Source organism: Halictus rubicundus, unplaced genomic scaffold (genome assembly GCF_050948215.1).
Source record: "Halictus rubicundus isolate RS-2024b unplaced genomic scaffold, iyHalRubi1_principal scaffold0787, whole genome shotgun sequence".
NCBI classification, from domain to species: Eukaryota; Metazoa; Arthropoda; class Insecta; order Hymenoptera; family Halictidae; genus Halictus; species Halictus rubicundus.
In genome coordinates, this window is record NW_027489328.1 from 1 (window position 1) to 53,993 (window position 53,993).

The 53,993-nt window shown below is 37.8% G+C and overlaps 2 protein-coding genes across 2 annotated transcripts; one reads left to right on the top strand and one right to left on the bottom strand.

Annotated features, from left to right (window-relative positions):
- Positions 1-3,092: 3,092 nt before the first annotated feature.
- Positions 3,093-6,896, bottom strand: LOC143364633 (uncharacterized). Its single transcript, XM_076804877.1, has one exon. The coding sequence runs from the start codon at positions 6,894-6,896 to the stop codon at positions 3,093-3,095; it is 3,804 nt and encodes a 1,267-aa protein (XP_076660992.1).
- A 20,761-nt stretch (positions 6,897-27,657) lies between these two features.
- On the top strand, positions 27,658-32,697 carry LOC143364634 (uncharacterized). The gene has a single exon (XM_076804879.1). The coding sequence runs from the start codon at positions 27,658-27,660 to the stop codon at positions 32,695-32,697; it is 5,040 nt and encodes a 1,679-aa protein (XP_076660994.1).
- Positions 32,698-53,993: the final 21,296 nt, after the last annotated feature.

Consider the following 53,993-nt stretch of genomic DNA (forward strand, 5'->3'; position numbering starts at 1 on the left):
GTTCTAGTAATATTATGGTATATTCTCGTATATTCTTCCATATTCGAGTAATATTATGGTATATTCTGGTATATTCAAGTATATTCTGGTATATTCTGCTATATTCTAGTATATTCTCGAATATTCTTCTATATTCTAGTAATATTATGGTATATTCTCCTATATTCTAGTAATATTATCGTATATTCTCGTATATTCTTCTATATTCGAGTAATATTATGGTATATTCGAGTAATATTATGGTATATTCTGGTATATTCAAGTATATTCTGGTATATTCTGCTATATTCTTGTATATTCAGGTATATTCAGGTATATTCTGGTATATACTTCTATGTTCTAGTAATATTATGGTATATACTGGTATATTCTTCTATATTCTAGTAATATTTTGGTATATTCAGGTATATTCTTCTATATTCTAGTAATATTATGGTATATTCTGGCATATTCTGCTATATTCTCATATATTCTGGTATATTCTTCTATATTCTAGTAATATTATGGTATATTCTGGTATATTCTTCTATATTCTAGTAATATTATGGTATATTCCGGTATATTCTTCTATATTCTAGTAATATTATGGTATATTCTGGTATATTCTTCTATATTCTAGTAATATTACGGTATATTCTCGTATATTCTTCCATATTCAAGTAATATTATGGTATATTCTGGTATATTCAAGTATATTCTGGTATATTCTACTATATTCTAGTATATTCTCGAATATTCTTCTATATTCTAGTAATGTTATGGTATATTCTCCTATATTCTAGTAATATTATCGTATATTCTCATATATTCTTCTATATTCTAGTAATATTATGGTATATTCTGGTATATTCTGGTACATTCTGCTATATTCTAGTATATTCAGGTATATTCCCGTATATTCTTCTATATTCTAGTAATATTATGATATACTCTAGTATATTCAAGTATAATCTGGTATATTCTGCTTTATTCTAGTATATTCTCGAATGTTCTTCTATATTCTAGTAATATTATGGTATATTCTGGTATATTCTCCTATATTCTAGAAATATTATCGTATATTCTCGTATATTCTTCTATATTCGAGTAATATTATGGTATATTCGGGTATATTCTTCTATATTCTAGTAATATTATGGTATATTCTGGTATATTCTCCTATATTCTAGTAATATTATCGTATATTCTCGTATATTCTTCTATATTCGAGTAATATTATGGTATATTCGAGTAATATTATGGTATATTCTGGTATATTCAAGTATATTCTGGTATATTCTGCTATATTCTATTATATTCAGGTATATTCAGGTATATTCTGGTATATACTTCTATGTTCTAGTAATATTATGGTATATTCTGGTATATTCTTCTATATTCTAGTAATATTATGGTATATTCTGGTATATTCTTCTATATTCTAGTAATATTATGGTATATTCTCGTATATTCTTCCATATTCGAGTAATATTATGGTATATTCTGGTATATTCAAGTATATTCTGGTATATTCTGCTATATTCTAGTATATTCTCGAATATTCTTCTATATTCTAGTAATATTATGGTATATTCTGGTATATTCAAGTATATTCTGGTATATTCTGCTATATTCTAGTATATTCTCGAATATTCTTCTATATTCTAGTAATATTATGGTATGTTCTCCTATATTATAATAATATTATCGTATATTCTCGTATATTCTTCTATATTCGAGTAATATTATGGTATATTCGAGTAATATTATGGTATATTCTGGTATATTCAAGTATATTCTGGTATATTCTGCTATATTCTAGTATATTCAGGTATATTCAGGTATATTCTGGTATATACTTCTGTTTTTTTCGTGTATAAAAAATGTCTTTATTTTCAAAACTTAACACTTAACAATATGTTGCCTGCTGAATTAACGTTGGGCAACTATTTTACAGAGCCAGTGATCTGGAGCGGTACAATATTTGAGTATTTTTAAATGGGTTTCGAGACAATTCTCCGAATGATGAGATTGTTCTCTCCGAATGGTGAGATTGTTGTCTCCGAATGATGAGACAGTTCTGACTGTTCGCGAATTGAGACTGTTCTCAGAGTGTTTAGCAGTTCTCTCCGAGTAGTGAGATGGTTCTGATTTTCTGTCCCGGGGTCCGTTCGCTGGTCACCTCGGTGGTGTCAAGAAAAGTTCTTAATTTGGGGGTAAAGTCTTTCCTATTCGCTGGTTGACTTGAGGGAGAAGAATCTTCCGGGATAGCCCTCACCGGTGGAGGAGGAAGTCTCCACCCACAAGTCAAACCAGGAAAATTGCTGTAACGAATAACAGGACCCCGGAACAGCCCGAGTAAATAGCCTAAGTGGCTCGCGAACGAATTTATGACCCCTTAGCTTGGGTCCGGTGACGAAGGCTAAGGACACGCGTACATGTGGCTCAAGAGGGGTTGCGCTCTTAGCCTGGTCGACGCTCGTGCGGGCTATAAGGCCCGCTTTGTCCGAATCCGGGACCTCCGGTACATTGCGGGTGGTACGCGGAGCGAGGGTTTCCCGGATTGACTTTATGGCCACTTTCCAATGCCATCAGCTAAAAAACCCTCGAGTGGCGCATGGCCACTCGAGCATTAGCATTCTTCTACTTTTCGAAGGACGGCTTGAAATCGGAGAAGGGCTTTATTTATGGCTTTCAGCTTTCTTACTTGTAGCTGTTGCCTCGCGACGATTTACTATATGCTGAAAAACTCGGTGGGAACGAACATGCTCCCCCCGTTGAACTGTACGCATAGTTCAATGAAACGAATCGGATTATCTAATGCCCTATGATGGCAGCGCGAATGTGATAAGAATATAAATAATATATTAAATAAGACGAATAAAATATGAAAAAACGCAATCGAACGTAATTATAGGATTAAGCGCTAAACGAGTAAACGATTAATATAATACGAGTAAATGCAAAAGAAAAATAAATGATAAAACGCATAAAATCCTACCGCTAATATAACTACATAAAATGAAGATTTACGTAATTATATACGAACGAATGATAACGCAAAGAATAAAGGAAGAAACGAGTAAAATTAACGCAATTGTTCATGAAATTATTCAATTGGTATCGGAAGCAATCGGAAGGGGGGCAAGCTGCTTCACATTTCGTTTATATACACCATTACTGGTTTTAACTGTGACAGCACGTATGATGTTGTCGGCGCCGGGATGGATCTCCAAGATTCTTCCAAGATTCCACTGGAGTGGAGGCAGGTGATCGTCCTTCAGGATGACAACCGTGCCTTCCTGGATGTCGTGGGATCCCTTCATCCACTTGGTCCGGGTTTGTAGTTGGTGGATGTATTCCTTGGACCACCTGGCCCAGAAGTCCTGCTTAACCTTTTGTATGTGCTGCCAATTTGACAGCCGATTGCTCGGACTTGCGGTGAAGTCAGCTTCAGGCACACTCGTTATCGCAGTACCAATAAGGAAATGGGCAGGAGTCAATGCTGCGGGGTCGTTTGGATCGGAAGAAAGAGGAGTCAATGGTCGGGAATTTAGGATTCCCTCGATTTCGGTTACGAACGTGGCAAATTGCTCATACGTGAAAAGCTGATCACCGACAACACGCCTTAAATGATGTTTGAACGACTTTACAGCTGCTTCCCAGAGTCCACCGAAGTGAGGAGACAAGGCAGGCATAAAATGCCATGAAATCTTTTTGTCAGAGACAAATCGATTGACCCTCTCATCCTCTCGTAGAACTCTGTGAAGTTCGTTCAATTCGTTGTTGGCACCTACGAAATTAGTGCCATTGTCCGAATAAATGTTACTACAAATGCCCCTCCTCGCGATGAATCTTTTCAAGGCTGCTAAAAAGGCGTCCGTAGTTAGATCGCCCACCACTTCTAAATGGACTGCCTTGGTGGAAAAACAGATAAATACGGCAACGTAAACCTTAACGCGCGTCCGATTTCGATGACGACGTTCTTTGATATAAAACGGTCCGCAAAAGTCTGTTCCAACGTTTGAAAATGGTCTGGATTCGGTAATGCGCGTGGTGGGTAAATTACCCATTAGGTAATTTGTCGTTGGTGGGCTGAATCGAAAGCATTTGATACAATTCCGGATGATTTTTCGGGTAGTGTTCTTACCATCGATTGGCCAGTATTTTTGTCGAACGTTGTATAGGGTAGAAGTCAATCCAGAATGACAATTTCGAATGTGAATATCGCGGATTATCAAATCGGTTATGTGATGGCTCTTTGGCAAAAGTATTGGATGTTTTGTGTTGTATTCTAGATCAGAATATTGCAGTCGACCACCTACGCGAAGTATCCCTTGTTCATCGATGAACGGGTTTAGAGATAATAGTTTGCTCTTAGGATTCAAACCGGCCTTTGATTTAAGAGCTGCGATCTCCTCGGAAAACGCGTTTGTCTGAGTTGACTTAATTATGATTTCGTTGGCGCGTTCTAATTCTTGAATGGAAATGGATCCAGTTTTGCGATTTGTCGGACGAAATCGTAAACAATATGAAATAATTCGGCGTAGACGGTCTATGCATGAATACCGTAATAACAAATCGAATGGTTGCGCACTGGTGACTGTAAAGCATTGTATATTACGCATTTCAGGCGTTTCTGGAGGAGGCTCAAAGCAAGATGCTGGCCATAGCGATTCGTCAGTAGCGAGCCAATCTGGTCCGTTGCACCAGATTTTGCTATTTATCAAAATCCTGGGAGTTGTGCCGCGTGATAACAAATCCGCAGGATTGTCTGAAGACCGAATATGTCGCCATGCGAGTATGTTTGTTTTAGTCTGAATTTCCACAACCCGGTTGGCCACAAAGGTTTTTAATATGTTAGGCGGTTTATGCAACCAATGTAGAACTATGGTAGAGTCTGTCCACAAAATCGTCTCGTGAATTTTGTGGTTCAGACACCTCGTGATTGAATCGTATAGTGACGAAAGGAGGACAGCCCCGCAAAGCTCCAGACGAGCTAAACTGATGGTTTTTAAGGGTGCAACGCGTGATTTTGCACAAAGAAGTCGTACCCTTATATTCCCCGATACGTCAAGGGACCGAATATATATGCAAGCCCCGTACGCCCGCTCGCTTGCATCGCAGAAGCCATGCAGCTCTAATCGTTTGACTGAGGGTTGAGAGACATGTCGCTCAAACTTTAAACCTTCCAAGAGGCTGAGCTCTTCTTGATAATTTGACCATTCAGTCTGGAGGCTTATGGGCAACGATTCGTCCCAATCGACCTTCAATTGCCATAACCGTTGCATTAATATCTTTGCAACGACTGTGACTGGACCGAGTAAACCTAACGGGTCAAAAATCTTCGCGATCGTTGAAAGAATCGTCCGTTTCGTATATGTGTGTCGTGGCGTAACGTGAACTTGATAATTTATTGAATCGTCCTTCGGATCCCATGCAATACCTAACGTTTTTACTGTGGTGTCGCCGAAGAATTTTGGATGAATGTCTTCTTCGGAAAGTCCGGATAAGAGGTTTGGGTCGTTTGATACCCACTGCCGAATGTTTAAACCTCCTCGTTTTAATACTAGAATAATGTCGTTACGTAGTCGTAGCGTCTCGTCATAGTTATCTGTGCCGGTTAAAAGATCGTCTACGTATATGTCCTTGGAAATAACCTCGCAAGCCCTTGGGAAATGTATGAATTCCTCAGATGCCAATTGTTGTAAACATCTGATGGCTAAATATGGTGCAGAGGTTAAGCCGAATGTTATTGTGTTGAGTTCGAATGTAGTAATTTCGTTTTTGTTATTTCTCCAGATAATCCTTTGAAATTGACGATCTTCAGGACGTACGAGAAATTGGCGATACATTTTTTCTATGTCACCTGATATAACATAGGTGTGCATCCGAAAGCGATTCAATAAAGTAAAAATGTCGTCCTGTATGGTCGGTCCTGTATGTAGCGAGTCATTTAATGAAATCCCGGTTGTGGATTTAGCCGAACCATCGAATACAACTCGACATTTTGTGGTCGAGCTGGTGGGTTTGATGACGGCGTGATGAGGCAAATAATACCCGTGTGTGTCTTGGTCATTTTTTACCTGTGTCATGTGACCTAAATCAATATATTCGTCCATGATTCGATTATACTCGGTCCTGAGTTGCGAGTCGCGAGTAAGTTTACGTTCCAAAGACAAAAAGCGATTTAGAGCGTGCGTACGGGATTCGCCGATTAGCTGCTTCTTCTCATTGAACGGAAGCGCTACTATATATCGTCCAGATTTCAATCGTCTGACTGTCCGTTTGAAATGGGACTCGCATTCATTTTCTGAAGGTGAAAAATACGAGTTGTGCGGTCCCTCTTCAACCTCCCAAAATTTTTTCATATCAAATTCCACATTTGTTAATAAGGTTTTGTGTGTTTCGCGAATTGATGAAACCGGTGCACTCCCCCCGATGATCCATCCGAATTGTGTCTTTTGCAGTATCAGATCGGACTGTTGTTTAGAACCAATCTCGATCTGACCTATGCTAAGACACGCCAAAGTTGTTCCGGTACCGATTAACATGTCTACATGTGACGGCCGATGAAAATGAGGATCAGCAAGTTGTATATTTGATGGGATGTGCAATTGCGATTTGTTAATTTGACGATCGGGTAACTGACTGGAAATATGTGGAATAATGAAAAAATTGAGAGTGCGATTGAATCCGTTAATGCGCGATTTGACCTTTATTCGTAGCGTTTTGTTCGTTACCGTTTTTAGCTCATTCAACACCTCGATGTTCACACTTCGTTCCTGACTGATTATATTTAATTTTTTGGCAAAAGCCTCTGTAATGAAATTCGCATTTGAACATGTGTCGAGTAACGTACGACACTCGAGAGGCCGATTGTTACAGTCGAAAGCGTGTACAATTGCGGTGGTCATGAGATCATGCGTAGAACCGTCTGTCAATAAGGAAGTGTATGGGAGCTTGTGCGAAACATCGAGATGCTGAGAAAGTCAAGAACTGCACCCGGGTTTCGGGCTGTCGGCACGTTCTTCTCTTTTTTGAAACTGTGGTCTCGAATCTTTGTGCAATCTGGTGTTGTGTGGTAAATTGCAAACTCTACATTTACTAGCATTGCACTGTTCAGCCGTGTGTCCTGGAGCTAAACAATTGAGGCAATGCTTCGCGTTTTTTACTGCTTCTATCCGTTTGTCGACATTCACTTTATCGAAGTGTTTACACTGAAATGTCTTATGATTTCCCTTTTCACAGATTGCACAAGTCGATAGCCGTGTTGTGATTGTCGCGAAGGTCTGTCGTCGATTAAATTTAGGGGACGATGGCGGAGAATATCGGGTTCGAGTTCCCTGATTTTGATGTACCCGATTAGCTGTCTGAAGCCTTGTTACGGGTCTGCTGGGAACATTTCCTTTCGGAGACTGAGGCACCGGTTCGTCCTCTCTCGATTGATGCGATGCGATATGTAGATATTTAAAAACGTCTAGTAATTTTGGCATTTCTGTGTCTGAAAGAGTATGTTCCCAGTTTTTGCGCGTGTCCCTTCCCATACGGGTTACTAAAATACTGATGAGGAGGTCATTCGCGATATCCTCCCAAGTCCGTCCTAACGCTTGAAGGGATCTGATGTGCAGTTGCATATAGTTTACCAAATCTCGGATTGCTTCCGACGAATCGTTTGACATGCTTGGGGTATCCCTCAATAAAGCCGCGTGTCGCAAAACTAATGCGCGTTTGTTATCATAAATCTCCACTAAATGATTCCACGCGATTTCGTAATTCTCGTCGCAAATAGTGAAAGCGCTGATCGCGGTTTCAGCCTTGTCTGTTAATGAGAGTTTTAAGTAATTTAATTTTTGAATGTTACTCAGTCCGGACTGAGAATGGATCATCGTCAAGAAAGCATCCTTGAAGGTGATCCATTTCTCCATTCGGCCATTGAATTTTGGTAAATCTATTTTTGGTAATTTTACATTCATCTGTGCGGCCTTCGGATATGTTTGACTGTCGTTTGTATTTTCATTATTCGATTGTTTGTCCGGAATGACTTTGAATAAAGCTTGAACTTCTAACGCGGCCGAAAGAACGTCGTCATATTGGTCGATTATTTCCTCGCGCTGTGTTTCTATTTTATCGTAGTCACTTGTCAGGAGAGCTAATTCATCCTGGTTCTGGTTAAATTTATCAAATAATGTACGTAGGCGAATGATTTTTTCATTGAGCTTTAGTTGCTCTCGTGTGGTATTTTGAAATTTCTTTACATAGTTGCTCAGTGATGTCATCTGAGCCTTGAAGTAACAACTTTTTTGGGAAATCGTGCGTATTAATTGCCTTTCGGTCTGCTCCTTTTCCGAATTTGCAGATGCCATTGTTCAAAACCGAATTCGGGATCAGGAAAATCGAGTAAATAGAAGGAAGGAAATTGGTAATTCAACAAACGAGTCTACCTTTGGCTGAATTAGTCTTCGTAGTCGTCAACGGCCGAATAGGTGCAGGAGACGTCTGGATCCGCAGTATACTGGAGGTTCCGCTTCCTGGTTGTTTTTCCTGGATGTGGTTTTCGGGTGTAGTAGCCAACGCCAAACCTTTGGTTGATGTATTCGTCTCTGGTCCGTATGCTGCCAAAGACGTCTGGTCCCAAGGTGTGTTTGCAGCTTCCCGTAGAACCGATTTTTTTTGCACTTGTCACAGTATGAAGCACGTGACTTAATGTCTTTTAAGTTCTTCACTAGTACCGCACTCCGAAATAGTCACTGGATCCGGCTCGAAGGACCAAAATGTTTTTTCGTGTATAAAAGATGTCTTTATTTTCAAAACTTAACACTTAACAATATGTTGCCTGCTGAATTAACGTTGGGCAACTAATTTACAGAGCCAGTGATCTGGAGCGGTACAATATTTGAGTATTTTTAAATGGGTTTCGAGACAATTCTCCGAATGATGAGATTGTTCTCTCCGAATGGTGAGATTGTTGTCTCCGAATGATGAGACAGTTCTGACTGTTCGCGAATTGAGACTGTTCTCAGAGTGTTTAGCAGTTCTCTCCGAGTAGTGAGATGGTTCTGCTTTTCTGTCCCGGGGTCCGTTCGCTGGTCACCTCGGTGGTGTCAAGAAAAGTTCCTAATTTGGGGGTAAAGTCTTTCCTATTCGCTGGTTGACTTGAGGGAGAAGAATCTTCCGGGACAGCCCTCACCGGTGGAGGAGGAAGTCTCCACCCACAAGTCAAACCAGGAAAATTGCTGTAACGAATAACAGGACCCCGGAACAGCCCGAGTAAATAGCCTAAGTGGCTCGCGAACGAATTTATGACCCCTAAGCTTGGGTCCGGTGACGAAGGCTAAGGACACGCGTACATGTGGCTCAAGAGGGGTTGCGCTCTTAGCCTGGTCGACGCTCGTGCGGGCTATAAGGCCCGCTTTGTCCGAATCCGGGACCTCCGGTGCATTGCGGGTGGTACGCGGAGCGAGGGTTTCCCGGATTGACTTTATGGCCACTTTCCAATGCCATCAGCTAAAAAACCCTCGAGTGGCGCATGGCCACTCGAGCATTAGCATTCTTCTAATTTTCGAAGGACGGCTTGAAATCGGAGAAGGGCTTCTTTTATGGCTTTCAGCTTTCTTACTTGTAGCTGTTGCCTCGCGACGATTTACTATATGCTGAAAAACTCGGTGGGAACGAACACTATCCTACCCTCAATCCTATCCTATCCTCTATCCTATACTATCATCTATCCTATCCTATCCTACCCTCTATCCTATACTATCATCTATCCTATCCTATCCTCTATCCTATCCAATCCCCTATCCTATCATCTATCCGATCCTATCCTCCATCCTATCCTCTACCCTATCCTATCCTCTACCTTATCCTATCCTCGATCCTATCCTATCCTCTATCCTATCCTATCCACCATCCTATACTATAATCTATATTATCATATTCTCTATCCTATACTCTATGGTCTGCTCTATCCTATTCTATCCACTATCCTATCCTACCCTCAATCCTATCCTATCCTCTATCCTATACTATCATCTATCCTATCCTATCCTACCCTCTATCCTATACTATCATCTATCCTATCCTATCCTCTATCCTATCCAATCCTGTACCCTATCCTCTATCCTATCCTATCCTCAATCCTATCCTATCTTCTACCCTATCCTATGCTCTATCCTATCCTATCCTATCCTCTACCCTATCCTATCCTCTATCCTATCCTATTCTCTATCCTATCCTCTACCCTATCCTATCCTCTATCCTATCCTATACTCTATCCTATCCTATCCTTTATAATATCGTTTCCTCTATCCGATAATATTCTCTATCCGATCCTATCCTCTATCCTATCCTATCCTCTATCCTATCCTCTATTCTATCCAATCCCCTATCCTATCATCTATCCGATCCTACCCTCTATCCTATCCTATCCTCTATCCTATTATATCATCTATCCTATACTATTCTCTATCCTATCCTATCCTCTATCCTATCATATTATCTATCCTATCCTATTCTCTATCCTATCGTCTACCCTATCCTATTCTCTATCCTATCCTCTACCCTATCCTATCCTCTATCGTATCCTATCCCCTATCCTATCCAATCCTCTATCCTATCCTATCCGCTATCCTATCCAATCCTATATCCTATTCTCTATCTTATCCTATCCTCTATCCTATCCTATCCTTTATCGTATCCTATCCTCTATCCTATTAAATCCTATATCGGATCCTCTATCCTATCCTATCCTCTACGTATCCTATCCTTTATCCTATCCTATCCTCTATCCTATTCTATCCTCTATCGTATCCTATCCTCTATCGTATCCTACCATCTATCGTATCCTATCCTCTATCTTATCGTATCCTCGATACCATCCTATCCTCCATCCTATCCTATCCTATCCTCTATCCTATCCTATCCTCTATCCTATAGTATCCTCTATCCTATCCTATCCTCTACCGTATCCTACCATCTATCCTATCCTATCCCCTATCCTATCCTATCCTCTATAATATCCCGTCCTCTGTCCTATCCTATCCTCTATCTTATCCTATACTCTATCCCATCCTATCCTCCATCCTATCCTATCATCTATCGTATCCAATAATCTATCCTATTCTATCCTCTATCCTATCCTATCCTCTACCCTATCCTATCCTCTATCCTATCCAATCCCCTATCCTATGCTTTATACTATCCTATCCTCTATCCTACGATATCCTCTATCCTATCCTATCCTCTATCCTATCCAATCCTCTATCCTATCCTATATCCGATTCTCTATCCAATCCCCTCCTCTATCCTACCCTATCCCCTGTCCTATCCTACCCTCTGTCCTATCCTATCCTCAATCCTATCCCATACTGTATCCTATCCTATCCTCAATCCTATCCCATACTCTATCCTATCCTACCCTCTGCCCTATCCTATCCTCTATCCTATCCTATCCTCTATCCTATCCCATTCCTCTATCTAATCCTATCCTCTACCCTATCCTATCCTCTGTCCTATCGTATCCTATATCCAATCCTATCCTCTATCCTATCCTGACCTCTATCCTATCCTATACTATATCCTATACTATCCTCTATCCTATCCTCTATCCTATCCAATCCCCTATCCTATCCTCTATCCTATCCTATCCTGTATCCTACCCAAGCCGCTATCCTATCCTCTATCCTATCCTATCCTGTATCCTATCGTATCCTCTATCCTATCCTATCCTCTATCCTATCCTGTCCTTTACCCTATCCTATACACTATCCTATACTATCCGGTATCCTATCCAATCCTCTATCCTATCCTCTATCCTATCCTATCCTCAATCCTATCCTATTCCCTATCCTATCCATTCCTCTATCCTATCCTATCCTCTATCCTATCCAATACTCTATCCTATCCTATCCTCCATCCTATCCTATCCTCTATCCTATCCTATCCTCTATCCTATTAAATCCTATATCGTATCCCCTATCCTATCCTATCCTCTATCGTATCCTATCCTCCATCCTATCCTATCCTCTATCCTATATTGTCCTCTATCCTATCCCATCCTCTATCCTATCCTATCCTCTATCCTATCCTATCCTCTATCCTATCCTATCCTCTATCGTATCCTATTCTCTATCCTATCCTATCCTCTATCCTATCCTATCCTCTATCGTATCCTCTATCATATCCTATCCTCTATCCTATCCTATCCTCTATCCTATCCTTATCCTCTATCGTATCCTATCCTCTATCCTATCCTATCCTCTATCCTATCCTATCCTCTATCCTATCCTATCCTCTATCCTATCCTGTCCTCTATCCTATCCTATCCTCTATCCTATCCTATCCTCTATCCTATCCTATCCTCTATCCTATCCTATCCTCTATCCTATCCTATCCTCTATCCTATCCTATCCTCTATCCTATCCTATCCTCTATCCTATCCTATCCTTTATCGTATCCTATCCTCTATCCTATTAAATCCTATATCGTATCCTCTATCCTATCCTATCCTCTATCGTATCCTATCCTCTATCCTATCCTATCCTCTATCCTATCCTATCCTCTATCCTATCCTATCCTCTATCCTATATTATCCTCTATCCTATCCTATCCTCTATCCTATCCTATCCTCTATCCTATCCTATCCTCTATCCTATCCTATCCTCTATCCTATCCTATCCTCTATCCTATCCTATCCTCTATCCTATATTATCCTCTATCCTATCCTATCCCCTATCCTATCCTATCCTCTATCCTATCCTATCCTCTATCCTATCCTATCCTCTATCCTATCCTATCCTCTATCCTATCCTATCCTCTATCCTATCCTATCCTCTATCCTATATTATCCTCTATCCTATCCTATCCCCTATCCTATCCTATCCTCTATCCTATCCTATCCTGTATCCTATCGTATCCTCTATCCTATCCTATCCTCTATCCTATCCTGTCCTTTACCCTATCCTATACACTATCCTATACTATCCGGTATCCTATCCAATCCTCTATCCTATCCTCTATCCTATCCTATCCTCAATCCTATCCTATTCCCTATCCTATCCATTCCTCTATCCTATCCTATCCTCTATCCTATCCAATACTCTATCCTATCCTATCCTCTACCCTATCGTTTCCTCTATCCAATCCTATCCTCTATCGTATCCTATCCTTTATCTTATCCTATCCTCTATCCCATTCTATCCTCTATCGTATCCTATCCCCTATCGTATCCTACCATCTATCCTATCCTATCGTCTATCCCATCATATCCTCTATCCTATCCTACCGTCCACCCTATCCTATCCTCTATCCTATCCTATCCTGTATCCTATCCTATCCTCTATCATATCCTATCCTCTATCCTATCCTATCCTATCCTCTGTCTCATCCTATCCATTATTCCATCCTATCCTCCATCCTATCCTATCCTCTATCCTATCCTATCCTGTATCCTATCCTATCCTCTATAATATCCTATCCCGTATCCTATCCTATCCTGTATCCTATCCTCTATCCTATCCTCTATCCTATCTTATCCTCTATCCTATCCTATCCTCTATCCTATCCTATCCTCTGTCCTGTCGTATCCACTAGCCCCTATCCTATCCTCTATCCTATAGTATCGTCTATCCTATCCAATCCTCTATCGTATCCTCTATCCTATCCTATCCCCTATCCTATCCTATCCTCTATCCTATCCTATCCTATCCTCTATCCTATCATATCCTCTATCCTATCCTATCCTCTATCCTATCCTATTCTCTATCCTAACCTATCCCCTATCCTATCCTATCCTCTATCCTATCCTCTACCCTATTCTCTATCCTATCCTATCCTGTATCCTATCCTATCCTCTATCCTATCCTATCCTTTATCCTATTCTATACTCTATCCTATACTATCCGCTATCCTATCCTCTATCCTATCCTATCCTCTATCCTATCCTATCCTCTGTCCTGTCGTATCCACTAGCCCCTATCCTATCCTCTATCCTATAGTATCGTCTATCCTATCCAATCCTCTATCGTATCCTCTGTCCTATCCTATCCCCTATCCTATCCTATCCTCTATCCTATCCTATCCTATCCTCTATCCTATCATATCCACTATCCTATCCTATCCTCTATCCTATCGTATCCTCTATAGTATCCTATCCTCTATCCTATTAAATCCTATATCGTATCCCCTATCCTATCCTATCCTCTATCGTATCCTATCCTCCATCCTATCCTATCCTCTATCCTATATTGTCCTCTATCCTATCCCATCCTCTATCCTATCCTATCCTCTATCCTATCCTATCCTCTATCCTATCCTATCCTCTATCGTATCCTATTCTCTATCCTATCCTATCCTCTATCCTATCCTATCCTCTATCGTATCCTCTATCATATCCTATCCTCTATCCTATCCTATCCTCTATCCTATCCTTATCCTCTATCGTATCCTATCCTCTATCCTATCCTATCCTCTATCCTATCCTATCCTCTATCCTATCCTATCCTCTATCCTATCCTGTCCTCTATCCTATCCTATCCTCTATCCTATCCTATCCTCTATCCTATCCTATCCTCTATCCTATCCTATCCTCTATCCTATCCTATCCTCTATCCTATCCTATCCTTTATCGTATCCTATCCTCTATCCTATTAAATCCTATATCGTATCCTCTATCCTATCCTATCCTCTATCGTATCCTATCCTCTATCCTATCCTATCCTCTATCCTATCCTATCCTCTATCCTATCCTATCCTCTATCCTATATTATCCTCTATCCTATCCTATCCTCTATCCTATCCTATCCTCTATCCTATCCTATCCTCTATCCTATCCTATCCTCTATCCTATCCTATCCTCTATCCTATCCTATCCTCTATCCTATATTATCCTCTATCCTATCCTATCCCCTATCCTATCCTATCCTCTATCCTATCCTATCCTCTATCCTATCCTATCCTCTATCCTATCCTATCCTCTATCCTATCCTATCCTCTATCCTATCCTATCCTCTATCCTATCCTATCCTCTATCCTATATTATCCTCTATCCTATCCTATCCCCTATCCTATCCTATCCTCTATCCTATCCTATCCTGTATCCTATCGTATCCTCTATCCTATCCTATCCTCTATCCTATCCTGTCCTTTACCCTATCCTATACACTATCCTATACTATCCGGTATCCTATCCAATCCTCTATCCTATCCTCTATCCTATCCTATCCTCAATCCTATCCTATTCCCTATCCTATCCATTCCTCTATCCTATCCTATCCTCTATCCTATCCAATACTCTATCCTATCCTATCCTCTACCCTATCGTTTCCTCTATCCAATCCTATCCTCTATCGTATCCTATCCTTTATCTTATCCTATCCGCTATCCCATTCTATCCTCTATCGTATCCTATCCCCTATCGTATCCTACCATCTATCCTATCCTATCGTCTATCCCATCATATCCTCTATCCTATCCTACCGTCCACCCTATCCTATCCTCTATCCTATCCTATCCTGTATCCTATCCTATCCTCTATCATATCCTATCCTCTATCCTATCCTATCCTATCCTCTGTCTCATCCTATCCATTATTCCATCCTATCCTCCATCCTATCCTATCCTCTATCCTATCCTATCCTGTATCCTATCCTATCCTCTATAATATCCTATCCCGTATCCTATCCTATCCTGTATCCTATCCTCTATCCTATCCTCTATCCTATCCTATCCTCTATCCTATCCTATCCTCTGTCCTGTCGTATCCACTAGCCCCTATCCTATCCTCTATCCTATAGTATCGTCTATCCTATCCTATCCTCTATCCTATAGTATCGTCTATCCTATCCAATCCTCTATCGTATCCTCTATCCTATCCTATCCCCTATCCTATCCTATCCTCTATTCTATCCTATACTCTATCCTATCCTATCCTCTATCCTATCCTATGCTCTATCCTATCCTATCCTCCATCCTATCCTATCCTCTATCCTATCCTATCCTCTATAATAACCTATCCCGTATCCTATCCTATCCTGTACGCTATCCTCTATCCTATCCTCTATCCTATCCTCTATCCTATCCTATCCTCTATCCTATCCTATCCTCTGTTCTGTTGTATCCACTAGCCCCTATCCTATCCTCTATCCTATCCTCTATCCTATCCTCTATCCTATCCTCTATCCTATCCTCTATCCTATCCTCTATCCTATCCTATCCTCTATAATAACCTATCCCGTATCCTATCCTATCCTGTATCCTATCCTCTATCCTATCCTCTATCCTATCCTCTATCCTATCCTCTATCCTATCCTCTATCCTATTATATCCTCTATCCTATCCTATCCTCTGTCCTGTCGTATCCACTAGCCCCTATCCTATCCTCTATCCTATAGTATCGTCTATCCTATCCAATCCTCTATCGTATCCTCTATCCTATCCTATCCCCTATCCTATCCTATCCTCTATCCTATCCTATCCTATCCTCTATCCTATCCTATCCTCTATCCTATCCTATTCTCTATCCTAACCTATCCCCTATCCTATCCTATCCTCTATCCTATCCTCTACCCTATTCTCTATCCTATCCTATCCTGTATCCTATCCTATCCTCTATAATATCCTATCCCGTATCCTATCCTATCCTGTATCCTATCCTCTATCCTATCCTCTATCCTATCCTATCCTCTATCCTATCCTATCCTCTGTCCTGTCGTATCCACTAGCCCCTATCCTATCCTCTATCCTATAGTATCGTCTATCCTATCCAATCCTCTATCGTATCCTCTATCCTATCCTATCCCCTATCCTATCCTATCCTCTATCCTATCCTATCCTATCCTCTATCCTATCATATCCTCTATCCTATCCTATCCTCTATCCTATCCTATTCTCTATCCTAACCTATCCCCTATCCTATCCTATCCTCTATCCTATCCTCTACCCTATTCTCTATCCTATCCTATCCTGTATCCTATCCTATCCTCTATCCTATCCTATCCTTTATCCTATTCTATACTCTATCCTATACTATCCGCTATCCTATCCTCTATCCTATCCTATCCTCTATCCTATCCTATCCTCTGTCCTGTCGTATCCACTAGCCCCTATCCTATCCTCTATCCTATAGTATCGTCTATCCTATCCAATCCTCTATCGTATCCTCTATCCTATCCTATAACCTATCCTATCCTATCCTCTATCCTATCCTATCCTATCCTCTATCCTATCATATCCACTATCCTATCCTATCCTCTATCCTATCGTATCCTCTATAGTATCCTATCCTCTATCCTATTAAATCCTATATCGTATCCCCTATCCTATCCTATCCTCTATCGTATCCTATCCTCCATCCTATCCTATCCTCTATCCTATATTGTCCTCTATCCTATCCCATCCTCTATCCTATCCTATCCTCTATCCTATCCTATCCTCTATCCTATTAAATCCTATATCGTATCCCCTATCCTATCCTATCCTCTATCGTATCCTATCCTCCATCCTATCCTATCCTCTATCCTATATTGTCCTCTATCCTATCCCATCCTCTATCCTATCCTATCCTCTATCCTATCCTATCCTCTATCCTATTAAATCCTATATCGTATCCTCTATCCTATCCTATCCTCTATCCTATCCTATCCTCTATCCTATCCTATCCTCTATCCTATCCTATCCTCTATCCTATCCTATCCTCTATCGTATCCTATCCTTTATCTTATCCTATCCTCTATCCCATTCTATCCTCTATCGTATCCTATCCCCTATCGTATCCTACCATCTATCCTATCCTATCGTCTATCCCATCATATCCTCTATCCTATCCTACCGTCCACCCTATCCTATCCTCTATCCTATCCTATCCTGTATCCTATCCTATCCTCTATCATATCCTATCCTCTATCCTATCCTATCCTATCCTCTGTCTCATCCTATCCATTATTCCATCCTATCCTCCATCCTATCCTATCCTCTATCCTATCCTATCCTGTATCCTATCCTATCCTCTATAATATCCTATCCCGTATCCTATCCTATCCTGTATCCTATCCTCTATCCTATCCTCTATCCTATCTTATCCTCTATCCTATCCTATCCTCTATCCTATCCTATCCTCTGTCCTGTCGTATCCACTAGCCCCTATCCTATCCTCTATCCTATAGTATCGTCTATCCTATCCAATCCTCTATCGTATCCTCTATCCTATCCTATCCCCTATCCTATCCTATCCTCTATCCTATCCTATCCTATCCTCTATCCTATCATATCCTCTATCCTATCCTATCCTCTATCCTATCCTATTCTCTATCCTAACCTATCCCCTATCCTATCCTATCCTCTATCCTATCCTCTACCCTATTCTCTATCCTATCCTATCCTGTATCCTATCCTATCCTCTATCCTATCCTATCCTTTATCCTATTCTATACTCTATCCTATACTATCCGCTATCCTATCCTCTATCCTATCCTATCCTCTATCCTATCCTATCCTCTGTCCTGTCGTATCCACTAGCCCCTATCCTATCCTCTATCCTATAGTATCGTCTATCCTATCCAATCCTCTATCGTATCCTCTGTCCTATCCTATCCCCTATCCTATCCTATCCTCTATCCTATCCTATCCTATCCTCTATCCTATCATATCCACTATCCTATCCTATCCTCTATCCTATCGTATCCTCTATAGTATCCTATCCTCTATCCTATTAAATCCTATATCGTATCCCCTATCCTATCCTATCCTCTATCGTATCCTATCCTCCATCCTATCCTATCCTCTATCCTATATTGTCCTCTATCCTATCCCATCCTCTATCCTATCCTATCCTCTATCCTATCCTATCCTCTATCCTATCCTATCCTCTATCGTATCCTATTCTCTATCCTATCCTATCCTCTATCCTATCCTATCCTCTATCGTATCCTCTATCATATCCTATCCTCTATCCTATCCTATCCTCTATCCTATCCTTATCCTCTATCGTATCCTATCCTCTATCCTATCCTATCCTCTATCCTATCCTATCCTCTATCCTATCCTATCCTCTATCCTATCCTGTCCTCTATCCTATCCTATCCTCTATCCTATCCTATCCTCTATCCTATCCTATCCTCTATCCTATCCTATCCTCTATCCTATCCTATCCTCTATCCTATCCTATCCTTTATCGTATCCTATCCTCTATCCTATTAAATCCTATATCGTATCCTCTATCCTATCCTATCCTCTATCGTATCCTATCCTCTATCCTATCCTATCCTCTATCCTATCCTATCCTCTATCCTATCCTATCCTCTATCCTATATTATCCTCTATCCTATCCTATCCTCTATCCTATCCTATCCTCTATCCTATCCTATCCTCTATCCTATCCTATCCTCTATCCTATCCTATCCTCTATCCTATCCTATCCTCTATCCTATATTATCCTCTATCCTATCCTATCCCCTATCCTATCCTATCCTCTATCCTATCCTATCCTCTATCCTATCCTATCCTCTATCCTATCCTATCCTCTATCCTATCCTATCCTCTATCCTATCCTATCCTCTATCCTATCCTATCCTCTATCCTATATTATCCTCTATCCTATCCTATCCCCTATCCTATCCTATCCTCTATCCTATCCTATCCTGTATCCTATCGTATCCTCTATCCTATCCTATCCTCTATCCTATCCTGTCCTTTACCCTATCCTATACACTATCCTATACTATCCGGTATCCTATCCAATCCTCTATCCTATCCTCTATCCTATCCTATCCTCAATCCTATCCTATTCCCTATCCTATCCATTCCTCTATCCTATCCTATCCTCTATCCTATCCAATACTCTATCCTATCCTATCCTCTACCCTATCGTTTCCTCTATCCAATCCTATCCTCTATCGTATCCTATCCTTTATCTTATCCTATCCGCTATCCCATTCTATCCTCTATCGTATCCTATCCCCTATCGTATCCTACCATCTATCCTATCCTATCGTCTATCCCATCATATCCTCTATCCTATCCTACCGTCCACCCTATCCTATCCTCTATCCTATCCTATCCTGTATCCTATCCTATCCTCTATCATATCCTATCCTCTATCCTATCCTATCCTATCCTCTGTCTCATCCTATCCATTATTCCATCCTATCCTCCATCCTATCCTATCCTCTATCCTATCCTATCCTGTATCCTATCCTATCCTCTATAATATCCTATCCCGTATCCTATCCTATCCTGTATCCTATCCTCTATCCTATCCTCTATCCTATCCTATCCTCTATCCTATCCTATCCTCTGTCCTGTCGTATCCACTAGCCCCTATCCTATCCTCTATCCTATAGTATCGTCTATCCTATCCTATCCTCTATCCTATAGTATCGTCTATCCTATCCAATCCTCTATCGTATCCTCTATCCTATCCTATCCCCTATCCTATCCTATCCTCTATTCTATCCTATACTCTATCCTATCCTATCCTCTATCCTATCCTATGCTCTATCCTATCCTATCCTCCATCCTATCCTATCCTCTATCCTATCCTATCCTCTATAATAACCTATCCCGTATCCTATCCTATCCTGTACGCTATCCTCTATCCTATCCTCTATCCTATCCTCTATCCTATCCTATCCTCTATCCTATCCTATCCTCTGTTCTGTTGTATCCACTAGCCCCTATCCTATCCTCTATCCTATCCTCTATCCTATCCTCTATCCTATCCTCTATCCTATCCTCTATCCTATCCTCTATCCTATCCTATCCTCTATAATAACCTATCCCGTATCCTATCCTATCCTGTATCCTATCCTCTATCCTATCCTCTATCCTATCCTCTATCCTATCCTCTATCCTATCCTCTATCCTATTATATCCTCTATCCTATCCTATCCTCTGTCCTGTCGTATCCACTAGCCCCTATCCTATCCTCTATCCTATAGTATCGTCTATCCTATCCAATCCTCTATCGTATCCTCTATCCTATCCTATCCCCTATCCTATCCTATCCTCTATCCTATCCTATCCTATCCTCTATCCTATCCTATCCTCTATCCTATCCTATTCTCTATCCTAACCTATCCCCTATCCTATCCTATCCTCTATCCTATCCTCTACCCTATTCTCTATCCTATCCTATCCTGTATCCTATCCTATCCTCTATAATATCCTATCCCGTATCCTATCCTATCCTGTATCCTATCCTCTATCCTATCCTCTATCCTATCCTATCCTCTATCCTATCCTATCCTCTGTCCTGTCGTATCCACTAGCCCCTATCCTATCCTCTATCCTATAGTATCGTCTATCCTATCCAATCCTCTATCGTATCCTCTATCCTATCCTATCCCCTATCCTATCCTATCCTCTATCCTATCCTATCCTATCCTCTATCCTATCATATCCTCTATCCTATCCTATCCTCTATCCTATCCTATTCTCTATCCTAACCTATCCCCTATCCTATCCTATCCTCTATCCTATCCTCTACCCTATTCTCTATCCTATCCTATCCTGTATCCTATCCTATCCTCTATCCTATCCTATCCTTTATCCTATTCTATACTCTATCCTATACTATCCGCTATCCTATCCTCTATCCTATCCTATCCTCTATCCTATCCTATCCTCTGTCCTGTCGTATCCACTAGCCCCTATCCTATCCTCTATCCTATAGTATCGTCTATCCTATCCAATCCTCTATCGTATCCTCTATCCTATCCTATAACCTATCCTATCCTATCCTCTATCCTATCCTATCCTATCCTCTATCCTATCATATCCACTATCCTATCCTATCCTCTATCCTATCGTATCCTCTATAGTATCCTATCCTCTATCCTATTAAATCCTATATCGTATCCCCTATCCTATCCTATCCTCTATCGTATCCTATCCTCCATCCTATCCTATCCTCTATCCTATATTGTCCTCTATCCTATCCCATCCTCTATCCTATCCTATCCTCTATCCTATCCTATCCTCTATCCTATTAAATCCTATATCGTATCCCCTATCCTATCCTATCCTCTATCGTATCCTATCCTCCATCCTATCCTATCCTCTATCCTATATTGTCCTCTATCCTATCCCATCCTCTATCCTATCCTATCCTCTATCCTATCCTATCCTCTATCCTATTAAATCCTATATCGTATCCTCTATCCTATCCTATCCTCTATCCTATCCTATCCTCTATCCTATCCTATCCTCTATCCTATCCTATCCTCTATCCTATCCTATCCTCTATCCTATCCTATCCTCTATCCTATCCTATCCTCTATCCTATGCTATCCTCTATCCTATCCCATCCTCTATCCTATCCTATCCTCTATCCTATTCTATCCTCTATCCTATTAAATCCTATATCGTATCCTCTATCCTATCCTATCCTCTATCGTATCCTGTCCTCTATCCTATCCTATCCTCTATCCTCTCCTATCCTCTATCCTATCCTATCCTCTATCCTATATTATCCTCTATCCTATCCCATCCTCTATCCTATCCTATCCTCTATCCTATATTATCCTCTATCCTATCCCATCCTCTATCCTATCGTATCCTCTATCGTATCCTATCCTCTATCCTATTAAATCCTATATCGTATCCTCTATCCTATCCTATCCTCTATCCTATTAAATCCTATATCGTATCCTCTATCCTATCCTATCCTCTATCCTATTAAATCCTATATCGTATCCTCTATCCTATCCTATCCTCTATCCTATCCTATCCTCTATCCTATTCTATCCTCTATCCTATCCAATCCTATATCCTATTCTCTATCCTATCCTATCGTCTATCGTATCCTATCCGCTATCCTATCCAATCCTCAATCCTATCCTATCCGCTATCCTATCCAATCCTATATCCTATTCTCTATCCTATCCTATCCTCTATCCTATCCTATCCTTTATCGTATCCTATCCTCTATCCTATTAAATCCTATATCGGATCCTCTATCCTATCCTATCCTCTATCCTATCCTATCCTCTATCCTATCCTATCCTCTATCCTATCCTATCCTCTATCCTATCCTATCCTCTATCCTATATTATCCTCTATCCTATCCTATCCTCTATCCTATCCTATCCTCTATCCTATCCTATCCTCTATCCTATCCTATCCTCTATCTTATCCTATCCTCTATCGTATCCTATCCTCTATCCTATTAAATCCTATATCGTATCCTCTATCCTATCCTATCCTCTATCGTATCCTATCCTCTATCCTATCCTATCCTCTATCCTATCCTATCCTCTATCCTATCCTATTCTCTATCCTATCCTATCCTCTATCCTATCCTATCCTCTATCCTATCCTATCCTCTATCCTATCCTATCATCTATCCTATCCTATCCTCAATCCTATCCTATCCTCTATCCTATCCTATCCTCTACCATATCCTATCCTCTATCGTATCCTATACTCTATCCTATTAAATCCTATATCGTATCCTCTATCCTATCCTATCCTCTATCGTATCATATCCTCTATCCTATCCTATCCTCTATCGTATCCTATCCTCCATCGTATCCTATCCTCTATCCTATATTATCCTCTATCCTATCCCATCCTCTATCCTATCCTATCCTCTATCCTATTAAATCCTATATCGTATCCTCTATCCTATCCTATCCTCTATCGTATCCTGTCCTCTATCCTATCCTATCCTCTATCCTCTCCTATCCTCTATCCTATCCTATCCTCTATCCTATATTATCCTCTATCCTATCCCATCCTCTATCCTATCCTATCCTCTATCCTATATTATCCTCTATCCTATCCCATCCTCTATCCTATCCTATCCTCTATCCTATCCTATCCTCTATCCTATCCTTTCCTCTATCCTATCCTATTCTCTATCCTATCCTATCCTCTATCCTATCGTATCCTCTATCGTATCCTATCCTCTATCCTATTAAATCCTATATCGTATCCTCTATCCTATCCTATCCTCTATCCTATCCTATCCTCTATCCTATTAAATCCTATATCGTATCCTCTATCCTATCCTATCCTCTATCCTATTAAATCCTATATCGTATCCTCTATCCTATCCTATCCTCTATCCTATCCTATCCTCTATCCTATCCTATCCTCTATCCTATCCTATCCTCTATCCTATCCCATCCTCTATCCTATCCTATCCTCTATCCTATCCTATCCTCTATCCTATCCTATCCTGTATCATATCCTATCCTCTATCCTATCCTATCCTCTATCCTATTCTATCCTCTATCCTATCCAATCCTATATCCTATTCTCTATCCTATCCTATCCTCTATCCTATCCTATCCCCTATCCTATCCAATCCTCTATCCTATCCTATCCGCTATCCTATCCAATCCTATATCCTATTCTCTATCCTATCCTATCCTCTATCCTATTCTATCCTCTATCCTATCCAATCCTATATCCTATTCTCTATCCTATCCAATCCCCTATCCTATCCTATCCGCTATCCTATCCAATCCTATATCCTATCCTCTATCCTATCCTATCCTTTATCGTATCCTATCCTCTATCCTATTAAATCCTATATCGTATCCTCTATCCTATCCTATCCTCTATCGTATCCTATCCTCTATCCTATCCTATCCTCTATCCTATCCTATCCTCTATCCTATCCTATCCTCTAGCCTATATTATCCTCTATCCTATCCCATCCTCTATCCTATCCTATCCTCTATCCTATATTATCCTCTATCCTATCCCATCCTCTATCCTATCCTATCCTCTATCCTATCCTATCCTCTATCCTATCCTTTCCTCTATCCTATCCTATCCTCTATCCTATCCTCTATCCTCTATCCTATCCTATCCTCTATCGTATCCTATCCTCTATCCTATTAAATCCTATATCGTATCCTCTATCCTATCCTATCCTCTATCGTATCCTGTCCTCTATCCTATCCTATCCTCTATCCTCTCCTATCCTCTATCCTATCCTATCCTCTATCCTATATTATCCTCTATCCTATCCCATCCTCTATCCTATCCTATCCTCTATCCTATATTATCCTCTATCCTATCCCATCCTCTATCCTATCCTATCCTCTATCCTATCCTATCCTCTATCCTATCCTTTCCTCTATCCTATCCTATTCTCTATCCTATCCTATCCTCTATCCTATCGTATCCTCTATCGTATCCTATCCTCTATCCTATTAAATCCTATATCGTATCCTCTATCCTATCCTATCCTCTATCCTATCCTATCCTCTATCCTATTAAATCCTATATCGTATCCTCTATCCTATCCTATCCTCTATCCTATTAAATCCTATATCGTATCCTCTATCCTATCCTATCCTCTATCCTATCCTATCCTCTATCCTATCCTATCCTCTATCCTATCCTATCCTCTATCCTACCCCATCCTCTATCCTATCCTATCCTCTATCCTATCCTATCCTCTATCCTATCCTATCCTGTATCATATCCTATCCTCTATCCTATCCTATCCTCTATCCTATTCTATCCTCTATCCTATCCAATCCTATATCCTATTCTCTATCCTATCCTATCCTCTATCCTATCCTATCCCCTATCCTATCCAATCCTCTATCCTATCCTATCCGCTATCCTATCCAATCCTATATCCTATTCTCTATCCTATCCTATCCTCTATCCTATTCTATCCTCTATCCTATCCAATCCTATATCCTATTCTCTATCCTATCCAATCCCCTATCCTATCCTATCCGCTATCCTATCCAATCCTATATCCTATCCTTTATCGTATCCTATCCTCTATCCTATTAAATCCTATATCGTATCCTCTATCCTATCCTATCCTCTATCGTATCCTATCCTCTATCCTATCCTATCCTCTATCCTATCCTATCCTCTATCCTATCCTATCCTCTAGCCTATATTATCCTCTATCCTATCCCATCCTCTATCCTATCCTATCCTCTATCCTATCCTATCCTCTATCCTATCCTATCCTCTATCCTATCCTATCCTCTATCGTATCCTATCCTCTATCCTATCCTATCCTCTATCCTATCCTATCCTCTATCCTATCCTATCCTCTATCCTATCCTTTCCTCTATCCTATCCTATCCTCTATCCTATCCTCTATCCTCTATCCTATCCTATCCTCTATCGTATCCTATCCTCTATCCTATTAAATCCTATATCGTATCCTCTATCCTATCCTATCCTCTATCGTATCCTGTCCTCTATCCTATCCTATCCTCTATCCTCTCCTATCCTCTATCCTATCCTATCCTCTATCCTATATTATCCTCTATCCTATCCCATCCTCTATCCTATCCTATCCTCTATCCTATATTATCCTCTATCCTATCCCATCCTCTATCCTATCCTATCCTCTATCCTATCCTATCCTCTATCCTATCCTTTCCTCTATCCTATCCTATTCTCTATCCTATCCTATCCTCTATCCTATCGTATCCTCTATCGTATCCTATCCTCTATCCTATTAAATCCTATATCGTATCCTCTATCCTATCCTATCCTCTATCCTATCCTATCCTCTATCCTATTAAATCCTATATCGTATCCTCTATCCTATCCTATCCTCTATCCTATTAAATCCTATATCGTATCCTCTATCCTATCCTATCCTCTATCCTATCCTATCCTCTATCCCATCCTATCCTCTATCCTATTAAATCCTATATCGTATCCTCTATCCTATCCTATCCTCTATCCTATTAAATCCTATATCGTATCCTGTTCGAGATTCGAACGATAACGGCTTGATCTGATTTCTGTTCGACACCAAGCTATAAATAGTCCGTTGTTGTTCTGGTCTCGTACATGTTGTCTTCGTCGATGCGATCGCTTCTGTTTCGTCCTTTCTTTGTGTCGCTCCTTCTCCGTCCTTCGTTCGTCTCTCTGCTATTGTTTCAAACCACCCGTTTCTTCAAGATCCACCGATCGCGTCGACGGAGACAACGGTTTCTCGTCTGATCGACATTCGACCATACGCTTTCGGCTCGTACGCGTCTCGTTCACGCTCTCTGTACTCTAGCTTCACTCACGTTTTCGCGGCCGCTCCGCACGTAGTCAAGCTCGAGCTTCACGTACATTCGAAAGTCCAAGTACGACTGTTAACCGTTCTCTACGATTATTGTTCTCCCCGGTCAATAATCTTCTTTCATCCGCGTCGCGAATCGTCTCGTCCCGCGTGCAAGATTTCCGTTCTTCCGCGGTCAAGATCATCCGTCGCGCCGCGAGCAAGATTTCCGTTCTCGCCGTTCCTCCGTGTTTGTCCGAGCGTCAGTGTACGTCAGTGTACTATGAGTTTTGTCTTTTTAAAATAAATAACCGTTGGTTCCGTGCATTTTCGTTTCTTGCGAAATCCATTCGTCTCCTCCGGAACTTCATCCTTCTTTCCGGTGCTCTCATTCCGCGTCCACCGCTGGACGGTCCCGGCACTCGGCAATTCGCCGAACATAAAATTTGGTCCTTCGAGCCGGATCGTGAGTGAGTGGAAAGGACACGAACGTGAGTATACCGGAACTCATCGCCACGCAAGAAACTCTTAAACGAGCCATCGAGCGGTCTCTTTCCAACCTGAAGAAGCTGGGCAAGACGAACTGGACAGTGGCTGGGATACACACGCGTATGAACCATCTCAAAACCCAGTGGGCGACTTTCGAAGCCAACGATGTGAAGATCTCCGCTGCCATCCCACCAGAGGATCGACCCTCCATGGCCTACTTCAAGGACAACTATCTCGAGACCACGGAGGAGACGTTCCTGCAGACTCTCACCTTCATGAACTCTGCCCTCGCCGATCTTACTCCGAAAGAAGTGAGTCACACCGCGTCGACCGACAATCCAGGTGCGTTCGCTCCGCCCGTCGCGCATCTTCCTCCGATTCCTCTCCAGCCGTTCGATGGCCGGTGCGAGGAATGGGAAGCCTTTCGGGACCGCTTTCAGTCGCTTATAATCGCGAACTCTTCTTTAAATAATTTTTCGCGTATGCATTACCTCGTTTCGTCGCTCGCCGGACGCGCACTCGGGTGCATCAGTAACCTTTCCGTTACTCAGGATAATTTTGCGATCGCTTGGAAAACGCTCACGTCGCGGTACGATAACCCTCGGCGCCTTCTCGCGAAATACCTAACCACATTGTTAGATCTGCATGCGCTCAATCGCGAATCTGCATCGGACTTGCAAAACTTGCGCGATCGCCTCGCTATGACCGTCTCGTCGCTCCGAAATCTTGGTAGAAGCGCTGCCGAGCTTTGGGACGACTTCCTTCTTCATCTTGCGGTACAAAAGCTCGATCCCGCGACGCGAAAGGCCTGGACTCTTCGGGCAGGCGACGACACGAAGTTTCCCTCCTTCGAAGAGTTCCAGACGTTTATCGATACGCGGGTGCGCGCGCTCGAAGACTTCGATTCCGGCGCGTCCGGCAAGATAGGAGCCTCCTCGTCACTTTCTGCGTCTCGCCCTTCGCGCAATCCCGCTCACTCTCACCTCGCGACAGCGTCGAAAAATTCGCAAGGAGCCTGTCCCTTATGTAAAGCTCATCATTATTTAGGCTATTGCTCCTCGTTTCTCGCGAAGAGCCCCCGGCAAAGACTTGAGATTGTTAAGCGGTTATCGTGCTGCCCGAATTGTCTCAGTTATAATCACGCGATTTCGTCGTGTGCCAGTAAACACACTTGCCGCATGTGTCAGAAGCGTCATCACTCGCTCTTGCACGACGAGTCGACCCCTGGGGCTCGGTCTTCCGCTGAGTCGTCCGGTACTCGCGAGTCCGTCTCCGCTGAAATCAATTCGCATTCAGCAACCGCAGGTTCAGCGGCTACCGGGTCGTCCATACTCTTAGCTACCGCGCGAATTCAAGTAAGCGTTCCCTCCGGTCGCAGCGTGATAATTCGTGCGTTAATTGACCAAGGCTCCGAAGCCAGTTTTGTGGCCGAGTCGGTTGTCGAGCTTTTGCGAGCGAAACGTAACCGTGTCGTCGCGTCGATTTCTGCCGTCGGCGGCGTTCACGCTGGGACTGTACGCCACGCAACCCATCTTCTGGTGTCGAATCGCACTTCTTCCGCGCCTTGTGTTCCGACCACGGCGTTGGTGCTCGGGTCAATGTCCACGTACAAACCCTCGCGAGTCCGAAATTGGCGTACTCTCGCGCATTTAGCCGATCTTTCTTGGGCCGATCACGACCCGTCTAGTTCTGACCCCATACAAATGATTCTCGGAGCCGACGTGTACCCAAGCATCATTCAACACGGGCTGCGTAAAGGGCAAACTGCGCAACCGATCGCGCAAAATACTATTTTTGGATGGGTCATTTCTGGACCCCTTCATAATTCATTGGACCGCGGTTTCTTCCGTCGTTCCGAACCAGTCTCAAATACAACGCAACTGGTCTCCACGCACCACTGCGTTCACGATAATTCTCTCGATGCGGACCTCCGCCGATTTTGGGAAATCGAGGAAATCCCACATGCCTCTCTTCTAACTCCCGCTGAGAAACAGTGTGAGCAATATTTTCGAGACTCTACGACTCGCACAACGAACGGTCGTTATATTGTCCGTCTTCCCTTCCGCTCAAACCCTCCGCTGAGGATCGGGCACTCGCGTTCGACTGCAGAACGGATCATGCTCCATCTCAACCGCAGATTTGAGTCAAATCCGAACCTTGCCTCAGAATATCGCGACTTCATGCAAGAATATGAACGGCTTGGCCACATGCGCTCCGCTGTGTCTTCGTCAAGTGATTCTCAATCGGTCTATATCCCTCATCATCCCGTTCTCCGCGAAGGTAGCAGCACGACGCACCTGCGCGTCGTGTTCAACGCCTCGAGTGTTACCACGAACGGATCATCGTTAAACGATCATCTTCTACCTGGTCCTAAACTACAAACGAATCTCTCTTCGGTCATTCTCCGCTGGCGCGCGTTTCGTTTTGTGTACACCGCGGATATTGCCAAGATGTACCGGCAGATCCTAGTGGATCCTCGGGATGTCAGTTACCAGCGTATCCTGTGGGCTCCTCACTCGGCGGACTCTATTCAAGAGTACGAATTGCTGACCGTCACGTATGGGATGACTTGCGCCCCATATCTAGCTCTTCGGGTACTCCAACGTTTGGTTGAGGATGAAGGCGACCGTTTCCTTTTAGCGTCTCCGATTCTCCGATCAAACACTTACATCGACGACCTTCTTTTCGGACACGATGATATCGCGTCTCTTCGGCATTGTCGAGATCAACTCATCAAATTGCTCCATTGTGGGAAATTTCACCTCCGGAAATGGGCCAGTAATCATCCTTCTCTCCTCTCTGACATTGACCCTTCCGATCATGGTCTAGCGTGCACGAAAGATCTGGCTCAAGATGATCAAGTAAAGGTTCTTGGAATCTGCTGGAATCCTTCCCAGGATACTTTTCAATTCAAGACATCCCTCTCGGACTCGTGTCCGTCAACCAAGCGTTCTATTTTGTCGACCATTGCCAAAATTTATGACCCTTTGGGATGGATCACTCCTGCTACTATTCTCGCGAAAGTTTTCATTCAAGAACTTTGGCGCCTCCGCGTTGGTTGGGACGAACCCACCCCGGTTCACAAACTCAGCAAATGGCGAACTCTTTACTCTCAATTGGCTCACCTTGACAAAGTGCAACTTCCCCGATGGATTGGTCTAATATCTACTACATCGCGAGTGGAGCTTCACGGTTTCTCCGATGCCTCAACAGTTGCGTATTCAGCCGTGGTTTATGCAAAATGCATCTCGTCCTCCGGCGAAATCACAATTTCCTTTCTCGCCGGCAAATCGAAGGTCGCTCCGCTAAATCCTTTGACGATACCACGGTTAGAACTGCAAGGTGCTTGTCTTATGATTCGCCTTATCGAATTTGTTCTCGAGTCATTCGACTCTCGACCAATACCTTGCGTGTGTTGGACTGACTCGACGGTCGTGCTTAACTGGATATCCCAGCATCCTTCGCGATGGAAGACTTTCGTCGCTAACCGCGTCGCTACAATTCAGACTCGCCTCCCTCAAGCTGAGTGGCGGCACGTCCCCACCGAATGCAATCCCGCCGATTGTGCCTCTCGAGGTCTCCTGAGCGACGATCTTCTAGGTTCCGATCTCTGGTGGCATGGTCCATCCTGGCTGCGTCGCGAGCGTTCCGAATGGCCGAACCGTCCACTCTTGGTCACCGACGACGTTCAACCGGAAGCCAACGTCGTGTCGGCACATGTGGTTACCACTTTTCCACGGTGGGATCTGGAGAGCCGCTTCTCTTCGTGGCCGAAGCTCATCCGCGTCACCGCGTACATGTTTCGCTTCCTTCAAGCTTGTCGCAAAGGACCGTCGGCTCCTCGACCATCTCCGGTCGGTCGTGCTCTCACCGCAGCGGAATGTAATTCGGCGAAACTTTGGTGGCTCAAATACCTCCAATCAACTCTATTTCCTGTAGAGCTAGACGCACTCCGCCGCAAACGATATCTTTCAAGGAACTGTTCCATCTTATCTCTCGACCCATTCCTCGATAACGATGGGCTCCTTCGCGTCGGTGGTCGTCTACACCGCGCTCCACTACCGTTCAATTCAAAGCATCCGATTATTTTATCTTCTCATCCGCTTGTTCGGTTGATAATTGAACAGGCACATTTGCGCTCGTTGCACGGTGGCCTTCAACTCACTCTCAGCACTCTACGTCAGACTTTCTGGATTCTCCGCGCTCGCAGTTTAGTCAAAGCTGCAATTCATTCATGTGTTGTATGCGTGCGAGAAAGAGCTGCTGTCCCCGAGCAGCTGATGGGACGGCTACCGGAATCCCGGGTCTCTCCTCAAACAAAATGTTTTTCCCACTGCGGTGTGGACTATGCTGGACCAATTCAAGTTCGCGCTTCCGCCGGTCGTGGGATCACATCAAGGAAAGCCTATATCTCCTTGTTTGTTTGCTTGGCTACGAAAGCGATCCACCTCGAGTTGGTTTCCGACTATTCGACCCGCGCCTTTCTTAACGCCTACGTTCGATTTTGTGCACGACGCGGAATCCCTTCTGCCATTTATTCGGACAATGGGACCACGTTCGTCGGCGCTTCGCGGGAATTAACGCGCGCGTTTCGGGAGTCCCTGACAAATCCCGAGTTCTTAAACAAAGCCGCTAGCGATGGTGTCACCTGGCACTTTATTCCTCCTTCCGCTCCGCATTTCGGAGGGTTGTGGGAGGCCGGGGTGAAGAGTCTTAAACACCATTTAAAGCGAGTCGTCGGACCTCGCACCTTTACCTTTGAAGAATTCAGTACCCTTCTGTGCTCCATCGAGGCGTGCTTAAATTCGCGACCCGTAGCGCCTTTGCGAGATTCTGTCGATGACTTTGACGTGTTAACCCCCGGTCATTTTCTAATTGGCTCTGCGCTCTCGGTCCCCCCGCAACCTTCGCTTCTCGAGATTTCCGAAAATCGTCTGGCTCGTTGGCAGCTAGTCCGGCATACGACGGAGCGCTTTTGGAAAATTTGGATGAGCGATTATCTAAACACCCTCCAACAACGAAGCAAATGGCGTCGTGAACAACCGCCTTTGCGGACTGGTCAATTAGTTTTGCTGCGCAACTCGAATCTCCCTCCGTGCAAGTGGGAGCTTGGTCGGATCAAGCAACTCCATCCCGGCGACGACGGTCATGTCCGCGTGGTCACCGTCAAGACCTCGTCTACCGAATTGATGCGACCGATTGTAAAATTATGTCCGCTTCCCATCGATAGCGCTTCTCCATCAATGTAAAAAAAAAAAAAAAAATGTCCATATATCGATATAGTTAGTTCTAAGTTTTGCGTTAAAATTAAGTTTCTGCGTTAATTTTAAGACTTCTGAAACTGAGGTTTCAGGGCTGGCGGTATGTTCGAGATTCGAACGATAACGGCTTGATCTGATTTCTGTTCGACACCAAGCTATAAATAGCCCGTTGTTGTTCTGGTCTCGTACATGTTGTCTTCGTCGATGCGATCGCTTCTGTTTCGTCCTTTCTTTGTGTCGCTCCTTCTCCGTCCTTCGTTCGTCTCTCTGCTATTGTTTCCCCAAATTTCAAACCACCCGTTTCTTCAAGATCCACCGATCGCGTCGACGGAGACAACGGTTTCTCGTCTGATCGACATTCGACCATACGCTTTCGGCTCGTACGCGTCTCGTTCACGCTCTCTGTACTCTAGCTTCACTCACGTTTTCGCGGCCGCTCCGCACGTAGTCAAGCTCGAGCTTCACGTACATTCGAAAGTCCAAGTACGACTGTTAACCGTTCTCTACGATTATTGTTCTCCCCGGTCAATAATCTTCTTTCATCCGCGTCGCGAATCGTCTCGTCCCGCGTGCAAGATTTCCGTTCTTCCGCGGTCAGGATCATCCGTCGCGCCGCGAGCAAGATTTCCGTTCTCGCCGTTCCTCCGTGTTTGTCCGAGCGTCAGTGTACGTCAGTGTACTATGAGTTTTGTCTTTTTAAAATAAATAACCGTTGGTTCCGTGCATTTTCGTTTCTTGCGAAATCCATTCGTCTCCTCCGGAACTTCATCCTTCTTTCCGGTGCTCTCATTCCGCGTCCACCGCTGGACGGTCCCGGCACTCGGCAATTCGCCGAACAACCAGAATAAACCAGAATAGACTAGAATACAGAAGAATATACGAGAATATACTAGAATATACTAGAATATAGCAGAATATACTAGAATATACGAGAATATAGCAGAATAATCCAGAATATACCAGAATATACCAGAATATACCATAATATTACTAGAATATAGAAGAATATACGAGAATACACCTGAATATACTAGAATATACATGAATATACTAGAATACAGAAGAATACACGAGCATATACCCCAATATGCTAGAATATACTAGAATATAGCAGAATATACTAGAATATACGAGAATATAGCAGAATAATCCAGAATATACCAGAATATACGAGAATATACCATAATATTACTAGAATATGGAAGAACATACGAGAATAGACCTGAATATACTAGAATATATCAGAATGTACTAGAATATACGAGAATACCGCAGTTTATACTAGAATATACCAGAATATAGCAGAATATACCAGAATATACCAGAATACACTAGAGTAAACCAGAATATACCAGAATAAACTAGAATATACAAGAATATAGCAGAACATAATAGAATATGCGAGAATATAGCAGAATATTCCAGAATATACCAGAATATACCATAATATTACTAGAATACACCAGAATATACGAGAATATACCTGAATATACTAGAATATAGCAGAATATACTAGAATATACGAGATTATAGCAGAATATTCCAGAATATACCAGAATCAAACAGAATAGACTAGAATACAGAAGAATATACGAGAATATACTACAATATACCAGAATATACCAGAATATACCAGAATATGCCAGAATATACTAGAATATAGCAGAATATACTAGAATATACTAGAATATAGCAGAATATACTAGAATATACGAGAATATACCAGAATAATCCAGAACATACCAGAATATACCAGTATATACCATAATATTACTAGAATATAGAAGAATATACGAGAATATACCTGAATATACTAGAATATAGCAGAATATACTAGAATATAGGAGAATATACCAGAATATACTAGAATATAGCAGAATATACTAGAATATACGAGAATATAGCAGAATAATCCAGATTATACCAGAATATACCATAATATTACTAGAATATAGAAGAATATACTTTAATATACCAGAATATACCAGAATAAACTAGAATATACTAGAATATAGCAGAATATACTAGAATATACGAGAACATAGCAGAATATACCAGAATATACTATAATATTACTAGAATATAGAAGAATATACGAGAATATAGCAGAATAATCCAGAACATACCAGAATATACCAGAATATACCATAATATTACTAGAATATAGAAGAATATACGAGAATATAGCAGAATAATCCAGAACATACCAGAATATACCAGAATATACCATAATATTACGAGAATATAGAAGAATATACGAGAATATACCTGAATATACTAGAATATACCAGAATATACTAGAATAAAGAAGAAGACACGAGCATATACCAGAATATACTAGAATATACTAGAATATAGCATAATAATCCATGATATACCAGAATATACCAGAATATACCATAATATTACTAGAATATAGCAGAATATACTGGAATATACGAGAATATAGCAGAATAATCCAGAATATAGCATAATATTACTAGAATATAGAAGAATATACGAGAATATACGAGAATATACCTGAATATACTAGAATATAGCAGAATATACCAGAATATATTTGAATATAGCAGAATATACCAGAATATACCAGAATATTACTAGAATATAGCAGAATAAACTAGAATATAGCAGAATATACTAGAATATACGAGAATATAGCAGAATAATCCACAATATACCAGAATATACCAGAATATACCATAATATTACTAGAATATAGAAGATTATACGAGAATATAACTGAATATTCTAGAATATACGAGAATATAGCAGAATATACCAGAATATACTTGAATATACCAGAATATACCAGAATAAACTAGAATATAGCAGAATATACTAGAATATGCGAGAATATAGCAGAATATACTAGAATATACTAGAATATAGCAGAATATACTAGAATATACGAGAATATAGCAGAATAATCCAGAATATAGCATAATATTACTAGAATATAGAAGAATATACGAGAATATACCTGAATATACTAGAATATACGAGAATATAGCAGAATATACCAGAATATACTTGAATTTACCAGAATATACCAAAATATACTAGAATATAGCAGAATATACTAGAATATACGAGAATATACCAGAATAATCCAGAACATACCAGAATATACCAGAATATACCATAATATTACTAGAATATAGAAGAATATACGAGAATATACCTGAATATACTAGAATATAGCAGAATATACTAGAATATAGGAGAATATACCAGAATATACTAGAATATAGCAGAATATACTAGAATATACGAGAATATAGCAGAATAATCCAGAATATACCAGAATATACCACAATATTACTAGAATATAGAAGAATATACTTTAATATACCAGAATATACCAGAATAAACTAGAATATAGCAGAATATACTAGAATATGCGGGAATATAAAGCTGAATATTCGAGAATATACCAGAATAAATCAGAATAGACTAGAATACAGAAGAATATACGAGAATATACTAGAATATACCAGAATATACCAGAATATACCAGAATATACCAAAATAAAGTAGAATAGAGCAGAATATACCAGAATATAACATAATATTACTAGAATATAGAAGAATGCACGAGAATATACCAGAATATACCAGAATAAACTACAATATAGCAGAATATACCAGAATATGCCAGAATATACCAGAATATACTAGAAAAAAGGCAGAATATACTAGAATGTATCAGAATATAGCAGAATATACCAGAATATACTAGAATATTGCAGAATATACCAGAATATACTTGAATATACCAGAATACACCAGAATAAACTAGAATATTGCAGAATATTCCAGAATATACTTGAATTTACCAGAATATACCAAAATATACTAGAATATAGCAGAATATACTAGAATATATCAGAATATAGCAGAATATACCAGAATATACCAGAATACACTAGAATATACCAGAATATACTAGAATATACGAGAATATAGCAGAATAATCCAGAACATACCAGAATATACCGTAATATTACTAGAATATAGAAGAATATACGAGAATATACCTGAATATACTAGAATATACTAGAATATAGCAGAATATACTAGAATATACGAGAACATAGCAGAATATACCAGAATATACTATAATATTTCTAGAATATAGAAGAATATACGAGAATATAGCAGAATAATCCAGAACATACCAGAATATACCATAATATTACTAGAATATAGAAGAATATACGAGAATATAGCAGAATATACTAGAATATATCAGAATATACTAGAATATACGAGAATACAGCAGTTTATACTAGAATATACGAGAATATAGCAGAATATATCAGAATATACCAGAATATACGAGAATATACCATAATATTACTAGAATATGGAAGAATGTACGAGAATAGACCTGAATATACTAGAATATATCAGAATATACTAGAATCTACGAGAATACAGCAGTTTATACTAGAATATACCAGAATATAGCAGAATATTCCAGAATATACCAGAATATACCATAATATTACTAGAATACATCAGAATATACGAGAATATACCTGAATATACTAGAATATAGCAGAATATGCTAGAATATACGAGATTATAGCAGAATATTCCAGAATATACCAGAATCAAACAGAATAGACTAGAATACAGAAGAATATACGAGAATATACTAGAATATACCAAAATATACCAGAATATACCAGAATGTTGGAGTATATTTAATTCGCGCGCCACGTGTTATGTTGGCAATCCTGTGTGTGTGTGAGATTGCGTCGCTTTTGGCTGTGTGTTCCTTCTTCTGGTTTTGTTCCTCGAGCGGTTAACACGTGGTGTTACATAGGTCGTTGTTCGTACGCTGTACAAGTAATTATTATCTAGATGTAATATCCAGATTAGAATAAATATCATAGCTCTAACAGGTTATGGGCCCAGAGTGCGAAATATGAACAGTGATTAAAAGAAAATAGAAAGAAAAGTTGAGAAGTGCAAAATTGAGGTTAGGCAAACACGTGGCACGATGTCGGCAAGTATCGGAACATCGAATCGGATCGAGCTGTTAACAAAGGATAACTACGATACGTGGTGCATCCGGGCAGAAGCCATGCTGATAAAGAATGAAGGCTGGGGATATGCGAATGGACGAAAACCTAGGCCTGCAGAAATTGATGAAGCCTCGAGAATAGCGGCTAGCGCATGGGATGCCGCCGATCAGAAGGCAAAATCTGATATTATACTTGCGGTAAGCGCTAACGAATTAAAGCAAATAAAAGGGTGCACGACGGCTCATGACGTATGGGAAAAGCTGCAATCTATATATGCGTCCAAAGGTCCGGCGAAAAAGGCCGCATTACTGAAAAAATTGACTAGTCAGCGCATGGCGCATGGTGCGGATGTGCGTGAACATATAAATAACTTTATTGAAGTTGTAGATAAACTTGGCGATATGGATATAGACATTCATAAGGATCTGCAGAGTGCAATGCTGTTAAATAGTTTATCTGATACGTATGAAAACTTTAGATGCGCAATGGAATCTCGTGACGAGCTTCCAGATCTTGAAACATTGAAAATAAAGATTTTAGAAGAATTTGAGACCAGAAAACAGAAACACAGTGAGGAACCTGGTGCGATGGCTGCTAAGCAGAACGAACAACGAAAGGGAACAGGGTGGAAGTATAATAAGTACGACAATAACAGGTATGACAAAAATACAAATAATAGTAGATTGCCCATGAAATGTTTCCAATGCGGTAAGACAGGGCACAAAGCAATTAACTGTTATGCAAGAAGAGGCGCTGTCAATAGACCAAGCGCAGGTTCGGTGCAAGAGATGTTTTATGTAAACCACGTAGAGATGGAAAAAGCATGTACAATCACAATGGATCAAGGAAACGATAGTTGGTGCTTGGATAGTGGTTGTACTAAACATTTATGTAAAGATAAAGAAAAATTTGTTGAGTTGCACCCATCGGAACATAAGAAATTGAATTTAGCTAGTCACCTGTCAGCAAATGTTGAAGCGAAAGGAAATGTACAAATTCAAACATGTCTAAATGATAATATTAAAGATATAGAATTTCAGGATACCTTATATGTTCCTGATTTAAGAGTAAACTTAGCATCGGTAGCGAAGATTACAGAAAGGGACAACATAGTAATATTTACCAAACATGGAGCCATCATAAAGGGAAGAGACGGAAGAATAAAAGCCAAAGCAAATAGAATTGGCAATTTATATTATATACAAGAGCGTACAGAGCATGCTAGAAGTGTGGAGTGTCAGGATGGAAATTCTAATCTGAAACTATGGCATGAACGTCTCGGACATTTGAATTTAAGGGATTTAACGTATATGGTAAGGACGGAGAAGGTAAAAGGAATTAAAATTCAAGGGAAAAATACTATTTCATTATGTGAGAAATGCATACAAGGTAAGCTGACTTCCACACCGTTTCCAAGAGAATCGAAAAGAAGTACAAGAGTATTAGAAATAGTACATTCCGATTTATGTGGACCTATGAAAACAGAATCCATAGGTGGATCAAAATATATATTGACATTTATTGATGATTATTCAAGGTGGTGTCAAGTATATTTTTTGAAAACAAAAGATGAAGTGTTACAGCTATTCAAGGAGTTTAAGAATATGCCGAGACGTTGACCGAAAAGAAAATAAAGTACCTGCAAACAGATAATGGTAGAGAGTATTGCAATATAAGATTCGACGAATTCCTAAAAGAAAATGGAATTCAAAGGCGGTTAACAGTACCGCACACGCCGCAACAAAATGGTTTAGCTGAACGAAAGAACCGCACGTTAATAGAGACGGCGAGATGTATGTTGTTGCAGGCAGGACTATCATACGGATATTGGGCAGAAGCAGTGTCAACTGCTAATTATATTAGAAATAGATGCCCGGCCAGAGCATTGAACGGAAAAACTCCATTCGAACTATGGACAGGAAGACTACCGATTTTATCACATTTGCGAATATTTGGAATGAAGGCATACATTCTAAATAAAGATCCAAGAAAGAAAAAATTTGAAGATAGGACGAAAACAGGGATTTTTATAGGTTACTGCGAACGATCTAAAGCTTATCGAGTATGGCTCCCAAATGAGAATAAAGTGGTCGTATCTAGAGACGTGCGAGTACTGGAAAATGCGGAATTAGCAAATGATACAATAAATAGTAGAGATGATGATGGTTTAAAAATGGTTCCTATTACTAAGTGCAATGAAGAATTTGATGTGCAATTGCCTAATAACGAGGTACAGACAAGAAGAAGTACTGAAGAAGGAATATCTAATGAAGGGAATAATGAAAACAGAAATGATATTCAATTGCAACGGGCTCCAGGAAGGCCCAAATTAGAACGTACGGGAAGAAGAGGACGTCCTAGAAGATTATTTCGCACTGTACCAAGGAATGACGTAACTACAAGCCATGAAACTCCAATTATTTCGGCAGAAGTCATTACACGACAGAATCAAGAAGACGAAATAAACGAAAATCCAAGAATTAACAACAATCAGGAAGAGTAGCAGGAAATGATTGAGGATCAACAATCAGATTTAATGGAATGTGTAGCTAATATAGCCGAAGTACCAATTGAAAATGCCTTGGATGGCGAGGATAAATTACAATGGATGCACGCAATAAAAGAAGAGGTGAGAAATTTAATTAAAAATAATACTTTCGAGCTTACAGAGCGTCCTTCGGAGAAGCAGGTAATAGGATGTAGGACTGTCCTAACCAATAAATTCAACTCGGATGGTACCTTAGCTAAAAGAAAAGCAAGAATAGTTGCAAGGGGTTTCGCTCAGCGCTATGGAGTGGATTTCTCTGACACTTTCGCCCCTGTGGCGAGATTAGAATCCATTCGTTTGCTGTTGGCATTATCTGTCAAAATGGATATGATCGTAGAGCAGATGGATGTTACCTGCGCTTATTTGAATGGTGATCTAACAGAGGACGTATATATGGAGAAACCCGAATTTTTGATGGATTTCCTAACTGATATAGCTACTGATACAAATGAATCTGATCAAATTAAGAAAATAGCTACAAGTTTATTAAATAAATTGAAAAAGAATAATAATTTGGTCTGTTATTTGAGGAAAGCAATTTATGGACTACGGCAAGCAGGAAGGCAGTGGCATGAAAGATTATGTAAAAAGTTAAAAAGTTTAGGTTTGAAACCTACTGTTGCTGATCCTTGTATATTTCACTCAAACAGAGGAAAATCTTCTTTATTTATGGCTATTTACGTAGACGATATGCTAATCATATCTAAAGATAAGGAGTGGATAAGAGAAATAAAGACTGAATTGTCAAAGGAGTTTGACATAAAGGACTTAGGGAGAGTTAAATATTGTTTGGGAATAGAAATTCGACAGGACTCTCAAACTATGGTAATGTCTCAAAAGAGGTATGTATTAGATCTTTTAAAGAAGTTTGGTATGGAAGACTGCAATTCCGTCAGCACTCCTATGGATAGAGATATAAATTTGAGCAAAAGTAATAAAAGCGAAGAGAAGAAAAATATACCGTATCAACAATTAATTGGAGCTCTCATGTACTTGGCGATTGCAACGAGACCAGACATATCATATGCAGTAAATGTTTTGGCTCAGTTTAACAACAGTTATGACGAATCACACTGGGCAGCCGCTAAAAGGATTCTAAGATATTTGAAAGGTACAGTAAATTACAGCATTGTTTACAGGAAATCTGAGGAACCAGCAAAACTATACGTGGATGCTGATTGGGGGCGTTGTAAACTGGATCGCCGATCATATACGGGCTATGTCGTAACACTTTCGCATGGACCAATTACTTGAAAAGCAACTAAACAGCGAAGTGTGGCTTTGTCTTCAACTGAGGCCGAGTATGTTGCGTTGGCAGAAGCGGTGAAAGACGGAGTTTATTTTTCGGATTTTTTGAAAGAATTAGGATGTAAGAACTTATGTAAAATTGATATCTACAACGATAACATAGGCGCTCAATTACTGGCTAAGAATGATGTTGTACATCCGCGAACTAAACACATTGATATTCGATATCATTTCTTGCGTGACGTCTTGAAGAGGGAGGAATTCATTGTAAAACATTTATCGTCCGACCTTATGCCCGCGGATATATTGACGAAACCTCTTCCGAATTACAAGCATCATTTTTGTATTAATGCGATAGGTATTAAGTAATGTGTTATTGTTTTAATTGACGCGCGTATTAAAGGGGGCGTGTTGGAGTATATTTAATTCGCGCGCCACGTGTTATGTTGGCAATCCTGTGTGTGTGTGAGATTGCGTCGCTTTTGCCTGTGTGTTCCTTCTTCTGGTTTTGTTCCTCGAGCGGTTAACACGTGGTGTTACATAGGTCGTTGTTCGTACGCTGTACAAGTAATTATTATCTAGATGTAATATCCAGATTAGAATAAATATCATAGCTCTAACACAGAATATACCAGAATATACAAGAATATAGTAGAAATACTAGAATATACGAGAATATAGCAGAATAATCCAGACATACCAGAATATACCAGAATATACCATAATATTACTAGAATATAGAAGAATATACGAGAATATACCTGAATATACTAGAATATACGAGAATATAGCAGAATAATCCAGAATATACCAGAATATACTATAATATTACTAGAAAATAGAAGAATATACGAGAATACACCTGAATATACTAGAATATACATGAATATACTAGAATACAGAAGAATACACGAGCATATACCCCAATATACTAGAATATACTAGAATATAGCAGAATATACTAGAATATACGAGAATATAGCAGAATAAATCCAGAAAATACCAGAATATACGAGAATATACCATAATATTACTAGAATATGGAAGAACATACGAGAATAGACTGAATATACTAGAAGATATCAGAATATACTAGAATATACGAGATACAGCAGTTTATACTAGAATATACGAGAATATAGCAGAATATACCAGAATATACCAGAATATACGAGAATATACCATAATATTACTAGAATATGGAAGAATATACGAGAATAGACCTGAATATACTAGAATATATCAGAATACACTAGAATCTACGAGAATACAGCAGTTCTATACTAGAATATACCAGAATATAGCAGAATATACCAGAATAGACCAGAAATATAGCAGAATATTCCAGAATATACCAGAATATACACCATAATATTACTAGAATACATCAGAATATACGAGAATATACCTGAATATACTAGAATATATAGCAGAATATACTAGAATATACGGAGATTATAGCAGAATATTCCAGAATATACCAGAATCAAACAGAATAGACTAGAATACAGAAGAAATATACGAGAATATACTAGAATATACCAGAATATACCAGAATATACCAGAATATACCAGAATATACTAGAATATAGCAGAATATACTAGAATATACGAGATCTATAACAGAATATTCCAGAATATACCAGTATCAAACAGAATAGACTAGAATACAGAAGAATAACGAGAATATACTAGAATATACCAAAATATACCAGAATATACCAGAATATACTAGAATATAGCAGAAATACTAGAATATACGAGAATATAGCAGAATAATCCAGAACATACCAGAATATACCAGAATATACCATAATATTACTAGAATATAGAAGAATATACGAGAATATACCTGAATATACTAGAATATACTAGAATATAGCAGAATATACTAGAATATACGAGAACATAGCAGAATATACCAGAATATACTATAACATTACTAGAATATAGAAGAATATACGAGAAATATAGCAGAATAATCCAGAACATACCAGAATATACAAGAATATACCAGAATATACTTGAATATACCAGAATATACCAGAATAAACTAGAATATAGCAGAATACACTCGAATATACCAGAATATACCAGAATATACTAGAATATAGAAGAATATAGTAGAATATACGAGAACATAGCTGAATATACCAGAATATACTATAATATTATACTAGAATATAGAAGAATATACGAGTATACACCTGAATATACTAGAATATATATGAATATACTAGAATACAGAAGAATACACGAGCATATACCCAATATACTAGAATATACTAATGAATATAGCAGAATATACAAGAATATACGAGAATATAGCAGAATAATCCAGAATATAGCATAATATTACTAGAACTATAGAAGAATATACGAGAATATACCTGAATATACTAGAATATACGAGAATATAACAGAATATACCAGAATATACTTGAATTTACCAGAATATACCAAAATATACTAGAATATAGCAGAATATACTAGAATATACCAGAATATAGCAGAATACACCAGAATATACCAGAATACACTAGAATATACCAGAAGATAGCAGAATATACTAGAGTATAGCAGAATATACTAGAATATAGCAGAATATACTAGAGAATATACGAGAATATAGCAGAATAATCCAGAACTATACCATAATATTACTAGAATATAGAAGAATATACGAGAATATACCTGAATATAGTAGAATATAGCAGAATATACCAGGAATATACCAGAATATACCATAATATTACTAGAATATAGAAGATTATACGAGAATATAACTGAATATTCTAGAATATACGAGAATATAGCAGAATATACCAGAATATACTTGAATTTACCAGAATATACCAAAATATACTAGAATATAGCAGAATATACTAGAATATACCAGAATATAGCAGAATACACCAGAATATACCAGAATACACTAGAATATACCAGAATATACCAGAATATACTAGAGTATAGCATAATATACTAGAATATAGCAGAATATACTAGAATATACGAGAATATAGCAGAATAATCCAGAATATACCAGAATATACGAGATATACCATAATATTACTAGAATATGGAAGAACATACGAGAATAGACCTGAATATACTAGAATATATCAGAATGTACTAGAATATACGAGAATACAGCAGTTTATACTAGAACTATACCAGAATATAGCAGAATATACCAGAATATACCAGAATACACTAGAATATACCAGAATATACCAGAATACACTAGAATATACCAGAATATACCAGAATAAACTAGAATATAGCAGAATATACCAGAATATACCAGAATATACAAGAATATAGCAGAACATAATAGAGTATGCCAGAATATACCAGAATATACCATAATATTACTAGAATATAGAAGAATATACGAGAATATACCTGAATATACTAGAATATACCAGAATATACTAGACTAAAGAAGAAGGCACGAGCATATACCAGAATATACTAGAATATACTAGAATATAGCAGAATATACTAGAATATAGGAGAATATAGCAGAATATACCAGAATATACTAGAATTTACCAGAATATACCAAAATAAACGAGAATATAGCAGAATATACCAGAATATACCAGAATATAACATAATATTACAAGAATATAGAAGAATGTATGAGAATATACCAGAATATCCTAGAATATAGCAGAATATACTAGAATATACGAGAATATAGCAGAATAAGCCAGAATATACCATAATATACCATAATATTACTAGAATATAGAAGAATATACGAGAATATACCAGAATATACCAGAATATGGCAGAATATACTAGAATATACGAGAATATAGCAGAATAATCCGGAACATACCAGAATATACCAGAATATACCATAATATTACTAGAATATAGAAGAATATAGGAGAATACAGCAGAATAATCCAGAACATACCAGAATATACCAGAATATACCATAATATTACTAGAATATAGAAAGAATATACGAGAATATACCTGAATATACTAGAATATACGAGAATATAGCAGAATATACCAGAATATACTTGAATATACCAGAATATACCAGAATAAACTAGAATATAGCAGAATATACTAGAATATGCGGGAATATAGCTGAATATTCGAGAAATACCAGAATAAACCAGAATAGACTAGAATACAGAAGAATATACGAGAATATACTAGAATATACCAGAATATACCAGAATATACCAGAATATACCAAAATAAAGTAGAATAGAGCAGAATATACGAGAGTATAACATAATATTACTAGAATATAGAAGAATGCACGAGAATATACCAGAATATACCAGAATATACTAGAAAAAATAAGAAGACACGAGCATATACCAGAATATACTAGAATATACTAGAATATAGCAGAATATACTAGAATATACGAGAATATAGCAGAATAATCCAGAATATAGCATAATATTACTAGAATATAGAAGAATATACGAGAATATACCTGAATATACTAGAATATACGAGAATATAGCAGAATATACCAGAATATACTTGAATTTACCAGAATATACCAAAACATACTAGAATATAGCAGAATATACTAGAATATACCAGAATATAGCAGAATACACCAGAATATACCAGAATACACTAGAATATACCAGAAGATACCAGAATATACTAGAGTATAGCAGAATATACTAGAATATAGCAGAATATACTAGAATATACGAGAATATAGCAGAATAATCCAGAATATACCATAATATTACTAGAATATAGAAGAATATACGAGAATATACCTGAATATATTAGAATATAGCAGAATATACCAGAATATACCAGAATATACCATAATATTACTAGAATATAGAAGATTATACGAGAATATAACTGAATATTCTAGAATATACGAGAATATAGCAGAATATACCAGAATATACTTGAATATACCAGAATATACCAGAATAAACTAGAATATAGCAGAATATACTAGAATATGCGGGAATATAGCTGAATATTCGAGAATATACCAGAATAAACCAAAATAGACTAGAATACAGAAGAATATGCGAGAATATACTGGAATATACCAGAATATACCAGAATATACTAGAATATTGCAGAATATACCAGAATATACTTGAATATACCAGAATACACCAGAATAAACTAGAATATAGCAGAATATACTAGAATATGCGAGAATATAGCAGAATATTCCAGACTATACCAGAATAGACTAGAATAAAGAAGAATATACGAGAATATACTAGAATATACCAGAATATACCAGAATACACTAGAATATACCAGAATATACCAGAATAAACTAGAATATAGCAGAATATACCAGAATATACCAGAATATACAAGAATATAGCAGAACATAATAGAATATGCCAGAATATACCAGAATATACCATAATATTACTAGAATATAGAAGAATATACGAGAATATACCTGAATATACTAGAATATACCAGAATATACTAGACTAAAGAAGAAGGCACGAGCATATACCAGAATATACTAGAATATACTAGAATATAGCAGAATATACTAGAATATACGAGAATATACCAGAATAATCCCAGAACATACCAGAATATACCAGAATATACCATAATATTACTAGAATATAGAAGAATATACGAGAATATACCTGAATATACTAGAATATAGCAGAATATACTAGAATATAGGAGAATATACCAGAATATACTAGAATATAGCAGAATATACTAGAATATACGAGAATATAGCAGAATAATCCAGAATATACCAGAATTTACCATAATATTACTAGAATATAGAAGAATATACTTTAATATACCAGAATATACCAGAATAAACTAGAATATAGCAGAATATACTAGAATATGCGGGAATATAAAGCTGAATATTCGAGAATATACCAGAATAAACCAGAATAGACTAGAATACAGAAGAATATACGAGAATATACTAAGAATATACCAGAATATACCAGAATATACCAGAATATACCAAAATAAAGTAGAATAGAGCAGAATATACCAGAATATACCAGAATATACAGAATACACTAGAATATACCAGAATATACTAGAATATACGAGAATATAGCAGAATAATCCAGAACATACCAGAATATACCGTAATATTACTAGAATATAGAAGAATATACGAGAATATACCTGAATATACTAGAATATACTGGAATATAGCAGAATATACTAGAATATACGAGAACATAGCAGAATATACCAGAATATACTATAATATTACTAGAATATAGAAGAATATACGAGAATATAGCAGAATAATCAGAACATACCAGAATATACCAGAATATACCATAATATTACTAGAATATAGAAGAATATACGAGAATATAGCAGAATAATCCAGAACATACCAGAATATACCAGAATATACCATAATATTACTAGAATATAGAAGAATATACGAGAATATACCTGAATATACTAGAATATACCAGAATATACTAGAATAATGAAGAAGACACGAGCATATACCAGAATATACTAGAATATACTAGAATATAGCATAATAATCCATGATATACCAGAATATACCAGAATATACCATAATATTACTAGAATATAGCAGAATATACTGGAATATACGAGAATATAGCAGAATAATAGAGAATATAGCATAATATTACTAGAATATAGAAGAATATACGAGAATATACGAGAATATACCTGAATATACTAGAATATAGCAGAAATATACCAGAATATATTAGAATATAGCAGAATATACCAGAATATACCATAATATTACTAGAATATAGCAGAATATACTAGAATAAGCAGAATATACTAGAATATACGAGAATATAGCAGAATAATCCAGAATATACCATAATATACCAGAATATACCAGTAATATTACTAGAATATAGAAGATTATACGAGAATATAACTGTATATTCTAGAATATACGAGAAATATAGCCAGAATCAATACAGAATATACTTGAATATACCAGAATATACCAGAACAAACTAGAATATAGCAGAATATACTAGAATATGCGGGAATATAGCTGAATATTCGAGAATATACCAGAATAAACCAAAATAGACTAGAATACAGAAGAATATGCGAGAATATACTGGAATATACCAGAATATACCAGAATATACTAGAATATTGCAGAATATACCAGAATATACTTGAATATACCAGAATACACCAGAATAAACTAGAATATAGCAGAATATACTAGAATATGCGAGAATATAGCAGAATATTCCAGAATATACCAGAATAGACTAGAATAAAGAAGAATATACGAGAATATACTAGAATATACCAGAATATACTTGAATTTACCAGAATATACCAAAATATACTAGAATATAGCAGAATATACTAGAATATACCAGAATACACCAGAATATACTAGAATATACGAGAATATAGCAGAATAATCCAGAATATACCATAATATTACTAGAATATAGAAGAATATACGAGAATATACCTGAATATACTAGAATATACGAGAATATAGCAGAATAATCCAGAATATACCAGAATATACTATAATATTACTAGAATATAGAAGAATATACGAGAATACACCTGAATATACTAGAATATACATGAATATACTAGAATACAGAAGACTACACGAGCATATACCCCAATATGCTAGAATATACTAGAATATAGCAGAATATACTAGAATATACGAGAATATAGCAGAATAATCCAGAATATACCAGAATATACGAGAATATACCATAATATTACTAGAATATGGAAGAACATACGAGAATAGACCTGAATATACTAGAATATATCAGAATGTACTAGAATATACGAGAATACCGCAGTTTATACTAGAATATACCAGAATATAGCAGAATATACCAGAATATACCAGAATACACTAGAATAAACCAGAATATACCAGAATAAACTAGAATATACAAGAATATAGCAGAACATAATAGAATATGCGAGAATATAGCAGAATAATCCAGAATATACCAGAATATACCATAATATTAATAGAATATAGAAGAATATACTTTAATATACCAGAATATACCAGAATAAACTAGAATATAGCAGAATATACTAGAATATGCGGGAATATAAAGCTGAATATTCGAGAATATACCAGAATAAACCAGAATAGACTAGAATACAGAAGAATATACGAGAATATACTAGAATATACCAGAATATACCAGAATATACCAGAATATACCAAAATAAAGTAGAATAGAGCAGAATATACCAGAATATAACATAATATTACTAGAATATAGAAGAATGCACGAGAATATACCAGAATATACCAGAATAAACTACAATATAGCAGAATATACCAGAATATGCCAGAATATGACCAGAATATACTAGAAAAAAGGCAGAATATACTAGAATGTATCAGAATATCTGCAGAATATACCAGAATACACTAGAATATACCAGAATATACCAGAATATACTAGAATATTGAAGAATATACCAGAATATACTTGAATATACCAGAATACACCAGAATAAACTAGAATATAGCAGAATATTCCAGAATATACCTTGAATTTACCAGAATATACCAAAATATACTAGAATATAGCAGAATATACTAGAATATATCAGAATATAGCAGAATATACAAGAATATACCAGAATACACTAGAATATACCAGAATATACTAGAATATACGAGAATATAGCAGAATAATCCAGAACATACAGAATATACCGTAATATTACTAGAATATAGAAGAATATACGAGAATATACCTGAATATACTAGAATATACTAGAATATAGCAGAATATACTAGAATATACGAGAACATAGCAGAATATACCAGAATATACTATAATATTACTAGAATATAGAAGAATATACGAGAATATAGCAGAATAATCCAGAACATACCAGAATATACCAGAATATACCATAATATTACTAGAATATAGAAGAATATACGAGAATATAGCAGAATATACTAGAATATATCAGAATATACTAGAATATACGAGAATCAGCAGTTTATACTAGAATATACGAGAATATAGCAGAATATATCAGAATATACCAGAATATACCAGAATATACTATAATATTACTAGAATATAGAAGAATATACGAGAATATAGCAGAATAATCCAGAACATACCAGAATATACCAGAATATACAATAATATTACTAGAATATAGAAGAATATACGAGAATATAGCAGAATAATCCAGAACATACCAGAATATACCAGAATATACCATAATATTACTAGAATATAGAAGAATATACGAGAATATACCTGAATATACTAGAATATACCAGAATATTACTAGAATAAAGAAGAAGACACGAGCATATAACCAGACTATACTAGAATATACTAGAATATAGCATAATAATCCATGATTATACCAGAATATACCAGAATATACCATAATATTACTAGAATATAGCAGAATATACTGGAATATACGAGAATATAGCAGAAAATCCAGAATATAGCATAATATTACTAGAATATAGAAGAATATACGAGAATATACGAGAATATACCTGAATATACTAGAATATAGCAGAATATACCAGAATATATTAGAATATAGCAGAAATATACCAGAATATACCATAATATTACTAGAATATAGCAGAATATACTAGAATATAGCAGAATATACTAGATATACGAGAATATAGCAGAATAATCCAGAATATACCATAATATACCAGAATATACCATAATATTACTAGAATATAGAAGATTATACGAGAATATAACTGAATATTCTAGAATATACGAGAATATAGCAGAATATACCAGAATATACTTGAATATACCAGAATATACCAGAAACAAACTAGAATATAGCAGAATATACTAGAATATGCGGGAATATAGCTGAATATTCGAGAATATACCAGAATAAACCAAAATAGACTAGAATACAGAAGAATATGCGAGAATATACTGGAATATACCAGAATATACCAGAATATACTAGAATATTGCAGAATATACCAGAATATACTTGAATATACCAGAAACACCAGAATAAACTAGAATATAGCAGAATATACTAGAATATGCCGAGAATATAGCAGAATATTCCAGAATATACCAGAATAGACTAGAATAAAGAAGAATATACGAGAATATACTAGAATATACCAGAATATACTTGAATTTACCAGAATATACCAAAATATACTAGAATATAGCAGAATATACTAGAATATACCAGAATACACCAGAATATACTAGAATATACGAGAATATAGTCAGAATAATCCAGAATATACCATAATATTACTAGAATATAGAAGAATATACGAGAATATACCTGAATATACTAGAATATACGAGAATATAGCAGAATAATCCAGAATATACCAGAATATACTATAATATTACTAGAATATAGAAGAATATACGAGAATACACCTGAATATACTAGAATATACATGAATATACTAGAATACAGAAGAATACACGAGCATATACCCCAATATGCTAGAATATACTAGAATATAGCAGAATATACTAGAATATACGAGAATATAGCAGAATAATCCAGAATATACCAGAATATACGAGATATACCATAATATTACTAGAATATGGAAGAACATACGAGAATAGACCTGAATATACTAGAATATATCAGAATGTACTAGAATATACGAGAATACCGCAGTTTATACTAGAATATACCAGAATATAGCAGAATATACCAGAATATACCAGAATACACTAGAATAAACAGAAATATACCAGAATAAACTAGAATATACAAGAATATAGCAGAACATAATAGAATATGCGAGAATATAGCAGAATAATCCAGAATATACCAGAATATACCATAATATTAATAGAATATAGAAGAATATACTTTAATATACCAGAATATACCAGAATAAACTAGAATATAGCAGAATATACTAGAATATGCGGGAATATAAAGCTGAATATTCGAGAATATACCAGAATAAACCAGAATAGACTAGAATACAGAAGAATATACGAGAATATACTAGAATATACCACAATATACCAGAATATACCAGAATATACCAAAATAAAGTAGAATAGAGCAGAATATACCAGAATATAACATAATATTACTAGAATATAGAAGAATGCACGAGAATATACCAGAATATACCAGAATAAACTACAATATAGCAGAATATACCAGAATATGCCAGAATATACCAGAATATACTAGAAAAAAGGCAGAATATACTAGAATGTATCAGAATATAGCAGAATATACCAGAATACACTAGAATATACCAGAATATACCAGAATATACTAGAATATTGAAGAATATACCAGAATATACTTGAATATACCAGAATACACCAGAATAAACTAGAATATAGCAGAATATTCAGAATATACTTGAATTTACCAGAATATACCAAAATATACTAGAATATAGCAGAATATACTAGAATATATCAGAATATAGCAGAATATACAAGAATATACCAGAATACACTAGAATATACCAGAATATACTAGAATATACGAGAATATAGCAGAATAATCCAGAACATACCAGAATATACCGTAATATTACTAGAATATAGAAGAATATACGAGAATATACCTGAATATACTAGAATATACTAGAATATAGCAGAATATACTAGAATATACGAGAGACATAGCAGAATATACCAGAATATACTATAATATTACTAGAATATAGAAGAATATACGAGAATATAGCAGAATAATCCAGAACATACAGAATATACCAGAATATACCATAATATTACTAGAATATAGAAGAATATACGAGAATATAGCAGAATATACTAGAATATATCAGAATATACTAGAATATACGAGAATACAGCAGTTTATACTAGAATATACGAGAATATAGCAGAATATATCAGAATATACCAGAATATACAAGAATATACCATAATATTACTAGAATATGGAAGAATATACGAGATAGACCTGAATATACTAGAATATATCAGAATATACTAGAATCTACGAGAATACAGCAGTTTTATACTGAATATACCAGAATATAGCAGAATATTCCAGAATATACCAGAATATACCATAATATTACTAGAATACACTCAGAATATACGAGAATATACCTGAATATACTAGAATATAGCAGAATATACTAGAATATACGAGATTATAGCAGAATATTCCAGAATATACCAGAATCAAACAGAATAGACTAGAATACAGAAGAATATACGAGAATATACTAGAATATACCAAAATATACAGAATATACCAGAATATACCAGAAATACAAGAATATAGTAGAAATACTAGAATATACGAGAATACAGCAGAATATCCAGAACATACCAGAATATACCAGAATATACCATAATATTACTAGAATATAGAAGAATATACGAGAATATACCTGAATATACTAGGATATACGAGAATATAGCAGAATAATCCAGAATATACCAGAATAT

Coding starts and splice junctions, on each gene's coding strand:
- LOC143364634 (XM_076804879.1), top strand. CDS start 27,658: ATGGCCTACTTCAAGGACAACTATCTCGAGACCACGGAGGAGACGTTC.
- LOC143364633 (XM_076804877.1), bottom strand. CDS start 6,896: ATGACCACCGCAATTGTACACGCTTTCGACTGTAACAATCGGCCTCTC.